The sequence below is a fragment of the Nothoprocta perdicaria genome, unplaced genomic scaffold (assembly GCF_003342845.1).
Source record: "Nothoprocta perdicaria isolate Ctin4 unplaced genomic scaffold, notPer1 scaffold_41, whole genome shotgun sequence".
NCBI lineage: Eukaryota > Metazoa > Chordata > Aves > Tinamiformes > Tinamidae > Nothoprocta > Nothoprocta perdicaria.
In genome coordinates, this window is record NW_020455655.1 from 3,539,246 (window position 1) to 3,606,869 (window position 67,624).

Consider the following 67,624-nt stretch of genomic DNA (forward strand, 5'->3'; position numbering starts at 1 on the left):
AGGTATCTCTTTCAGCTTTGGAGACCTCTTGAAGTGAATGTGTGTGTTAAAAAGAGAAGGGCTCCRTACAGTTAAACAGGGAATCCGTAACAATTCTATTATCCCTGTTTTGATTTCTTTCCAAATAGCAGCGCAGCCCTTGGGAGAACTCCAGAATTAGGTCAGAGCCCTGGAAGGACATCAATACGGAGCTGAAGGGTTAGCAGAACTGCTTCCCTAATGAACATTTAATGACTTTGTAAAGGACTCGGAGAGCTATCTCACTTGTTAAAGATATTCCTGCTTAACAGGAACAAAGCAAATGTGGAAAATACGCTTGGAGCCTCAGCTCAGAGCTTAGCGGGGACCTCTGCTCCTGCTGCATAAGGTCAAATATTCAGTGAGCTGCTTGGCTGCTCCACGGTCCCTGGGAAAAGGAAGATTTAGAGGAGTAGGTGAGTCATGCGCTGATAAGTGAGTTCCCGCTGCATCCTGAGCAGATGCGTGGGAAGCTACTCTGAGCAGAGATGAAAAATCAATATTAGGTTTTTGCATAAGTGACCCTGAGTGAAGCTGAACTTATCAATGATTCACAAAAGATCTTTTTTTTTTTTTTTTTCTTTTTCTTCTTTAAAAGCCTGGGTAGGAAAATGCATTAACACAGCACCTCGCTGCACCCCTCATGTTTTAGCTGCCTTTGGCTATGGAAAGCAGTGCAGCTAGCAGCAGCCCGAGGACCATGTCTCCGGAGGGAGGGGATGGAAAACCCTGCAGAGGCCTGGACAGGGACAAGCAGCTGGCACTGGGATCGAGTCCGGGTGCCTGTGCAAAGAGGTGTCCGAGCAAGGGGACCGGGCACCGCTCCTATACGCGAGGCTGCCGGTGACGTGGGGACCCTTCCGAGGGGATACGGGAATGTTCCTATCGCACCACGTTTCTTCCCGGGAGCTGCTGCGAGYAGCCGGGGGCCGGGGCGGCGTGGGAGGCGACGGGAGCGTGCGGGGCGGCGCGTGGGAAGAGGCTGCGGAGGCTCCCGCGAGCAGCGGCCCACGTCTCGCTCCGTGCCTGCCCGCAGCACGGCACCGTCGGCAGCCCCGGCTGCGGYGCGAGCGGCAGCCACTGATTCACCAGCAGGACCCACACGGGCGCAGCGCACCGGGCTGAAGCCTGGCAATTTTACCTGCTAGTTAATAGCACTAATTGATGCCTAATTCAAAGGCCGGCTCCTAGGGAGCCCGCAGGTGACCAGCAGGGAAGCCGGGTGGCAGCAAGGGCTCCTGATGTGCCCGGGTGCTGCTGCCATCCCCCTGTAGCCGCGTGTAGACAGCAACGAGGCTCCAGAGCGCTAGGAACACAGCACAGCTGCCCAGCAGAGCCCCGCCACAGGCAGCAGCACAGGGAATGGGGCAGGAATCCTCCCCCTTGCAGCCCTTCTCTTCCCAGCACTGCTTTAAAAAGGCTCTTTTGAATGAAAAAATCAATGAAAAGGGAAAAAAATTGCTGAGCGTTCCCGCAGCTCAGAAAACCAGGCTGTGAACCCAACCCCGGGGCCACTTTCACCCAGGCCTCCCATTTCCTCTCTGGGCTTTGCTTCTCTTTTTTCTCTTGCTTTTTTTCTTCTTTTTTTTTGTGCTGGCGCAGTCCCCGCTCCCCGAGGAGGTGACAGCCCAGGGGGGTCAGCCCTCGAGTTTCGACCACAGCAGGAAAGCAGGAAACCCCAGCTGCAGGTTTCCTGCTCCTGCCGCCCTCCCCCAGGAAAACCCGGCCCTGACAYGGGCACGTCATGGTTTGTCGGTCTGTAGGTGCCTTGGAGCCTGAATCATGACCTCCACCAGCAAGCACTGCTCAAAAACAGACTAAAAAGAAGATTCTGGTGCTGACAATTTAGAGCATCGCGACACCTTTCACCAGGGCAAACCCTTCTAGGGCAGCACAGCACCAAAAATTGCATTTGGCACTTTAAATATCACTGTAAACCAGCCCCTAGGAGCTCAATAATGCACTTAGGAAACTTGCTAATGTCAGAGTGAGCTCTGTATTAATGAACACTAATACTAATGGGAGCAGTTGATAAAGAGCGAATGCAGAGGGACCCAACTGGGCATACTGGAGGAGCTGAGCATCGTTCTCCCTCACCACTGTCCTGAGCAAGATGGGAAACGCAAACGGGAGCCCCTTCCTTTTCCCTTCCCTTCCCTTCCAGTCCAGCAACACAAACAAGAGCAAAGACTCAGTGCAGAGAAGGACCCGAGCGCAGGGCCCCGAACACAGCGGGGCTCCTCGCATCGCCCTTGTCCTGAAGCCGGCCCAGCAGCGAGGCCGCCCAGTACCCCCGTGTCCCCCTCATCCCTGCCTGGCTGCCCTCATGCTGAATTCAGAGCTTGCTTTTTCTCTTGGCATTGCACTTTTCTTCAGACTTTCCTGGTTGGGAAACATCACACAGGAGAGCAATTGTTTGCAAAGCTTACGGCTTTTTCTCTCCTTATTTCTGACTCATCCTATACAACAAACTGAGAGATACCCACCAGTGTTAAGCCCCTGCCCTTGGCCTAATCAGAGCAATATCCTTATCAGTTAACACCGACCCGCAGGACTCGCTCCCAGGGCTGTGAGCAGGCCGGGCATGAGGGCTGCGCACCCGGCAGGAGCAGGGGCCTGTCCGCACACTAAGCCCCTGTTCCCGATCAGATTTAGACCATTTTCTGCTCTCTCGTGCCCACGGTCTGCACTGGGGCAGAAACAACCAAGAGTGTTTCTTTCAAACTGCAAAATCTGGCCACAGAAATAGAAAGTCCAGGGAGGAAGAGGGAACAAAAAGCTCCTCAGTGCGGTACAGGTGCAGGGAGCAAAGGGGCAGAGCAGGGGGAGCCAGGTCTCGTCCTCACCTCTGACTACTGACCAGAAGGTGATAGATGCCAGTGGCAGCGCACACTGCCGAATGGCCAAACACGCAGGGAGGACATTTCTCGGTGTCTCCCAAAGAAACAGGCAGGGATTTTTGTGCCTGGTCATTACCAGGCAGGGCAGACACAACCCACAGTGTCCAAGSTCTGAAGCTGCCAGCTCCCCACCTGGGCCATGTGGGGCCAGGGTGTTGCGGGGAGCAGCATCGGRCTGGCCGCTCTCCCTCACCCTCAGCAATAAACACACCAGAGGGGTGAGCCCTTCTACACCTAGTAGCTGGAAGCGGCTCTACAAGAGGGAGGAAACCATCCCCACAAACCCTCCTTCTGCCTCCAGCACGTGCTGCCTGCTAGAGCTGCACCTGCTTGAGCTTCAGCCTCACTGCTCTGCTGCAGGAGCATGGCTGTGCTCTGGGAAACCAATGTCAGGAGTGGCTGCAGTTCTTTTAACTCCCTCCATTCACCAACACAGGCCCACCTATGCGGCATCAGGAAAGAGGAAACACRTGGGATAAATAAGCGGTGTGTTGCACCAGCTCCAGAAGTGGGAACAAGCAGCAAGTGGAGACCCCGGGAGAAGTACTCACCCGCACGCAGTAGGTCGTGGCCACCTCAGCAATGCTTTCAGTGCTCTGCACGAGGCTCCTGTCCTGGCTGCCCGTGGGAGCAGCCTCCTCAGAGCCCCACGCAGCGCCGGCGGCCTTGGTGCCAAGGAGCAGCTTGTCAGGCTCAGGCTGTGGGTAGGATGCAGAGAGGCAGCTGATCTCAGGTGAGGTCGGGCTGCTTGGGATGGTGACGCACTCCGTGAGTTTAATTCTTGGCACCTCTTTCGTTCCCAAGCAGAAGCTTTTCAACCCCGGCAGGCTGGACGGGTTGGCGAGTTTAATGTTAGCCATGCGGGGAATCAAAGCGCACAAGGTGGTGCAGGTGTCCTGGCTCCCCAGGGAGACATCTTCAGTCAGTAAGTTAGGCGTTGAGGAATGGGAAGAAGAGGAAGAGCCTTTGATATTTAAAGATGTATTTTGTGTACCTTCTTCTAGTGATGTTATTGAATCGTTCCTGAATCGGCTGTATTTAGCCCTGTGCAGCATTCCTGGATGTCTGAAAAACCCTACATACAGTACGTGTCCACTGAGGTTCTGCGGGTTGCGTTCTCTCATAGCCTTGGCAGTCCTGTAACTGGATACTCTTGCATAAATTGGCTCTTGTGGAGAAATTATATAGAAATTAAGCAATTCAAACAATTTTAAAGAGAGAAACCTATCAGATATTTTTTGCTGACTACCTCCGGAGTGTCTTATTTTCCTCAATGCACGAGGCTTAAAACTGCATGGAAAGCTGGTATTTTGTGAGCAGCAATAAAAGAAGCATATAGGAAAGTGCAGCGATGCTCCAGCAGTTCAATCTGAAGAGCTGCTATCCAAACCTAGGCTTATTTCTGCCTCAAGCATGTGAGCCACTAAATCACTGCTTGCTCTGAAGACCTGCTGGTGGAGCCTGCATCATTAACGGGGTGGTCCTGGCTGCAGCAAGAGCTCAGCGGCTTCCAAACAAAGCACAGCAAAACAGCTTGAATCTCAGACCCGTTCTCAGACTACCAAGAAGCCAGCAAGGCACCCAGCACTCCCAGCGTGAGCCGCCCCGAGGGAGGAAAGCTCCCCTATGCCGCCATCCGCACGGCCTCCATTCATGGAATAAATAATAATAATCAAGAAAAATACTGATCTGAACAGAGCCAGCAGTTTCCAGCGCTCGCCTCGCTAGTTCTTGCCGGGAAGTCCTTCCGCAGCATCCTGCGGCCCCGCCGGGCGCCGCGCTCTGTCCCGGCGCTCCGCGGCTGCGGCGGCCCCTGCGCGGCTGCTCCRCGCCCGGCCCCGCCGCCCGTTTTATGAATGAAGTTTTTGTGAATGACGGCGGCGCGTGCGGGCGGGCAGCGCCGTGAATGGCGCTGCGCGGCCCCGCGCCCCCGGGGGCGCCTCGCAGCCAATCGCGGCCCGCCGCTGACTCACGCGCCATAAATACGCTAAAGGAGCGGCCCGCGAAAAGCGGCGGCTGCCCCAGCCCCGCCGCCCCTGGGGGCTCGGGCAGCTGCGCGACCCCCCCCAGCAAGAGCCCCCCGAGCCGCCCCGCTGGGAGCCGGGCGGATGTGACTCCAGCGGTGCCGGGATGTTAGCGGCACGCAGCGCATCCCGGGGGAAGGTGCGATCCATCTTTCCTGACGGCCGAGTTCCTGCGCATTGACCGCCCGCTCGATAGCGGAGCCAGCGCCGCTTCCTGGCGCTGCCAGGGCTGCTGGAAAGGCAGGATGGGAGCTGAGCACGCAGGAAGCTGAGTAGGCAGCGGCCCCAAATAGCAGGACAGGGAGCACAGCCCTAGCTCCCAGTGGCACCCCGCCCCCCGGCAGCTCCCACCCCAGGAGAGAGCACCTTGCAGCTCTCGCTGCCCCTGCCCACGGGGCCGGCTCCCGCTGGATTCAGCTGCCACCTGAAAACAACCTGCCCACCGTTCATTACAGGCGTGGTGACAAAGCCCAAGCTGCTGCCCCCTCCACCTCCCGCTCCATGCAGTGAGCATCTTCTGATTGAAGGAATGACAATTTCCTTCCAGTTCTCTGCCTGCTTGTGCTGAAGCTCGTGGCAAATGATAAATTGTCTCTGAACAGAAAGAAAGGRAAAAAAAATCCCCTCTGCAGCACTGCATAGAAGCCAAGGTGGGCGCTCGGGGGGAGGAGTTGTGTCCGTGGCTGAGTCACCTCCGTGCAACCCAGCTTGGACACCTTGGACAAAGCCATGGAAATCACCACACAGCAGCCCCGGCTTCACAGCAAAAGCTAAAATCCTTACACCTGCCTTTCCCCTCTCATTGAGCTTTCCATGGTGCATTCTCCTTCATGGTGCTTACACTGAGACCGGGCCAGCTCCTGGCTCCCAGGCAGTGCCGAGAGGCAGGACAGGACAAGAAGCAGCCCCGGAGGTCCCAGCCAAGGGAACCAAGGGCAAGTCCAGACTGGACACAGTGTCTTGCACTTTTCCTCTTGTTTAAAAGCTCTTACTCTAAAAATTACCCTAAAAGACATTATGATCAAATTGGAGGAAAAAAAAAAAAAAAAAGAAAGGCAGTCCTGGTTGTACTCAGGAGCTATTGCTCAGTGAGGCAGTGGCTTCTTTTCCGTGAGCTGCTTTTGGTGCATGGGACGTCTCACACTGCCCACAAAACCAGCCTCAAAGGGAAAACCAGCACAAGTCAAGAGCAATGACTAATTTCTCATGAAGTTTTAATGACAGCTTCAAGCACCAAAGGACAGAAAATGCGCAGGAGTGATTAGCAGCTCTGTTGATTGCACATAAAGCACAGAAATTCTCTTAACACGAATGTTTTTCCCTTTTAGCTCTTAAACTTTGATGCTGGGCTAGAACACGAGCTCCACACAGCCGGAAGGGAAGGCCAAACCAGGGCCTGGGCTCACTGAGGGCCTCCCTGAGCCGAGGGTGGGACCCAGAGGCRTCTCCCTTTCCCTTCCTTTCCCTCACAAGTGGTTGTGGATGCAGGGACGGGGAAAGGAGGAGCGATGGGAAGAGGCAGCTGGGGCAGAATGCAGACAGTGAGAATCTGGGCTCCCATCTCGGAGAATCCCCTCCAATCTGCCCCTGGCCCCACAGAAAGACACACGCTTGCCAAAGATTCCGCTGCCTGTGGTGGGAAGAGCGACAGTGTGAGAGCTGYGGCCACCACTCAACGGCCTTGTCTGAGGCGGCCTTGGCCATGGGGACAGGGTGGGAGAGGAGGAGACAACCTGGAGCCTGGGGCAGCTGAGGAGCCCTGCGGCCGCTGCTGGCTAACAAGCCCTGGGAGAGCAGCAGGAACAAAGGTCCTGGAGCACCGGGCGCCTCAGGGACTGCCGCACAGGCTGGGTTTGGCACCCGGGCTTGCTGTTCACCAGCACCAGTCCCACTGGGAGCCTCAGCGCCCGCCCGGCCTCGCCGGCTGCCGCCACCGGCCGGGGACGAGCAGCGCTTCCCGCGCGCGGTGCCCTCGAACCGCAGCCAGAGCCACCTCCGGTGCCGTCTTCTCAGGCAGAGGCCACCCCATCCTAAGCCCCTTGTGTATTTCTTGGGGTGGAAGAGGGATTCACAGGAGTCCAACCCCCCACATTTCAAATGACAACTAATTGTTGCTCTGTCCCTCTGCAAGAGCCAGGCAGCCTTAGTATGTACGAATGAGGCCTTGCAAAGCACAGGATGCACTAACCTTTGCTGTAAATACAAACAGAAAAGCTGCCCCTGGGCTTGGGGTGACGGCAGCCTCCCCCTGTTCACCAAGGAAAGACAGACACAGAGCTCGGTACCGAGAGGATGGGAAATGCGAGTTACCCCGTGCCCATGTGTCTTTACGTAAGAGCAAGTCTGCTATGGGTGGTACGTGATTACTGAATTCCCCTTTCCTCATTAAAGTACTGTCCTCGGAAAATAACACTGTGATGGCGAGCTGAGCATTTTAGATAGTGTCCAGATGGACACCCACACATATCCGCCTCTCAAAAGGGAAAACAGCCAAGCGCCCAAGGAAAACCATCATGTAACAGTTAGGAGGAGGCCAGGGCTCCGCAGCTGTTGCCAAAATGCACGTTCCGACCTCAGTTCCCAGCATTTCATAGTGTTTGCTGACTTGTAAAAAGGGGGTTAACACACAAAGTGATACTCACGCACGTAACCAGTCTTCTGCTTTGTTATCTCTTGACCAATGCTGTAAAAAACAATATGAACAAAAAATAATGAATACAAACAAAAAATAATAAATATGAACAAAAATTCTGAAGGCACAGAGTATGTGTCTTCMTACTCTGGGATACTGAAAATCCTGTGCTGGGCTGTGCGGATTCCCCGAGCCTTGGCAAACTCCCAGGCTGGCCCGACTAAACCCGCACCCGAGAGCTCGCCCGGCTCCGGCGGCGAGGACAGGGCTGCGGGCTCCASAACTGCCCTTCTGCTCGTGGACTTCTTGCTGTGGGGCACAGCGACACGGAACATTAACACCGAGAGCATCGCTTGAAAACTTCTCGATAAACACAGGGGAATTTCTCAAGGGAGAAAGTGCTTTGGAACTAAAACCCGCTTATTTTACTGTGGTTTAACGAAGAAAGGGGAGGAAGAGAGGTCCCATTGTAAGGCTTTAGGGTAATTAATCTCCTTGTCACTGTCCCGGTGCAGTCACAAGATGCCACCTACTTTTTTGTACTTTCCAAAATCCACTTCAGGTCAAGAAGCTGCAAGCAAAGCCCACAGAGGAGGAGTAACTTTGACAGAAAGCGATAGCACTTGCAAAGCAGGGTTTGGACCAGAAATACTTTCAACAGAAGACAACTGCAACAGCAGAATTGAAACATGAAGTTCAGGCACATAAATAGAAAATTCAAAATTACAGGATGGAGCTGTATCCTTTGCGAATTGCTGCAAATACTCTGGCACGTAGGAGTTGCAAAACAAGTTAATGACACTGTTACTAGAGATGCAGAAGAGTGAGCGGCTCCGTGAGTCACCGGCGAGCCCAGCGACGACACGTTGAGAACTTCACGTTACTCCACAACGTGCAGCAGAGAGGGGATGTCAACCTAAGGCCCCTTGCTGGGGCAGTACGGAAGAAATCCTGTTTTCCAGAGGTGTCTGTGCTGGGGAAGCAGCTGCTCTTGCACCCCTAGGGTGAAATATTATTTTTAAGAGAGCCCTTCTGACCCCTTCTGTTAGCAGGCGCTCGGAGGAAGGGTAGTTTGTGTCTCTCAGCATTTTCAGGTCACGCTATGGCAGCACCCGTGGACCCCTAAGGCAGGGAGCCTGTTCCAGCCGGTTCCCCATCCCAATGGGAGCGGAGAGGCCCCACTCGCTGCTGGGGCTGGGGACCACCCGGGCCCCTGGGGCCTGAGGCCGAGTAGGGCAGAGCTGGCCACAATGTCCCCCAATGTCCCCCCCCCCACCTTCCTGCAGTCACCAGCAGCACCCGGGCAGCACCCAAGGGCCCCAACTCCAGATAAAGCAGCCACCGAACAAAGACACCGCTCTGCGGACACCATAAATTTCTACAATCATTTATTAGTTATGGAAGAATCCCCACTAGTATTTACATAGTGCAAAAAAGCTGTTATTACTCCAAAAAGTACGGGAGACAGAACAATTATCCTTCATACAGCAAAAAAAGGAAATGGAACAAAACCCTTCATATCGTAATTCATAATGACTTTTCTACTGCTTCAACCGAAGTATTACTACAATTTAAGACATTAAAGATTAAACAGCTTTATTAGAATCTATTTAAAAGTAAAATAGATGAACTATTTATGAACATTTAGAAAGTGGGCTGTGCCAACTGGGTTTCTACTTTCAGCGTTGGGGAGCAGAAGGTGGAGTTTGGGGTTATGTGTTCTTAAGATTCTAAATAAATGCATCTTAATGCAGCCAGGTGGGTCGGAGCCCCGCGTGCTTCGGCCCGAGGGCTCGCGGCGTCTGGCTTTTGGTTTTGTAGACAAGTCTTCAGGACCAATTTTTAAACGGGTACCACTGAAATCAACTGAAAAGTTTCATGAGTTGGCACAACTTCACAGAAAATACTTAATGACAGTTTCAGCAAACAGCAGCTTTTCAAACGATAATACTTTTTACATACGTATTTAAGTAACGCTAYTAAAATTTAAGCTTGTGTTAAAGAACTGGACTGAATCACATCGTGTAAGCTCTCACCCGCCCAAATGAGCATAAGACACCTCTTATCAGAAGAGAACAAGTGCATTATTGAACATTTTCTATAATTAATTTTTTAAAACACAGGTCAATGCTATCTGTCACTGTTTAGCTCCAATCTTAAGTACTTGCACACAGTTTAAGCAGATAAATAGGTCCACTGACTCACACCAGTGGAACTAGTGCTCACAAGYGTGTGTTGCAGGACCAGGTCCTCCAGCCTTAATTTTCACTTAGTCCAGTTATGGACAGAAGCTCTTCAGGATTTCTTCCCTTCTACATATTTTCACCCACGTTTTATTATCATTTTTACAGAGATAAAGTATTACATAAATAGGTTGTATACACAGCCACCTCTATCAGCTTTAAAAGATCCCTACCCCTACCACAGATACATTATTTTTGATTTTACCAGACGAGTTAAGTGGTGAAATCAGCTCTAGAAAGAATGCCTTAAGAAACGTAGATTTGTTTTCTGAATACTCATTTCCACAACAAAAATATCTATACACCTATAACTACAGAAACAGCTTTTCCTGGGGACAGCAACAACCTGTATAATAAACTGCACACTTTTATACTGAAATAGAAATTCAGCTACTTTTAAAAAAAACATGGTATTGTAAAACACACTTTCTTTTTTAAATTCTGGTGCTAACAGAATCCAAATTACCACAGTGAGATACTCTCCTCAAGTGCTTCAAGTTGCAAGGAACTTCCCTAATTTTAGATGCAAATGGATCAAGCCCAAAGGAATTGCAATTTCATTCACACAATTATTGCTCATTCCCAGCTTATCAAAAAGGAAGCACTAAAAATAGTTTCCTTTAGTCATTTTCAGTTTGCCCCTCTAAGGGTGATCTGTCACATTTTAAAAAGAGACCAGTTCCTTATTTGCTGGCAAATTGAGAGATATTAGAAGTGCTGCGTCGCTTTTAAGAACTCTATTAAATCTGTAGCAAAACTGCAGTTAAGTAGTGGGCTGAATATTACAAGAGTTTTTCCATTTTGATATAAACATCCAAAAATCTTAAAACGACAGTCCGAGTTCAGAAAAGGCATATAAAAAGATGCGCCTTTGATGCTAATACTTCAAGATCAAAAGTTATTTGAATCACTGGCACTGAAAAAGCAAAAGGCAAACTACAAATACCTTGGTTTTTAATTTTTTTTTTTTCCCCTCTCTTAATGTTGCGGTACCGTTTTGCCCTCATTGTAGTCACTAGTCTCAGCTGCTGCCCAGACACGTGCTTACACATCCAGGGGCAAGTTTTGCCTTTCAGCAGTTCAAACACCTATCATTTCCTAAAGCAAAGAGACTTGCAAAACACACAGACAGTAGAAATCTGCCACACACAGAGTAAAAGGGTTAACATTCAGGAGGCATCATTCCTTAGTCTTTGTTCTCCTCCAGAAAATGCCTGTTTCTAATATCTAGGAAGATTACATTAAGGATCTAAGGAACTAAGAACGTGACAGAACAGCCAGTTGTCCTAGCAGCTCTCTCTACTGCTTATCTACATGGCACTTGCTATGCCTACGCCTACCCAAAGCATTATTTACAAAATACACAGTTTCTGTTATTCTCGTTAGCATCCAAAGAAGCAGGAGTAGATGATTTCTAAACCCAGAGTCTTATTTTCCCAGTGCAACTTAAAATGCCAGCATTGCAAAGACTAGAAGTGCTGGTCCCATGTTATTAAGTCGTGAGCTAAATATGCAACTATAAACTCCTTGTGTTATTCAAACTACCCAGATTTTGATGTGTTTTTTTAATGCAAGTGATCAAGAAAAAAAAAAAGAAAAAGAAGTGGAATTGGAACAAACCTACATTTGCCATAAAAATGTTGTTAATCATGCAAGTTATTCTTTGGCTACTCTTGCAGTGAAACCTCTTGCTGCTGGCTGTTTCGGAACATCCCTTGCCAGTGGAAGATGGAAAGCAGACTCCTTGCATGCAAGGTTTAGGCATATACTCCATCTTCAATCTGGAATAAATTCATCACCAGTTAATGGATTTCACTTCGATACTCAGAACAAGATACAGAAAAAAGCTCTCTAGTAACATGTATTTTTCAAGGAAGGGGTGTTTTGTCTCTGTTACCTCTGAACCAGTGAAACACCTCCGGATACTACATGGCACTTCCCCCTTTCCTGGAATAACTACTTCCTTTTCTGCTCTAAGAGGTCAACCCTCAAGGCTGCTACGACTGTGAGAACAGACAGAAGAAGCCACGTTATCAGTAAGAGCTGTTAAGACCCATCCTGAACTCAATAGGAGGGTGGCYAACATCAAAGCATGCAGATGAACATATCAATACACTGAGCATCCATCTCATCCATACTTGCTCTTAAAAGGACTATTCTTGCTTTTAGCAACAATATTTGTAGATAACATTATGCATAACAGCATTCCTGAGGTAAGTGACAGGAGAAAGAGGAAGTCATCAGTTCATTAATACCCTGAACGGGGATTATGGTTAATGATTCACTTCGTGTGGTTTGGCAGACGGTGACTGTGGAGAGCATGGGGAATTTTTGTTTTCTTTCCATTTTCTTTTTAATGCAGTATTTCCATTTTATAAATAATGCATTAATCATTTACCCCCCTGGCTTAAAGTTCTGGAATCAAAGTTGTTACAGCTTACTGCAACCATCTCAGCTGTCAGCAGCTTCTCAATGGATGCATATACCAAGACCAACCAGAAAGCTGCATTTATCTCAGCATGAGAATCATGCAAAGATTTCCCTTCTATTTACTTTTCATTATGACTGCAGACAGGGCTTTGTAGGTTCTCTTTAGAAAGTTTTACTTTTACTTCTAGCTATAACTAGAAAATGATGGCCACATACAAYGACATAACTGGCCTAATAGCATGTAAAACGTTGCTCATTTGTCAGTCTTAAAATGCAGATAATCTTTTGAAAATGAGCTAAACAGTCACATCTTAAAAAGAATTTTGCTTAAAACTGGTCAGTTTGAATGTGTTTCCTCCTACAAAAGATCAAATGAATACCCACTGACAGATCATCACACAGTTTCTATTCTGGGAAATAGATACCAATTAAAAGCTACGCTAGTTCTTGAATTAAACAAGGAACAAAGAGAGCTACAAAAATATTGGTGTGAATTAAATACACATATTAAATGTTTAACAGTGCAAAATGTTGAGATGAAGCATACGAAATAATGGCTGCAACCTTTACAACAGTTAGTTTCTAAAAAGTTCCTGAGTTTATGCTTTTTTTTTTTTTATGGCATATAGATAGAATCTGTGTGCTCTTTATTCAAAGAGCTGCAGATGGTGGGTTTATGTTGCGTGTTACTTGCGAGCTTATCGGTTGTCCATTCCTCACCATCAGTGACTGGATCGGCGTGCTCAGAAGTCTCTACTTCTTCCTCTTCACTTTGTTCTGCGTTGTCTTCTTCGGCACCACTAAGGGTCTTCCCTAGCTGAAGGGTTTCCATAGTTCTCTGGGTCTCCGAAACCCAAGATTCAATTCTGCTATTAAGCTGAACCTCTACGGAAATAGGTTCATGGGCATAATCCTCATCATCTTCCTCATCCTCATCATCCTCCTCTTCCAGCATTCCTGGTACGAGAGTACTGGTAGTACTGGTCATGGAAGAATTCAACAGATCTCGGCAGCTGCCATCCAATGACCCTGTCTCCGTACTCTGCTGTGAGGCCCATTCCAGATTGTCATCTGGTTTCACCTCTTCTTTKTCACCTGATGTGACTTTTCCATGATTTGTTGCCGAGGTAGCCCCAGTTGTAGCCAGAGCTGGCTGTTTAGTAAGAGTGGCTTTTTCAATTTGACCATTACCAGCTTTTTCTGCAACTGTAGTCTTGCAGGAAGATTCTCTCTCATTTTCAGATGTTTCTAACCCATCAGATGTTTCCACCATATTTCTCCAGTTGGTTTCTATGAGTTCCAAAAGAAGTTTGAACAAGAAACAGATTAATCCTTTCTATATAAAAAAATATTTCTCTTGAACATCCCCAAACTTCAATAGCACCCTAAAATGCACRCTGTAAGACTGGAAACTTGTGTACTATGGAGGCACTGAACGCAACAGTGAGTGTATTTAGAAGTAAGACCAAATGCTTTTACATTCARCCATCAAGTGAAAATGGAAAATTGTCAAAATTCGAGTTGCCCCTCTAAAGATTTGTAGAAAAATGCTTGAAAAGTGAAGCTAGCTTAGCACCATAAAAGAATCAACTAAAAYCAAGAACAGTTTAATAAAAATTAAAGAGAGATTAAAAATGAAAGCGAATCTTTGATCTGCAATGAGGTCTTCTTCCTCTATCACCTAGGTTTAAATGAGCCAAGACACCAATCTGTCCAATGCGCACCCTATAATAATCCTTCATAATCATTCTCTGCCATGTCATACCTCAAGATTTGCACTAAAGCCACGTCAGTAATTTAACTCCAAAGAGGTTCCCATCTCTGCATGTCACTCATTCTTCCTCTATCATCTAACTGGTTCTGTGCTTGGTACAGTCTTATTTCCATACCCTTCAACACCAGCTCACTCAAACTAGAAAACTCATCTCTCCTGATAAGTCTCCCATCACTGGCTTTCAGGGAGATTCTGACCAAAACTAGGGTAAATGTAGGATTTCTGAGCTTTAGAGACTAATGAATGTTTCCCCATTTAGCTTAGGGAAAAAAAAAATACTACCAGAAAACTAACCAACCTCATATTACCCTGAAAGTTTTATTTCCTTTACCTTAGAATAGTTAAAAGTTATTTTAGCTATGCTTTAAAATAAGCAGCCCATGGCAAATTCCAACTTCTGGTTACAAAAGTTATAAAACACTTACCATATTCTTTCTCATTCACTTCAGATATGGGTTCTGAAATAACACTACAGAATGAGATGGCACTCGCTGCAGAGGGATTACGAGAATGYCCCATATGATGAGGTGCCTTCTTGACATTCTTCAGGGCTTCTTCTGCCTGTTCCTGTTCCATTGCTGCAACCATATCTCGGTAGGCTTTTCTGGCTTCCTCAGTCAGGGATACCAGCTTATTGAATAGGTCCTAGAGCATTAACATGTTTAAACATTTAGTAGTTCCTACACATYATTTTCCGCTTTACACTACTTCTTTTAACCAAAGCTAGAGCACATATGCAGTCTTGAGCTTATCAGCTCCAAATACCTTTCCTTTGACCAAAAAGTAGTTCTGCTCTATTTCGTAGAACTGCTCTTCCACATTTACACACCTCTGAGATGTGCTTACTTTAAAATRTGAATACACCTTGCAACTATAATCCTTCCCTAGAATTTCAGATGGCCTTTTCAGTTTACTCACAAGCTAGATAAAAAGCTGTGATGAGAGCTTTTCATTGCATCAGTCCCTCAGTCTTGTAAATAAGCAAGCAATTTCAGAGAAAGAGAAAAAAACCATTTACACACACCATTAGGTCCTAGTATAGATCAAGTCAAGGTCAGTATAAACTGCATGCTCATTTCATGTGCTGTCCATAATCTCAGTTCTTAATTATGAGAAACATAATGATTTACTCTTGCCATTTATGCAAATTACTCACCTCAGCACCAGAGTAGTTGAAGATTCCCACTACGCTGACAGGAACCAGTTTGTTCACGCAGCGTCCAAGAGCTTTACGTCCAAGAGCAAAGACAAAAGGAATCTCCTGCTCCCGGGCCATGGCTATTACATTATACAGAGCCTCATCCAATCCACCTGAGAGAAAGCAATATTAAACAAACTACYAGTCAGTTAAAGTCATGGTATGATAGGATACAATTCTGTGCTGCAATTTTAACTGTACTTATCGGCTCAAACTTTAGTACACAGTCATCAACTGTTTTCATTCAACACTTGCTTAAAATAAACCAGCACTGATGTATGTGGGAAGATAATAAGACCAGGCAGATATAAAATTTGTGTACTGCAGTGTAGCCAAATATACAACCCTGTGCATATAGATGAAGGTGCCTCTGCTCAGTGACATTTTATCCATGACTTTTTTTTCTATTCAGTGATATTCAGTGTATTTCCTATTAATACTCTACACATTGTAAAAAGTTTGTCACAGCAGTTTTGTGGGAGAACTTTCATCTCAAGAAGCCTCTATTTGCATTTCTGGTATTGACAAGTGTGTTGGTTAGCTTACACATGCAAGAAGGAATGAATCCTTCTGGAAGACACTCGGCTCACGATTTCGGATGCATCAAGTGCTGAATGGATTAAATTAAAAATCTGATGGATGCATCTCTTTGTGAAGCTATTCACCCCTCAAACTAGTTTCTTCCAGAATGGAGCAGAATAAAGTATGTATGCAGCAGCAATCACAAAAATGATTTTGAAAGCATAACTGAAAAATGCTGCTGACTTTGCTAATCAGTGGCATAAGTAAAGCCATGAATACAGTTCAGTTAAATGCATCACTRTTTTTAATCATTTATACCTTTTGACTGGATTTTTTCACAGTTGGGAGATATGATCACACACTTGATCTTGTTCAACTTCATATGCTTAGTAACCTCACGCAAGCCCATAACAAGTCTTCTCCTTGCTTTAGCTCTCATGGGATCCTTTTGGTAAATCCGTTCCTGGAAGCTGACAAGCTCTTGCAGTAACAGAGTCACACACTCATCTATTTCTTTACTTAGAACTTGGTTACAGTATCTGTCAATTCAAGAAACATCAAAATGACATGTACAACACATGCTCAATACTCTCAATAGTCAAAAGGTTCACTGAACTTTTTTGTCAAATAAGAAATAATTTGTTGTTTGAAACTGCTATCCAAAGCTATRAAAAGGGATCAAAAAATCCACTATCAGACTATATACTAATCAGATTATATACTTTGGGCTGAGAAAAAAAATTCTAAGAGTATTTAGCATTCCCAAAGCTCTACCTACCAYAAAAATTAAGGTAAAAAGAATAAACAACTCTCCAAAAATTTCATGAGGTGTCACAAACWACTATAAAAATGTGCTGTCATTAAAACCCAAACAAAAAGAACACACACAAAAAAASCCCACCTTTATCAAGGGTGAAAATTGGAGTTTTCACCTTTCATAACTTTTTTTTCCTATCCACAGTGCCATGTAGCCTTCCTTAGAAATACTTCTCGCTAGCTTATTCGTTGCAGAAACCAAGGAAAACATGAAGTGTATATACACATAAGTATACATGTATATACACATGCACCCATCTTTGGCAGGCAAAAAGAAAAACCTCATCATACCTGTATAGGTGAAAGGGGAAGTTTATGCTACCCTTAGCTTCTAAGTCTACTAAACCTATCCACATTTGAATGAGGGTGCCAAGCACAAACTTCAAATGTACATGAATAAGGCAAGACTCTTACTCTCTGAATCTCTTGCTGTGAATTTTGGTTATTGCAGAAGATGCCATTGGGCTCCCTATTCCTGAACTGGCAGGAGAGCCTTGGGACACTGGAGTCATGCAGTATGGAGAATTCTGACTTGCTGGCGAAAGTGAAGTGTCACTAGGCATGCTTAGCCCAGTTTCTGAAAGACAAATTTGAAACAAAATGCAAAGGCACTTTTACATAAAAGACAGATATCACATTTCTCTCCCACACTCCTTCCAAATTACATTCTGAAAACATGAAACAATATTCTTCCCTGAAGGGGTAGTTTAGAGGCGGAAAAAAAAGCTAAACACGCACATATCAGATACTCAGTGTGGGCTGTGTAAATAATTGATGCTTGGCTATTCATAAAATKAAACCCAAAGCTATGTCTGGAGAGAAGACAACAGAAAGGAACACACGGCCAAATGTTTCAACTTATTCCAATAGCTTTTTTTGTATTTCTATAGTCTAATTAATTTATCCCTGGGAAACTTGAGATTTTCACACTTCTGYTCAGTCAGCTGAAGTCGGGCAGAATTTTTAACATTGTTCAGATGAAAAGTTTTGAAGTGCTAAATCTGGAGTTTTGGTCTGACCAAAAATTTCCACCTTGGAGATTTTCTGCTGCTCCAAGCTGTCACCACAAACTGAGATTCTGGACACTCAAGATTACTGACAGGAGCACTCAGTAATGTGCAAAGTCTTAAAGATTTTAATTTCTGTGTCTAGAGAACTTGCAATTTGATCATAAAAAAAGTTCTCATCAAGTATTTCATAATGTTGCAAAAAGCTGCCATACAAGCTAACACCAGTAAGAAGTGATGCATGCTATAAAAAGACAACACCTTAAGATGCTGATTACTGCAATGCGAAGTTTAATTCTGACAGACAAATATGGAGGAAAGAGTGAAAAGAGTGGAGACAGACCTTCTTGAGAGGTCAGTTCCTGTGACTGATCAGCGGTCAAGTTAATATGAACCTCTTTCTGTTCGTCAGATCCCAAAAGGCTGTGATCTGCTGACAAACGGCCTTTCTTTTCTTCTCTCTCTTTCAAAATAATCTAGGGACAGAAATAGCAACTGTCAGCACCTGCAAAATGTATACATATACAACCCAACAGCGAAAGGTGTCCCATTGCATTGAACAACAAAAAAAACCTCACGAGAGGGACCTGGGAGTCTTGGTTGACRCCAAGTTAAYCATGAGGCAGCAATGTGCCAGTTGGGGCCACTGGGATCCTGGCTGCATCAGGAGGATATTGCCAGCAGGTCAAGGGAGGGGMTCCTGCCCCTTTSAGCTCTGGTAAGGCTGCACCTGGGATAYTGGGTGCAGTTCTGGGCTCCCCAAGACAAGAGGGACATGGAGCTTCTGTTGGGGAGGGGATGAGGGTTGCAGAGAACAACAAAGATGATTAAGGTCTGGGACATCTATCTTATGAGGAACGACTAAGCAAGCTGGGTCTGTTTAGCCTAGAGAAGACTGAGATCTGATCAGTATATATAGGTACCTGAGGGAAGAATGTAGGGAGAAGGGGGCTGAACTCTTCTCAGTGGTGGCCAGTGACAGGACAAGGGGTAATGGGTACAAGTTGAAAGACAGGCAGCTCCACCTGCACACAAGAAAGCTTCTTTCCTGTGAGGGTGACAGAGTCCTGGGACAGGCTGCCCAGGGAGGCTGTGAAGTCTCCTGCTCTGGAGGTCTTCCAAACCTGCCTGGATGCCGCCCTGTGCCACATGCTCTGGGTGTCCCTGCTGGAGCAGGGGGGTTGGACTAGATGATCTCTAGAGGTCCCTTCCAACCTTGAATATTCTGTGATTCTGTAACGCTCACACTAAGAAGTTCTTGCAGCTGCTACTGGGGAAAGTAGGCACAATCCTGAATGTGCTAGGAAGGGTTCCAATATGGATCGAGACACACCATGGCTGGTATATTTACCTTTTTAAGTGCTGTAGGGCGTTTCAGTTTTGCAATTTCTCTTTCTTTTCCTCTTTTCACTTTTGGAGCAGTTGAATCCAAAGGATTAAGGCAACCCATAGCTGGCTGTCCCTTTGTTAAGGACTTTCTATTGGCAGATTCTTTGGTATGAAAGGGAGCAGCACTGCCGACTAAATACAAGAGAAGTATTAGTCTCACTAAAAGTGCTATCAGCTTTATTTCAGCACTGTTCATAATTTCCACTGATGGATGGATTCTCAAAGTACATTCTCCTTGCCTGGAGAAGGAAAAACAACAAACAAACACCACACCCACCCACAGCACAGTTCATAATGACAGGAAAATGACATCATCAGATATTGTTGCTTGCAGATGGATTAAGCTTTCTTCAATTTTGCCTTGTGTTTTAGGAATGTATGGATTCCAGGAAAGTAATTACTTGATAAAAATCCAAAAAATGGTTCTCTCTTAAATAACTATTAGTTACATTATTAGTAAGATTGTAGTAATATGATACATCSTAAATATTTATTTAGTTGTCAAAGAGTATTATTAGCTGACAGGACAACTGGGGAGAGAGGATAGCATGCAGTTAAGGAGGCTTTCTGAAAGAAACAATAAAACAGCCTTAAATGAAAATGCCAACTGTTCTTTGCTGAGTTTTATTTGATGTAATCTTGCCAACTTGAATTAGTATTTGAACACAACTGAAACTCAGAGCAGGTAAATGAAAAAAACATACACCAGGGAAAATGGAGACTGTGCGTGCTAGTGAACAACTCCAGGCTATGTGCAACTGTGCAAGAATGAAATCTGAGGGTTAAAATAGATAACTATGAAAACAAATTCTGTATTTAGCAGCAAATATAAAAATGGATAGTGAACATGATTGGAGTTATTTGGTGTTTTAACGGAATTTTGTCTTCAATTTGGTAAGACTATTCACCACTGTACTCTGAAGCTGAGGAGTAAGATAGTACAGATGAATTTTGTTTAAATACATGCATTAAAAAAATCCTTCTCAAGTTATGTTTTATACCTCCAAAAAAAACTTCACATATAGAAYGAGTTTAGAATAATCATTTCACACTTACACTGTTATAAAATGCATGTAGTGAGTCAGATTAGAAATACCTGTGTATGAAAGAGGCCTGGTGTTGGTGATCTGACGGGCTTTCATTGCTTGTTGCTGCTTTTCAAGAGCTGCTAGCATGTCCCCCAAATCCAATTGTACAGGAGTCTTGCTCTTCTTTCCAGCTGCTTTTGATAAAGCCTCCTGCAACAGGGATGCCACATGCTGATARACATCACCAAAACAGTCTTTCCAAAAGGATTCTTGGTATTATAGAGTAAAAAGGACTAAGAGTTTGTATGTATTTTTATGTCTATATACACACAAATAAACAAAAAGAGCTTTTAGCTACTGGCAGGGTAGGGGAGTAAGAAGCCACAGACCTGGAGTTTTTTCTGTTCCATGCTTATCTCTGAATATTCTTGAGCTGTTGCAAGTGCTGCTGCCAAGGCCTTTTTCTTTTGACTTTTTGCACGCTTTGGTACAGAGGTTGTAATGGGAATTGGCGTTTGGACTATATTGATTGGAGAATTTTCCGGTAGATCATCCAACTAGGATTTTAAACACAGTGCATAAAAACTCGATTGAAGGCCTCTCAAATAAATAAATAAATATACACACACACACTTCTCTCCTAGGAAGAGTGTCACTGTAGATCAAATAGACAGTTACTTTGGTCAGTAGTGTGAAATCAAGTAAGGCAATAAAACTAGAAGTTATTTATGCATATTTCCTCTTTGTACAGGAAAGCATTATTATAYTTACCCCCAATTATTTCTTCAGAATGTTTCCCAGTTTAATTACTGAATATAGGTGTTCCTCCAAAGATTTTATGCAAGACTTGATTTTCTTGGAGAACACCCAAATAGATGAAATAGTCTGGATGATCTGTTTAAAGGTTTTGCTGTAGGATCGTACCAGTATTAAAAGAATATCTTTGCAGGATCCATTTGTACAATCTTGAAATGATTCTCTTTCAGGACAAGCTACATAATCAGTAGTTATTTTGATAAAACAAACTATAGCGACTTAATTGTGGATTTAACAGGGCAAGTCCTCCGAGTCAGAAGGAAAAAAAGTGTGTGCCACAGGACATAGTTATATATCAGCATAAGTTAAATAAATAATTGAAATCATATCATGTTATTTTAAGTGGCATTGGAAGTCTAGACTCATATTGCAATACCTTTAAAAATCAGAATTAATACATGAAAAAATACAGTAGAGAGTCATAAAAGCTGGCTACTAGCATCACAGCAATCTCTGAACTACTGCCCTCTGTAAGTGCTTTGCAAACCAGAGGAATTACTTACTACTTTGGGTGAAATCTTTTGCTGGATGTTAGTACTTTTGCTGCTCCCATTGTCACTGTTTAGCTCTGGAAATTCATCTTCATCCTAAACAAGAAACAAATTAAAAGTGATAAATGTGGAACTGAAAATGACTTGAAAAGCATCAATTGMAAAGGCTGAAACTAGAAGTGAACGAACTGAATCCCTAAAGTTCCAGCTTAAGGCGGAAGGGCTTAAAAGTGACACAAATAGGACATGAYGACCAAATAACAACAGGACATTCCTATATCTAAATGACCTTTTCCAAAACAAAAAACAACAACAAAAAAAGCAATTTTAAACTGGCATTGCATTTTACCAAGTTAACTAGAATTAGATTAAAAAAAAAAAATCACCGAATACATTATTTTCTYGTTCTTGGGTTAGTAATACCTTACTCGGAGGTTGTTTACCTAATTTCTCAGGCACACAAAAGAAGTTTTAACATACTTTCCACAACACCCTCACACATACACACCAAAAGCATTATATACCAAGTAAAATTAGTGCACTACATGGCACACCTCAGAGGCAGAAGCTTTAGAACTTCACTTTGTTGACACTATCTTTTTCTATACGTTGAAACTAGCAGTGCTCACTTATCTCACTATAATGCAAAAGCAGTTTACACAACACTACCTCAAAATACAAAGGTTCAGGACTCTGCTCTGTTCTACTTGACTGACTCATAGTTAGAGGTTTTTCTTGTCGTTTCTGCACATTCTGCCTTCTTTCTGAAGACGTGCTGTGGCCTCTGCATCTGAAACCGGACTAAAAATAAGGTAGGTGATCAATATTTTGCAGTTTTCAAAAAGTGTATTTGTGCACATGCATGCAAAGCGCTCATGTTCGCTAATTAGCAACACGAGAGGCAGAGTTTTGTAGTTAGATTTAGTAAACTATTCTAGGGTTTTGCCCKAAGGGAGAGAAAAGGGCGGGGGGGAAAAAGAATCCAAAAATGCTATAAATACCAGAGCAAAAATCCCTATGCTGCTGATYTAGTGTCTTTTCTATAGAATTCTTCTTTCTATTTGTATCCATTTGCTCATTAGTTAAAAGACAGAAGAGGTGACTCCACAGCATGGTGATGTAGGTGCGCAAACAAACCTATATCCCAGCTAAGCAATCTAGCTAAAGCACAAGAAGCAGGAAGTTTTGCACAAAGTATTTGCGTTTCATAAGAAATGGAACCAAAATGCCAAAGCAGATTTTGTATGYCTGTAACACACTTAGGTTTTTGCCAAGCCTTAATTTCTGTTTATCAGTTGTAYAGCTGAAAGCTTCAATTATGTTCTTAATCCAGATTAAAAACATTATTACCAGATTATAAACACCACTCATGTTTAAATAGATCTTTGAAAAAAAAAAACAACTCTGACAATTGTGCTGCTTACAAAACCAGGACGATATTACTAGTGGTGTATCTCACATGACTTTATTAGTGGATATTTTGAACTTTTTTTTTTCCTCAAAAGCTTCAACGAAATTACATTTTAGCAATTAAATGCTGGACTGTTTTACTGCTATTTCTCTGCTATACTGATCTTCTCAGATACTTTTCAGCAGTATTTCCAAGTAGAAAAGAACATGGCAGCTTTCAGCACTAGCCACTACTTTCAAATTGGTTTAGGTTTTTTTTTTGACACTCCAAACCCTTCTACTACTCTGCTTTTAGATCCTGCTAAGGAAAGGAATCCTTGAGTTCTTGGGACCAGAGAAGAAAGGCATCTCATGCTTCAGAAAGCCATGCAGTACACACGCACAAGCAAAACAGCTTTGCTAAAATTGACAATTATCTTAATTGTCTGATGTTACAAAAGCACTGCCATAGTGAAACACTTCACTTTTACCTCAGTCAAATACTGCAGACCATCAAAGCTACAGTGTGATCTGCCCCATGCACCACATGGGCACTGTGGGGCCAAACTGCCACATCACTAGGACCTAGAGAGAAACCTTTTCTTTTCTCCTCCTCCTCACCACTACAGAAAGGTTTTGTGGAGACTTTTGTAGAGACTTAGGAAACTGGAAAGACAGCTGCCAAAAACAGATTTTCTTGAGTAGTCTCAATAGCCGCGACACAGCATGGGGATAGTCACGATGAGGGAAGGGCACACGAGCAACAGAAGAGGAAAATGCATTTTTGCAAGCGCTTTGTGAAAGCATAAGCCACCAAAGCAGAACCTAAAATACTGACACAGAATGGTAATCAACTGACATCATATCCAGATAGGCAGGACAAGTGTCTGTTGTACACTGCCATGGCCTTCATTAAAGGCCATGGCTACTGTGCAAATACTGCCACAGATTTGATGCTTTAACCATTGAAGAAGCAAAATTCAAAAGCTTTTTCTTCCAGCAATTAAATGAGATCTTAATTCTTTGCATACAGTATCTCCATTCACCTCCAAATACCTAGGTTACTGAAAGTCCTCAAATATGGTCCTTTTGGACAAACATGAAGCAAAGCACAGCAGCTGCTGCTGACAGTGAGGGGAAAAAAAAAAAAAAGAAAAAACCCCACCACTGAGAGGCCATTTGAAACCAAAGGACTTTCTCCCACTAGATTTTTTCCTGTGTGCAATTATTGTGTTTTATAACAATAAACCTCATGATGGTATAAATATTCCTCTGTTTATGAAGTACAGGGTTGGTGGAAAGCCAGATGTAAAAGGGAACAGCCAAAAATGAAGCCTACCTTGAATGTGAAATTTACTCGTATTGGTGTATTTCATAAGAAAGCTTGCTAAGGATTGGGTGCAAGTTTGATTTCAAAGGAAAATTGTCAGTTTCTAGAACTATTCTGCCTTGAGGTACAGTGAATTTGGCTAGTGAAACCTCATTTAAAATACTTGTGCCAGCTTTGTTTTTAAAAATCCAAAATAACTGCCAGATTTAAAGTCTAAGGAGCCTACTGGATAGAACCAGCCTATTGGTTCCTTTTATTTTCCCAACGCCATAAACCACAAAGAGTGATTTACGAAAGCAACTGATTTGGCTACAGAATGTTAAAGACAACCTCCGACCCTCGCCCAGCCAAATCCAGAACGCTCCGTTGTCAGATGCAAGGGACAGGAGACTACGGAAGGAGAAGATTCAAGACAAATCTAATGCAGCTTACATAAACTGAACAGAGGAAGCATCTCAGGGCACAGACGTGCCTATGAAAGAAATTCTCATTTCAAGCTCTACTGTTTGTATCTCTAATGACTAAACATGCGCAGAAAAGGAATCTTAGTAAAATACAGCCATTTTAACTTGCTCCTCCTTCCCAAATGAAGTGAAGGCCAGGAAGGCCAGTTTCTCCTCTCCTTCCACATCCTGATATTGTAAAGAAGTTTCTACACTTTTTATTCACTATTCTCATTGCTTATTCTCTGTATGTTTTGAATCCATTCAAACTCGCTATTTTCATACAGCACAAGAAATCAAATGCTTAGAGACATTAAACATACCTGTGAACTACTTCTTTGCTCAGCTTGTCTTCCCCCTCTAGAAAACGTCTGCGTTTTTTCTATCCAAGGTTTCTTTTGAGTTGCCTGGGAATTGACATTAGTCCAACCTGCACCAGCTGAAAGGGAGAGAAGTGACCTCTATGAAAAATGAGTTAGTATGACAGAATGTATCATAATGAACACACAAGCCTTGAAAGCCAGGAATACGTTTTAATAGAAAATTCTCTGGAAAGGCTAAGTGTCATCTACAGAAGTCCACTTCCATAGCTACTTATTTCCAGCAGAATTGCCTTTGTGGAAAGCGAGATTACAGACATACAAACTGCCAAAACTGATCACCAGAGGCGATCAGATAGATGAAACTTTAGGTTGACATCCTCACCAACTTTCAATCCAATCATAAAGAGCCACTAGCATTTTCCACTACTACAAGACTGCTTATTCATGTTAGAATACTTCTCTAGAGATACTAGATACTCTGCAGAGATACTAACACTTTTCTAGAGAAGTATTCAATTGCTTTTCAAGCAGAAAAATAAGAGTTCTAACTCTGAGCTGTAGAGTGTAATTACTCCTCAAATATGAACATAACGAGTCCAACAGGGTAAGAAAGTATCACAATAATAAAAGAACTAGTACAGAAATACAACTTTGAATGCTTCCATTAGGAGTTTTCTGCCTTTTTCAGCTTTTAAGGGGGAAAAAAAGCTGTAAACAAATCAGATTAGTAGTCACTCTTTTTCCACCTATTTAGCAAGGAACTACAAGAAGCGGTGCAAAGAGGAATAACAAAAAACACAAAACAAAAAAAAATGAAAAGGTCTGCTGCTAACTAAAAACACAYTTACCTGTATTCATTGCTGGTTCTACAACCTGAAAAGGAAAAACAAATATTTTAATAGTTGTTATTATGGAGCAGGACACAACCACAGCTAAATTATCCACTTAAGGCTACGCACATTCATTGCACAAGAATCTGGATTTCTTGAAGTCATTGCTGCTGCCTGGTTATTGCCATGCTTTGGACTGCAGTAACCACTGTCGCTGTCTATGTCTGCTTCACTTGCGCCTTGTTCACTGGAGGATTCTGCAGCAGGGTGAGAAGCTCTTCTGCGTCTGCCTTTTGATTTCCAGAGCACTGCAGAGGCACTCTCAGATAGAGACTTATTAGCTATATCTGAAGGAAAGTCTGCAGGACAGAATTAAAATGCAATTACTTGATAAAAGTAATTGATAAATGTTTTTAAAAAGAAAGATAAACAATGAAATAGCTATATGCCTAAAAAAATGAGATAAAAAAGCCCAAGTCCTCCTATACGACAGCAATTTTCCTTAAGTAAAATGATTTTGAATAACAGTACTTAATTGAAAAGAAGGTCTCTTTTTTCAACTATTAATAGTAAACTGCAACAAGATAAAGTTTGTTTCTGACAGTGGCTGAGTCAGAAAGAGTTACACCTGATGCCCCTTCAGGAGAACCATATTGCTGCAAAATTATAGCCTGACATATTAAGCAAGGTCTATGCAAGCACCAGTACTTTCTTCATGATCTTCTGATCAGCAAAGACCCACCTTAGCAGCTGTCTGTTAAACAGGTCTACCTTGTTCCAGGAAACATGGTGACAGAGAGACGTGGTTCTAGCACGCAGTATACACAGAAAATACGARAGAAGTTACCTGTTTGCTGTGATGCATCAACCAACAAAACAATCTTTGATCTGTTCTCAGGACCCGATGAACTCGTCTCCTTTTGGGTTGCTACATTTTTCACTGGAGGCCGTTTATTTTTTATGTGCGTCTGTAACTGTTGTTGCTGTTTTAAAAGATTAGCCATATATACACACATAAGACATACAATTTGACTCYAGAGTTGTAATCAAACTCAATAATTACTAGAAATGCTAACACTRTGTACAGAAGTGGTCTATTTGAAGACAAGTAATACATAAGTATTATGACAATCCTGTACCTCCCCTTTTTTTTGAAACCTTTTCCCCCTTTTTCTCCRTGAAGTGTATTATGATACCTCTATATCATAATGAAAGATAAAATAAAGTGAAAAGGTGAAGTRCAGATGTCTTTTGTTCTTTTGTTCTCAGAAACTAATTCTAAACTCAAGCCTAACTACAGGAAAGCTACTGGAAGGCAGGAACGTTTCCCTTATTGCACCAATAAAATTTTAGAAGCTCACCAACCATGTTAAACACTAAACATAGGTACTGGATAAGTATTCAAAGAATACTATCCCAATTAACATATTTACTGCCTAATTTTCCACCCATTGATACTACTACTGCCATACATATTCTTGCTCAAATGAGATACATGCTTCCCAAGTGACAAAATGCTCTATGTGGTTCTATTTATTCTATCAAAGGGCAATCAGTAGCACACTTACTTTTTGAACGACTGGTCCCCTGTTACCGCTCCGGCTTCGCTGACTTGACAGTGGAAACACCTGGCCCGGCGGATTAGGGCGCTCAGTGCATTCTGTAGTGACTGCACTTACAGCACTTGCTGCTTGAAAAGGTGCAGAATAGGGTGTAGGGAAAGGATGATAGAAACCCATGACCTGAGCACATGGTGCTGGCATCAGCTGGTAATAGGTATATTCCGTAGAAACAGGTGGTTGCGCAGATATTATGGGATAAGCAAGGTATGGTCCTGCAGGATTCGGGTTGGGCTGCTGCCATCTGATGTCATTATTATATAATGGAAACTGTCTGAAAAAGTCAAGAGGAAAAAAAGGCTGCTTAGAAAGTTTTCCTCTCAAAGAACTCGGACTCCCATTATGACCTGCTCTCATTAAAATATACAAATATAAAAATAATGTGTTGAAATATATATAATGTGTATTTATCTCACAGACTCTTAGCTTTTAATAGTAAAACTAAGTTGTTGCAACTTCTTACAATAGACAATTAAATGGCGTTAAAACATAAAAACTTAAACTACATTAAGTGATAAGGAAAGTTTTGCTCAAGCTTAGTACCTGTGCAAATTTATAATTTAAATTTCTAACATTTAACCTTTTTTATATAAACACACCCATCCGCTTTAGACCTGCTTATTTCATTGTTTCAGCAAGTCAGAAAGCATATATAGCCTACAGACTTGCACTGTATAAGCTGATAGTCAGCRACTTTCACCAGCTAACTCAACTCAAGGGCCAAACACTCGAGTAGAGGGCAATTTAGTGACTTGCTCTGAATTTACTCACAATTTCCAGGAAAATCCAGGCATTAAGAAGCACATAGAAATACAGGAACCTGGAAACTTACTACTGAAACCAGGTGCAGTGACATCTTTCCAGATTTTCATTGGTGATAAAACATACTACAAAGAACACCCTGGAAACTGAACTCAATTCTCTTTCTTTAAAGCTCAAGAGTCCAAGAAACTCCATACAGAAAACGTGAAGGCCCAAATATTAGGCCTGAAAGATRCATGATAACTTTGAAGATTCACAGCATGCAGCTCCTAAAGAATTATTTTTCTTTTCATCTGCTCCAGTGAAGCAGCATTATGAAGTGCTGTTCTATGCAAACATTAAGTTTATCAGTATTAACTAATGAATGCAAGAGATAGATACAAGGTGATGACCATGAAGGCTGAGCATTCAGACAAAAACAGATCTGAGCTAGCACAGAGCTTCTAAACTCAGTGCAATATGACTAACAATGCAAAGAAAACTAGTTAGATAGATCTAGACTGTCCACCACAAGGGTGTCAGATGCGTAATGTTTCACTATGGCAGAGCAAAGTAGGACACCCGGGGCCTTGTTTCATCTCAGATTGAAACACAGGTCTCTGGATTGGCCTAGAAGGTGCAAGAACACAAAAGTGACCTGGTGAGGATCTGTAGCAAAAGCAAAAAAAAAAAAAAAAAAGGAACACGGAATATCAGTAGGACAAAGTAAAGAAAACGACGAAGATCGGAGTCAGAGGAGGAAATACAAGACGGAATGGGACACAAACTTCATTCTCACCTGTGAAAGGTGAGAAAATGAAACACAGTAACGAAAATGAATATATAGCTGTCTTTTGTACTTATCTGAAGTCTGACTAAAGTTCAACCCACTTAAAGAAATTAACTGTGATAAAGACAAAAACCACATCTTACCTATTGGATTGGTTTTCCTGTACAAATGGATAGCAAGTGATCAGGTAACTGGGAATAGGAGTTGGTTCCACACCATTAATTCCTCCACTGTCGTTGGGAAGCGCCATTGGGATCATTAGTGTTTCTGGACCCTTCTTCTGAGGAATAAATGGTTCTACTTCGGCTGACAGCTTGACATTCTTATGAAAAAGAGAGGAAAAAATGTTTCATTAAATACAGACTCATAAAGGTATATGGCAGTTAGCACAGGGAGCAGGCAGAAGAAAGGTAAGACCGCAGGATTTCTTTAGCAAACTGAAAGGTGGGGGAAGAGCTTGCGAGTGCTTCTCCACCCTTCCAAATTTCCTTCCAAATCCTTCCAGAGGCTGCAATACAGATGACCAACATTTGTATAACCCTTTGCTTTTTGCATAGCACTTTGCAAATGTAGTTTATTACAAAGACTGAAGTTCAGATCTTGCAGAGCAGATCTGAGCGGGGAAAGCAATGAGATTAGCACCGTAGGTGGAGCACAGTTGTGTAGGCTTTCGTAACTGAAACCAACGTATGGAAGATGTAGTAATGCCTGCTCTACACTACAGAATTCACCATGTTCCTAGACAATTATAAAAGATTTCAGCCACCATAGGGTTTACTGCTAAAATAGCTGGTGCATCACAAGAAAAAACTCACACACACTCCATCTGCACATTTTAACATCTTTTCAAGTGTTAAGAATATGATTAAATTCCAACATGAAGGAATTAAAATGACTTAGAAATTAGTTTTAAATAGTGCTTTCAGAAAAATGATTTTCTTCCTCATATTCATTTAGAAAGGTAACCACAACAATTGCCAGCCCTTTTAATCACACTTCTAGTCTTGTACAGACTAGGTGGATCTTACATGTAAACAATCAAAAAATTGCTCCATCCTGTCCTAGTTGCAGAGAAAACTGCAAATCCAAAACACTCTTGTATTTTATATTTCCTTTCAAGTTACATTTAGCTGAAAAGCATCTTTTTGTGCAGACTATGACTTCATCATACTCATCTCACATTCGTCTCCTCATAAAGCAGGCAAGAGCTTTAAATTCCATCTGTCCAAGAAGCAATTCCAAAAGGCACTGCCTAATTTAGGCAAGGACGCACTCTGTTTTACAGACAAGAAAACAYGAAGGTTGGGCCTGCAGAGGACAGTCTTATCTGCTGTGACCTGTGGGACACCCACGTGAGCAGAAGCAGTTAAACAAGCAGCGCTCAGGAGCGCAGGGACAGGTGGCCACGTCCACCACGTGGTGGTCACCCCATGGTCCTTGMGCTGCGTCAAGCCCACAACCCACCTTGAGACATTGCACTTTAGGTGAAGTGAAATGACTGAACCCGAATCTGTAGCTTTATTCAAAAATCAACTTTTATTTATTTATTTTTGGAAATATAAGATTTAAAATTTAGTGAGCAAAAGGTAGAATGAAGCAAGAATGAGGCAAGGCTAAAACCACAAATTACACTGCAATTCAGGTGAAAATGAGCTGGTATCTTGCCATCACACAACATTTTTGAAAGGAGAGAGAAAAGACATAATTGAGAMTGGAAAAAACTCCCTAAGCTTCACAGAATCAATAACTCGCTACTGGAAAGAGGAGTAGCTRCCAGTAAAGGATGCAATATACTTTTATAACAGAAAAATTCTCTCTATATATAAATGTAACATTTTATTGCAACATTATACTTTCTCCGTTGCAAAAATTTTAGGTGGCAAATTCTTTAAATTTTATGCCACACGATAGCCACAACTCTAATTACAGAGATGGTCATTCTATAAAAGCAGCTTTGATGACAAAGAATTGCAATCAAACTTTTCCTACCAAAACCAAAGTTTTAATTTTACCCTTCCACTATCAAATTTAATGATTTATAACTCCCTCATGAGATTAAAAACAAGATTAGCTCAAATTTCACCATTAGTTATCCCCTGCAAACAACAACTCACTGTTTCAAAAGCTAKCAGATAATTTTCTATTTAAATATCATTCAATTATTCAAATCCTGTCCATCTTGCTCAAATAAACTTTATAAAGACAGGAGGAAGCTTCCCAGGTGAGACTTTCATTGGGTAACAGAGCACTGTCTGCAAGTATTAACTTGAGATGAGGGTTTACGTCCATAAAAACTCTGATGAAGGGACATTCTGCAAACTACTGTAACCCAAGCCCAAAGCTTGTGTACAACTGAATTACYTAATGCCCCATAAGGGCACAGAATTGGGAGCAGGGGCTCTGCATATTRCAGAGATATTTCTTGAGAAATTGCTCTACCCTCAGACTTGCTGAACTGAAGGGAAAGCAGAAATGTCCCTTCCACCAGAATTACTCTGTTTTGATAAGCTTAATTAATAAGAACATCAATCATATAAATAAAATTGTAACACAAGAGATGAAGCTTTATCAGCAAACAAAAGGGAAAAATAAATCATCTGTAAAAGGAGGCTGAAAGCAGAATTGGAACAACGGGAACAAAAGCAACATAAAGTATTTGTCATCTAGTGACAGAACAGGCTATCTCTGCACACCTCCTTCCCCCTCCCAAAAAAAAGTGGTTAGCAATGACTGTTCTAAAGGAAAAAACAACAGACAACAACAAACAGCAAAGCATATGTCAGACTTTACCAAGGTATAAGCAGCAACATGGAGGTATCACTACACGCTGTGCAACAAGATCTGCCTGCATGACAGCAAAACAATCACCTCTGTACCAATTAAATGCAATTTAAATTAAATTTCTTGATCATTACAGACTAGGCAAAAACTCCTTTTGGGGTAACTCGTTCCAGTTCCTGAAGTGGCAGTCAGAGGAAAAGCTGGGGTGCAGCTGCAGCAGTAACACAGAACACAAACCGAATCCCTGCCCCAATGCAGGAACTCTTTCACCTCAAGCATATCATTTAGCTGCCTCATGACTCATTTACCCATTTGCAAAATTTCTGGGCATTCTCTTCCATGAACAGCACCATGGTAATAAAAACTTAAAAACAAATAAACARAATGGTTAAGGGTTTAAGTACAACGTTCATGTAATAAGTGACAGGAATGGTGACATTCAGATCTCTCTGAAAGAGAATTTTTTTCCCCTCCCCTCCATAATACTCCTAGGTGTTCAGTCAAAATTATCTGTGCCAGAATAGATTCAGTTGTAGCCTGGCCTATGAAACTGTGGAGCACAAACACTGCAGCCACACAGCGCAGTCAAATAAAAACACCGTATTTTAAGTGCTGAAAACTTCCAGACATTAATTCTTATTTTGCAGCCTAGTATTTCCCAGTAACACAAAAACTGCTCGGGTRCCAGCTAAGAGAACTCTCAAAACATTTTATTTACCATTCATGTTGGACAAGACCTCCTGTTTTAAAGCACTTCCCAGTCTTGCTGCTCCTTCTTTCACCATATTATTCTTGGAGATAAGATGCAAAAACATGAARGTCATTTCTTAAGAGCAAGTCACTTGGAGAATTCACATTAGAATTATTTTTTGYGATTTTGTTATATGTATCACCATGCATTATTAGGGAAAAGAGTTAATAATAATTTATAATAGAGCTAATAACAGAGTCTTTCAGAGGGAGTAATTTTAAGAGACATAACTGATCAAATCAGGCCGCTATAAATTCTTTGCTTTTTTTCTCCACTTCAAGTGAAAATAATCTTTCTCTCTTAAGGTATCAGTAATATGGATTATGGATTTTGTGTGTTACGATTACAAAAYATTTGAAGATTCTGGCAGCAGCATTTTCAAGACCATGTTTTATCCAATTTGCCTTTATAAATTTAAAAATGGCAACTTATGTAAAGCACTTGGGTATAAAGTATACAATTTCTTTAATTTTTCCTGTATATACAAGATAGTACTTTTTTTCCCCTTATATGAAGAAAAAAAGGTTGACAAAGTTGACAAATTTAGAATAATTCAAATGCTGCTTTGCTATTCAAGACATCTTTAATGATTTCTTTCCTGTTGATCTGTCTGTTATATTGGTAATGATCAACTCTTCCTATGACAAAGCAATTGGCTGATCTCTAATAGGTTGTACAGAACATGGTGATTAAATATTTAGGTTAGCTAGAGTGGTATGATAAAGATACAGCATATCCTACAGCCATGAACATATGGGGTATATTGAGTAGGTACTTTTTGCCTAGTAAATTTCGCAAATATCTAAGGGGACAGAGCTATTTTAGAAATGGTTTTATCCACATACCATAAGCAGTTTTCTCTGCCGACAATTTGACACGGTCCCTCACAGCACCCTCTTGGACCAGCTCAGGAGTCATGCGTTAGTTGAGTGCACAGTGAGGTGGATTGAGAACTGGGTGCACGGCAGAGCCCAGAGGGTGGTCATCAGTGGCACTGAGTCCAGGTGGAGGCCTGTAGTCAGCAGTACGCCCAGRGACCTGTCTTTGGTCCAGTCTTGTTCAATTTAGATCATTTCATCAATGATCTGGATGAAGGGATGGCAATGGCATRCCCCCTTGGCCGGTTTGGTAAAGTATAACTGGTTAAAATATTTGATATCAAGCTGGGAGGAGTAGCTAATATCCCAGAGGGCTGCACTGCTATCCAGAGSGACATGGACAGACTGGACAACTGGGTGGTGAGAAACCTCATGAAGTAGAGCAAGGCCAAGCACAAGGTCCTGCACCTGGGGAGGAATAACCCCAGACACCAGTACAGGYTGGCGACTGACCTTCTGGAGAGCAGCTCTGCAGAGAGGGACCCGCATRTCTTGGTGCACGACCAGCTGACACGAGGCTGCAGTGCCCTCGTGGCCAAGGCCAGTGGGATCCCAGGGTGCATTAAGACCAGCACCAGAGGGGTTTTTGTTTGGTTGCTTTTTTCTTCTTAATACATCCAAGCTACTTGCTATTTTAAACAAACTACTACTATTGTTTAAAAACTACTATTGTTTAAATTTAGATTTCTTTTCCTGTGGGCACTATGCATATAGTGCCCACAGGCACTACCAGAAAAATAAATGAAAATTTTAAGAAAAAAAAAATCAAACATCAAGAAACATCTCAAAGCCATCTGACTAGCACAAAATTAATCCTCAACATAACTGACRTTGCTCATTTTCACTTTGGAGTAGAAAGCAAAAAGACAGCCTAAGTGTATAGAACAAACAACAACACACACAAAACACTGCTTCAGGTTTTTTAAAGGGATTGGTAAATTACTACAAAACTTCCTTTTTACATGGATTTCAACTTTGGGAGACGAGACTACGGTTTATTAAACCCGAAGAAAAGAAAGGAAAAAAAAATGTATTTAGTCAGGTCAGACTGCTGAACAACCCAAAACATAAACAGAATTAACTCTGCAAATAGATCATACCCAGGTTTCAATGCATTTCACAGATGGGTAGTGGTTTCATTTGAAAAATGAAGGAAACAAAAGCAGGGCTAAGTAATTTGCCTAAAGTTATCTCAGTGGAATTTTGGGGGTTGTGGATTTCTTGGTTAAAAAAAAACACTGAGAATAGAAAAACAAAATTTAATAAAAAGGCATTTTAGCCATCCTGGCTTCTCACAGCAGCCCAGAACTAAAGGTGGTGCTAATTTCTCAGCTGCAATTCTGTGAAGCCTTCCAGTTTAAGAAGCTGACTCCTAAGCCTCCATGGTTAGACACAAAAATATGTCAAAAAAAGTTTTGTTTTTAATACCATATTGGCATACTTTAGACTCAGCGGAAACACAATCAAAACAGATGAAATAAGAGCCCTGTTTTTAAACAGCTTTTTTGTTTGTTTCAGAAATGATAAAAACACAAGTCAGAGATAAATGCAAATATGTCCTAAAACAATTCCTCAAAGACTTTATGCAATGAAAACAAAGTGCCGATGAACAGAACACAACAAGCATTGATCATGCCACTGGTTTATAATTCCATACAAAGAGAGAATTAGGGAAGAAAGATCAATGCCAAAATGCTAAAGAATTTTGGAGAAAAACCTCCTACACCTCTCCACAACAGAGCAGTTGTGGCACTAATCCATTCTCTCACTGCTCTGACAGTACCATTGCTTATTCCATCCTGAATCCACTAAAAATATCTTTTGCCATTGACACCAATACATCCAAAGCCAGACCCTAAGACATTAACAAAAATTTAATTTGCTTTTTTTTGATCACCACTATAAGGCAAACTTCGCTACTATCATAAGACAAAACCTAATTTCATTTTGAATTTTAAGTTGCTCATGTTTATTTAACCTCTCACATCACAAAGCTAAGCAAATTTTATTAAAATTGGCCCTTGATAACCAATCTCCATTATGAATATAGATTTCTCAGTTATAAATACAAATTTAAGAGATGCTGAAGCATTGCATTTTCAATCAGTTACTTATTAATGAAAGCATACTCCTTTAAAAGACACCAGGATTTACACATAGCTCTCTTYTGTTGACAACCCTAGTTTTAATTTGCAAAATGCTCTACAGTAGCTCATTACATATTTCAGTCCAACAATTGCAACTCTTTCAAGACAGCATATACATACTGAAGGGAGCCTTTGTTTTCTGCATAAAAGCTGCTGTGGTCATCAACAGCTGCAAAGACAGAAGATGACACAAGCAGGAACAGACTGGTAAACTTTGTCCTATAGTTATGGTATTGCATATTTAATCTTAGAAAACTTTTTGTTCATTGTAGCTTAATGCCATTCAGCATTTTCCATTAAATGGGATCTCTGGCAGCTTTGCTGTTAGGAGAGAACACTTGGATATCTATGTTACCATTTACAGTGTGAGAAAATAGACACAGATGCTGCATTTCAGAAGGCTATAATAAAATCAGCTGTTCTACCACCTCAAAGTCTGGAATCAAGAACTCCCATCACAAATATAACAAAAACATAGCTCTGATATATTGTTTTGATTTTTTTAAAAAGGCATTTTTTTTCCAAATTTATGATTTCAACATTAAAGAGACATTTGAGCAATAAGACAGATCACATTTCAGCTATTTTAAGATAAACTTTGCAAATATGGAAATAGAAGTGACTAATTATAGTAACATTTAAGTGGCAGATACTTCAGGAATGGTAAATATGCAGTCCAACTGGAAACACCAGCAGCAGGCCATTTGATGCAGCACACAATATAATCCTACTCTACTGAAGTTAAACATAGTAATTTCAATGTAACTCTTAAAAGAAATAACCTATGAAGCAAGTCCCAGCCACTTCTCTAAACTCTCATACATAAACCTTCCCTTCATAGAAGTATTGTGCTCTGAATATAGCAAAACTAAGTATATATTTAAAGATTTTTTCTACGTACACAGAAAACAAGCAAGCAGCCAAATCTGACCCAAGTTGTTTCTTTTGCAAGTCAAAACTATAATATTCTAGGAAAGGTAAAAAAAAAAAAATAAATAAAGATTGACAATTACAAGTGTTAACTGAAAGCCTAAAAGCTACCAAACATGATCCTTCTCTTCACCTTGTTTAGTTTACAGCACATACGTATACATAAACAAACTTCCAAATTCACACTAGTAGTATTTTATAATGGTGCTTTCAAGTCTATGTACTAAAGCTATCAGCACGAGCCATGCACATAAGTGGGCTTGGTGACCTCCACAAACCAGCTAGGGACAGATAAATAGATGACCAGAAAACTTAAGACATTCGTATATCATATCAATGATAATTAAATGCAGTAGAAAATACATTCTCTATTTAGATAATAGAAGTCTCTCACAAAACTCCAATGACTCTATATTGTAAAAATTCAAGAGAAAATAATATGCAAGAAACAGAACTGAGATCTTAACTGACCTTTTTAGCTTCTTTTGCAGTTAAAAGGTTTTGCCTCGAGTACGAAACACTGAAGAAACTTGCATAGGGTCAAGTATGCAAGACAATGTCATCAAGACCTACTTAGATAGCAAGCATCTTATGTCTGCTGTTGAGTAGCAAAGGCAGGCAGAACAAACAGCATTAGTATTCCCATCTTTGAGCAATATAATACCAGATATAGGTCATTGATCAAACCACCGATTTTGCAACTTCAGCTAATGGAACCAGATGGCTCAATCTTAGGGATAAACAAACACAAGGCTTAGAGAACTGAGTCGCCGTACCTTCCAGAGGGGAAGTTGTTCCTCTTCAGTTCTCTACCACAACCAGCTTCAAYGGAAGGCAGGGGGAAGCCAGATGTCATATAATGAGTTTCATCTTCTCAGGAAAAATAACTAACAGTCAGCTACCCCTGACACCCAGATACTTTTTAATGTAAACAGTCCTGACATAYAGGGGTAACCTTCTGTGCCCGTTACAGAAATCACAATGGAGGCTATCATACAGTAATGAGTTCAGAACAACTGTAACCCATTTTCCTCTACATCAGCTGCCAGGAGATCACTACGCATATTAAGGAAAGTCATACCAGAATTTAGTGAACAGAAGCCTGAAAGGCAACCTACAAGTGACATCTTTTTGTCATTTAGGTGTCCAAAGGAGTTCTTCGCGCATAACATCTCACACAGATTTACTGAGACAACAACAGAAAACTCTGTTCAAATCCRTATCTATCAAAAGCATTCACAATCTCCCCTTGAAATACTCCGCTTTTACACAGCACAATATTCCTCCTCATTCATATTCTAATTTCACAGTAATTATTCCTATCAAAGGGGACAGTTACCAGACTGTGCGGCTGAGTGAGTAATCTGGGGAAAAGGGGAGAAGATAAGTAGTGTTCTCACATGTATTGCACGACATCTGATAAATTAATATTAAAGTGTGCAGACATGTGCAGAAAGGAGCCTGGATCAAAAGAAGAAAAAAATAAAAAAGATAGCAGCTAGAACTGATGCAATCGTGCCAAACATTTGCACTGATAAAGGAGACTGCCTTCAATTCTAATTGCACAAAAAGTCCAAACCCAATATGTTTGGGGTTCATCTAATCAAGATGCTCCTGTACAAYGAGAAGACAAAAGCAACAAGAGAGTTGAATCGCATTAGGAACTTATCAGCTATTAATTATTTGTCTAGAAGCCTTCCTTGCATACCAGGAACCAAGAGGACTAGGTATGCTGCAAACAGCCTAAACAAGATGGTTCCTGCTTCACAGAGCCTAACTGCACCCCTGAGTCAAACTACTACAATTAGTTAAGATAATCAYGCCAGCAGCCTCGAGATTTTACACTGTGAATAACAAAAGGCTCCTGGGCTCTTGCAGGAGCCATTTCCAACAAGTGAAAAGGCGGCGCTCCCACAGGGGCATGTTTGTAAACCCCTGGCCAGGAGGAGCTCGGGCAACAAAGAATATAAATATTTCACAAGCCTGGCTCTTTCACAGCACTGGCTACACGGGGATCAAAGGAAAACAAGGAATTAAAACAAAACACACAGACTAATTAACTAATGTAAATTTTACAGTGCAAGAACAGTTTCTCTACATGAAGGTGCATGAGAAGTCGGGCAGAAAGGGGAGAAAAAGTCAGTAAGAATAAAATATGTATTTAAAACCCTTATTCACCAAACTACGAAGTCTAGCAGGTATACATGTTAATATGGCGCAGTGTTTACCAACTTCCTTAAAACAGAGGCACGAAGCAGGGAGGAGGGTGCTCGCGGGAGCCCTTCGCTCCCGGCGTGTTTTGCTACAGACGCCCGTGTCTCCCCACGCAGCGACCCGGGCCCCGCCAGCCCCGCCACACGGGGCGGTTCCGGGCACAAACGCTGGGCTCGGGCCCGCGGGCGGGCGGCGCGCGGGCCCCTGCGCGGTTCCCTGCGGGCCCGCAGGCCGCCGCGCGCGGGCAGGTGGCCGCGGGGCCACCACCTCCAGCGGCCCCTCCGGGCAGCGATCTCSTTGCGCAACGGCCCCCTAAGAGCTCCCTAAGTCTCCGCTTAAGCTTCTTACAGCCCYAAGGGTCTCGGGCAAGGCCAGGCGRTTAGGGCGGCCCGCGGGCCCCGCCGCCTCCTCCCGCCCCGGACCCCGGGGGGGCTCCGGGCCTCTGGAGCGGGGCCGGAGCCGCCGCCCGGCGCGGGGCCTCGGGGGCCGAGCCCTGCACCCCCGCGCCCTCCTCCTCCGCCGCCTCCCGCGGCTGACAGCGGCGGCGCCCGCCCGSCCCTCACCTTGTCCGCTTTGTCCATGGCTCCGGCGGCGCGGGGCGGCGGCGCTAATAAGGGCGGCGGAGGCTGCGGGCCGCCTCCCCCTCCATGGCGCCGCGCTCGCGCTCCCGCACACGCCCAGCGCCGCGCTGGCCCCGCGCGCAGCCTCCGCCGGCACCGAGCGCGGCTGCGCCACGGCGGGCGGGGCCGCGACGCATCAGCTGCGACGGAGGCCGCGGAGGGACGGGAAGGGCAGCGGCACGCGCGGGGCGGGGGGCGTGGGTCACACACGGGGCTGGCCCCAAAATGGGGGGCAGCGGGGGGCCCCCCCTGTCACCTGCACGGGGCCGCGGGCGAGGAGGGCTGCCCGCGCGGCAGGTGCGCGGAAAGCCCTCGCTTAGTTAAACTGGAGCTTGGGGCGAAAAGCCCCCGTTTAGTTAAACTGGAGCTTGGGGTGAAAAGCCCCCCTTTAGTTAAAGGCCACAATCAATAAATGTTGCACTCAGTTCTCAAGTTCGGCCCCGGGCATGGGGGATCCTGGCTGTGGCAGAGGGGAGGCTCCATGTCCCCTGCAAGATCCTCGTCTGTTACCATGGGGAGAAGAGCGACCATCAGTGGTGCCACCAGGCCCTGTGTGTCACCGTGTGTCACCACGCGGCGACACTTCTGCACCTGTGTCCCCCGTGTCATCACCTGTCGGCAGCCCTGCTGCTCATGTTTGTATGGGCACCGCTAGGCCCCGTCAAGGAAATGAGTGAATMGTAATAGAATAAACACTTCTGTGAAAGAGAAACCTAAAAGCACACCCTGGGACAGGATCTTGAGTAGCTCTGAGTGAAATATATTAATAAAAGAACCAGGTTTCTGCTGTTCCTCTGAGGCATAAGTGGCATAGTTTAAGGCAACAGTAAGCAAAGCCTGTACCTTATTTGACATAAAGCTAAACTACCAAAAATGTCTTTACAAAGACATAAATCTATTTCCTAGATTTAACCTTTATTTTATAATTCTTTAATCTTTCCAGAATTATGTTCATTATGCTATTGAACAATTTATTCGACTGTATAAACATTTTATATCTCAATTTAATCCACATAATGCCTGTATCTGTGCGTTCTTAGAGGAGCTCTTCATCATATATATAACATAAGGTATTTTGAAGATGCCTATTACATTACACAGTAAGATCTCATTTTGCAGACATGATCTGAATGCAGAAGTTGATTGGACTGTCACTGCCTTCCGTGCCTTTTCACACCAGCAGGAAAATCAGCAGGATCGCAGAAGTAGTTTAACTTTTGCTTGGAAGTCTGCAGTATCACTTAGATGGCTTCAGTTTTCTCAGGGTTGCAGCCAGGGAAACCACAGGCCTTGCTGATCATATGGGAAAGTGAAAAAYGTGAAACTGCAATGCCAATGAAATGTAACTACAGGATTTCTGTGGACTTCATTGAGGCCGGTGTTTTAGCACAGATTAAGAGAACAGAAGGGCCCTGGTTGACATAGAAACTGCCTCTTAAGTGGAGGAGCCGCCGAACTTTGCACCCTTCAGACCTGCTTCCCTGTCCCTGCACCTTCCTTGATAAGACTAGTAGAAATTTCATTTTGGCGASTGGTCACGCTATCCAGGCTTTCAATAAAATATATGATGTTAGCAGAGTAATGATCTTCAGCAGAACTAACGCAGTGTTCCTAACTTCAGGAAGCCATTTTAAGGTTATTGTAATAGAGAGTTTAATTGAGGTTATGATGTTACACTCCCAGGGGCTTTCATACAATGACATTTGTTCTTTCAACATAAGAAGTCATGAAAGTAAAACCAGGGAGTATGCTGGTTATATTAAAAACTTTCAGTTGATGCAATTAAACCGAATTTCATCATCCAATGATGAACTTAGGAGATGTAAATCTATAGATAAATAATTATGAAACATTTAAATAAGCCACCTGACCTAGATCGCCACGAATCAATGCATCTCTACTAAGTGAAAGGTATTTTAATCTCGAGAGCTTAATGTTTTACTTATTTGTGCTTAATTGGGCCAACTTACTTAAAATCTAGTCACTTTTCATCCCYTAAGTAATGTGGGAGAACTTGCTTGACTGGACTGAAAACACAGTGAAAATAAAACAAAACACTGAAACAACAGGCACAATTGTCTTCTTGTACTGGCAGGCCAGAATTTCAGTGTGGAATGCCGCCTAATTTGTCCRAATTGGTGCTGACCATGGAATATATACTACGACATTTTCTTAAGATAGTTGCTGTATTTCTTTGTAAATAATGACTCATTATGGCAAGGCTGTTCACTATAAAATCCTTCTTTTGTTTCCAAGATACATACCAACATAAAGGTCACACTTGAAAGGGCTGTTATGCATACTTAAACAACAATAACAAGAAGTTCTAAGATCTAAATTGGGCAGTGATTAAATAGACACCACATCTACATAAATCTTTACAATATACATTACACAGAAAGCAATGCTGAGTGACCTGAGTGGCCACACAGGTGAAGAGAACTCAAATCTCCCATAAAATTTAACTCTGTATTATCGTCAAAAAGGAAAACACGGCAAAGGACTCAAAACCAGTTATGTCAGATCCTTTCTCTCGCCATAGCTGSTACAACTATGCCACGATATCTAGTTACATCATCATCTTTTTTATTGAGTGTTGTGTAAGTGAACTCAACAGTGTTACCAACCTTAAGGAACCATATCTTAAAAGAAAAGGAAAAAAAAAAACACAAAAAGCCCAGTCATTCAGTCATTCAATAATGAACACACTMGTACGTTCAGTAGCCACTTTTTAATTTTTAGTCTTAAGTGTCCCATTCTAATATCTGGCAGTTTGTGAATAATAAAAGCTACTTCCTTTTTTTTTTTTTCTTAATTGCCACATGAGGAGAAATAACTGACATAGTTTGGAAGCACAAGTGGTGCTTGAAGCTACTGGAAGCTGATTGCAATTTTGCTAAAAAGTTGTTCATTTTATTGCTACATGAAATAGTAGTGGAAACATCCTTCCTGAAGACCACGGAGAACACTGGCCCCATGAAGAAGGGAATCTGGGTCAGCAAAATTAAAAACTGGAGTCTAAACTATCTCAGCAGCATGGAAAGGCACTTTGTAATGACTTTGAATTCAAAATTAATGACAGAATTCTAGGTAAATCTGCAGCTTGTATAGGGCTGCTCATACTCCCTCCTAATGCAGACTGTATTTATATCCAGTGAGTTAAAAGCTCTACAGAACACCTAAGGATGAGTGTGCCTAACTCAAATGAAGGCAGCTCCTCATACTGAAAGTTGAGCACATGTGTAAACTTAGTTGTCCTGACATATAAATATGAAAGAAGGGTTGCTCAATAACACCCCCTCTGCTCTGGCAGTATAAGCAGGCTCAGACTGAGCCCCACAGCAGCACTGGCAGGTTAGGGGCGTGCTGCAGCAAGAAAGGCAGCAGGAATTAAATGTGTCATTTACTGCAAGATGACACAGCTTTACTAGACCAGGACTAAAATTCTCAGTGTAATTACTGTGTTAGGAGAGACAAGTAAAGAAAGCAAAGCGTGTCTTGTCAAAGAAACTTCTGTGTCTGACGCAGGGTGATACAACATGTATCACCCTGTGCAGGCAGCTAGGGGCAAACACAACAGGGAGCTTCATGCAGTTTAAGTGGGAAGGTGGCAGGCACTAGGTGTGACTGGTCCACAAATCTGAGAATCACGATTCTGATGGCAGCTTGTGATTACCGCTAAGCAGCYGTCACAGTGAGCACCGCTCTCCCACTGCCAGCAGCTGCAAAGTGGCTTTAGAGACAGCCAGGACAGATCCTGCCCGTAATTTTGCAATCTCGCCAGGATGGGATTAGCCTTTACTCTTGCTATAAATCTTGAAGTTATTAAGACATGAAGGTTTCATGCTAAATATGCAATTTGCCATGCAGATGCATTTTGCAATCCACCTTTCCACTCATTTAGCATTTAAGAAGGTGATAATCCTATCTGTCAACATGTTAATGCTTAACTGCTAATATTTACGTGTAATGTGGTATTTTGTCTAGTTCTCCAATTTAGGCAATGTCCAGGTTTCCTGCCCTTTTTGGGGGGGCACTGGGAAACTCATTTGGAGAATGAATTTCTCCAAACTGTATTTGCTAATTAAAAAAATCTAACATGCACACACCCATCCTTTTGGACTTCATTTGCATGAATGAGGTTTGTGTTCAGTTTTAATCCACAAACTGCCAGTAACTCAAATGAACGATGTGTGTGCACATGTGTATATATTTATATGGACGCACAGACACAAAGGATTATAGTGGCCATTAAAATACTCCTTTGCAAACAGGTAACATTACTAATACCAGCTGATATTCCAGTTTGTCGTGTACCTAGAGCAGGAAAAAAAAATGTGGATAAAAACACTCAAGAGTTGGAAAACTGTCTATGAAAATTATTGACACTTCCAGAAACTGAAAAATGGGAACTGAAGAATCCAGTGAGGTTGCTTAGAAAAGTCACTTTCTTCAACTGCTTATCGAGTTTTCCTGACAAGGCAGAAAGGACAAAATACCACTTCAGAGACAGATGGACCCCGCAGTAAGAGGGCTATGGCAGCTAATGACAGCATTGCAGCACATGCGCTACTGGGTTTACCAAGCTGGGGGACAAAACAGCTCCTCCATATTTCCTCAGAGACACCTCTCATCTTCCAGGTTAAGAACTATGAGAACACCAGAAAGCAGGAGAATCCCTTAGGGAATTACACACATCTCCATTATGTGCCTAGAGCTCAGACGCTAAGGCACTATATGCATGAGCAGGAAACAAACTATGCCGAAGATGCACAATAACTTGTTGGAGGTACTCATGCATTTTCTGTGTTGAAATACACACTAATCTCACTGCTTTTCAAACTAATAGTACTTCACTGGTTGGAGTAGTCTTACTACAATTAATCTTTTGTGACTAAAAGCTAGGAAAAGGGGACTAACTAGTTAGGACAAGATTCACTTATTTATTCCGATTTGTTTCTTGAAAATCCAAATGTCTCTCCCCAAGAACATACCTGGGATGGGATAGGCTATCTCAGTTAAGACAAGCAAAGTCAGAAAGACTTGTTTTTTATTCAAGACAAAGTTTCTGCTCAGTTCTTTTTCTCCTCCTTTAGAGGAGATGAGTTGTTCCTTCCCACAGCAAGGGTGGCAGGAAATGGCAGAGAAGAGAAACATGCTGAAACCAGCTGTCACAGCCTCCTGTCTCGTGGGAAGGAGAATCTTGCAAGAGACATTATCCAAATGGGTGCCTCTGGATCTGCTGAAAAGAAGCCCAAGGCTTTCAGAGGAGGCTGCTAGGCATCTATACAACTTACGCTGCAGTATTATACATGAATTTGATTTTGCTAAGTCCAGTTTCACATCAACAGATTTTAGTGGAATTTTCAAGGTAAAAAACCATGTCATACATTGTAAAGAAATGTAATAAGAACAATGTGTTTTATTGTTATCTACAGATGTTTTTGAAGGAAAAAAAAGTAAAAAGACCTTTGCATGTGCTCAAAAACTAATTTCAACTTATATTAATATTTTACTCTTATTTTAGGTGACGAGATAAATTAAAAACACCTGCTGGTGTTTTTACACTTTACTGCATCAGTAAAGTAAAAATGCTCACAGAGATTCAGCATCAGGTTATTTACGCAACACATGAACTTAATCCTTAATTGATACAAGAAAAACAATTTCACTTACGTTTTGACAACTACAGAGCAAAATTTTCTGCAACACGTAACTTTCAAATGAAAGTCAATGCCATCCCACTTAAATGTATGCTGTTAACTATTTAAATTCTGTCCTAGAACGAACATTTGGTTTACCATTCTATTTTATACATAGGTGAGAGACACGTGTGCTACAGGAGGCTTCTTTATGTTTACTTTTTCTTTTTTTGTGGCATTAATTGCGCTACACACCTATTTTTATTTCTACTGCAACAACTGTGCATGGCACAGCCTTTTGCACTATTTACATCATACCATTACCTTTAAATTGGAGTACTTATGGAAGAAGTGACCACGCAAAATTTCTTTTACTTCTCTGAGAACCACAAGAGAATTTCTCTGTCAGAGAAATTGTCCAAACAAGCTGCCACAGGAAATACAGTTGCTGTGGCCAAAATCACACAGCTCCACTTTAAATGATGATCCCAAAATCTTGGGACACCAAAGGTAGTGTCTACTATGCAACTTGAGCAGTGGCTCTGAAGGAACTCAAACACAGTCAAAGGTTTGGGAGGGAATGGACTGCACCGTTCCTGACGTCACTGCACTTAGTCCCCACTCCACATACATAGTGCAGAAATTCTGTTGCTTTCAAAACCTGTTTCTATTCATACACAATTCAAGAGTCCAAAAAAAGACCACAATCTGGCCTAATCAGTCAAAGAAAGACAACAATTAGGGTCCATATTTCTACTCCCAAAGTATTTCCTGACAACCCTGTRTTCTTAAATTACTGAAGTCAAACCCAAGAATATTTGCCTGATAAGTTCCACCTACGAATATCAACCAGATGGAACTGGTATGAGCTTGGTTTCTTGCACGATCAAATCAGTTAGCAGGATGGCTAGGTGCAATGTTTTAATCTAAGTATTTGTGGTTACCACTTTAAGAAAATGAAAAGCATACCAAGGTTTAGATTTAAAATCTCCCTAAGTGAGGATGACATAGTACATATTTTCTTAAAATACTGAAAGTAAAAATMAAGTATAATGAAAGCACATCAAGAAACAAACTGTACAATTTCTGAACTGCACTGTTTATTTTGCTGCTTGAAACCTAAAGTGACAGTATGCCACTATAATTATGGGGTTTCTTCTAAACCTTTACTACACTGCAGGTACAGAAATATACGGACACATTTTTGGAGAAYTGACATTTTGCAAAATGCAGCAAACATTTCAATTTATACATGAGAAAAGGAAGTGTTCAAAAGGGTATGCATTTCAAGTTATTGCAGGTTATTTCTGTGAGAGAATTTCTGCAGGTAAAACATGTTTAAATTTAACCAACAGTAACGTGTCAGTGTATTTAAAATCATGACAAAAATCTTCTCTCTGGTCATTACTTGCCCTTGAACAAATTATTATGATGTTGTATGTTTAGGGCAAGATGTCAATACAGCATAAATCCCGTGGCATTTTGGTTTTCTTCTGGAGATTAAAGCTGTTTTTTCTTGGGATAAATGCAGCAGCAAAACACAAACCAGCTGATCAAAAAAGCACTTCTGCCATAACTCCAATAATTTCAGGGCACACCAACCGACAGTAGTTTTGCCATTCCCAGTTCTTTTAAGGTTTACATCACTGCACTGTTGCCTTAAGTACGTTTTGTAAAAGCTTGTTTTCGGTTAGGCCAGCTTGCTGACTACAGCCTGGTTGAGAGAATTTAGTTGGTTGGTCCATTTATCTAATGCAGTATACCGTGCACCGCCTCTCTTCTGATGATCCAGTTCAAGGAGCTGGTTGACTTGATCAATTCGGCCATGTATAGTGCTAGAAATAATTAAATAAATAAATGAATAAAAATCGCTAAGGCAAATGGAAATAGAGGCTAATGATAAATCAGAGATAAAACAACAGGTCTTCTTATAAATTTGTAACACTGATGCAGAATACACTTCAGAATTTAAGTTTTAAAATACATCATCCATTCTTACTACATACTGTCACATGTAGTACTGCCTATTTAACTGGAAATCAAATTAACTAATTTAGTGGACTATGCATATATATGTATTATATATAATACTCTACAGCTGCATATCTACAACCCACACATAAAATCTGGAGCAATTTAATGTTAATAGTTCTTTTCAGACAAGGAATCATCTATATCTATATCTATATCTATATCTATATCTATATCTATATCTATATCTATATCTATATCTATATCTATATCTATATCTATATCTATATATCTATATATCTATATATCTATATCTATAAACCTTCATATATTACATATATAAAATACACTACATAAATGTATCACATAAAATTAAGGTAATACCTTATTTGCTCACAGCTTTCAAATATACTAGGCTGCCTCTAAGCTAAGCAAACCCAAAGAACAAATTCAGGACCATTATTTCTTTGTTTTAGAATCAAATGGATTTTTGATCATACATATTTGTTGTTTCTTGTATAGTTTGGCTGCTTTAAACCAATTAATTACTAGAACTAAGAAAGTACATACTTATCCAATATGCACTGCACAAGCAAGCTTTCCACATCAGCTACATCTATGTTTAACTCCTAAAAGAAAAAAAAWATATTATTTTTGCAACATTAAAGCCTTCCCATCTTTATTTTTAATGTAGAGTTCGGTTTGATTACTGTTTCTACAATAATCAGAAAGAAAAAGGCCCCTATTCAAAACCATTTAGAGCTAAATGGAACATCTGTCTTAAGTTCTGCAAATGTTAAGGCCATTCCTTCCTCCGCTCCCCCCMAAAATGCACAAAGCTTTATTACATGCAAGTTTTAACACTACAAGCATAAAAGCTCTAATACTTCATAATATATTTTAAAATGCCACCCATTGTTGCAAGAAAAATCAGAGACAATAAAAAGACTTACAGGAGATGAAAACAATCTTATTGTCGTTTTTTTTTTTCCTTTTGATTTTGTTCTCTTCTGGTTAGAGAATGAAATCTGTGGTTTTGTCTTATAATCTATTTGTTCTACCACTACAGATCCATAATTCTTACAAGACAGATATTTGAGGATATTTTTTAAACAAGAGGGATTCAAATTTGTAATTTTAGGTCCATAAAATCTGTGTACAGTTAGGAATTACGCAGGTTTTCTTCATTTCTCTTCAAGAAAGCACTTCTCTGCACCCAGTGGAATACATTAATTGAGTAGTTTAGAGGTGTATCATTAAAAAAAGCATTGAAATGATACTTGACATTTTGCACTGCAAAGCCATCAGCACTACATTACTGTTTGATTATATTTTAGGGGTCCTATTTCAGGAAGTGCTTTATTTAAGAGCTGTTTATTCACAATTAATCATTTACGTAAGCAAATGCAAGGCTCCACTGGCAATACCTTAGAAATAAAGGGAATATGTATTCTTGTGTAAGGCTTAATTAATTTTATAAGCACTTGTGTTCTGATGTTTCGCAAAAGCTCTGCAAGAGAAGAAAAAAATAAATATTGTAAAAAATAACATTACTTAAAGTTACAAGCCAGTTCCATCTTTGTATCTTTCTATATTCTAACTACCATGATATTGTAAGGTAGTCACGTAATTGATGGCAGTAAGGTTTGCTTTAAACAGAAGGGGAAGAGGTATTTCTAAGAGGTATTTCTGAAACTTCAGCCTGCACAGATTTAACTTCAAGTGATACATTCATGGTTTAACTTAAGGTCAGGGACCAATGGAATAATTATGATGGGGAACTATGAGTTCTTGGACAGAGTGTGCATGAAGTGGCTGGTTTTGCTTAAGACGGTGCAGCTGTTTTGGTAACTTTCATATTATTAAAGTAGTATAAAAGTTAATGCATAAATTAGCATTGCAAAGAAACTCAACGAGCTAGATCCATTTTTACTTAACTGGTTACACAAGGAATGTTCATATAAAGAAAACTAATACTGAAGACTGGATTATGTATCTCAATAAAAGTAACTGCATTAAAACAACTTAGCAAGATATGTAAACATTAAAGCCATGAACACACATTTCATCTCACTAGGCAGTGAAAAAGCTGAGAATATCTCTTTTTTTCCCCCAGATCCTACTGCCAGACCAATGTCATATAATAGGTAAAATTCAAAGTCTCTAGAGTCTTAGGTTCATCTGTCCTCTTGCTTTTTGCTGTCATTCTTTCCGTAAGCATCCATCTCTTTAATTTTGCTGTCTTCCCTACCAGACCTTGAAGTTCACCAGTAGTTAACATGTAACAGTAACAGAGGGGCTATATTTAGTTTCCACTTCTCATCTTCTCTTTCACAAACATGAAGCCTAAGAAAACCATGCTAAGAAAACTGCTTTCATGCAGTCATCCAGCTAACTGAAGCAGCAATATCTASTAAGTCCTACTCTTCAGATGTCAGTAGTCCTTTGAAAAACTAGACACTGTCTGCAAGTCAAGGGACTTTTAAACTCACAAATAAATGATAAGCTGCAAAAGAGACTTGATTTTTGTCTGTTCATGTAATTGATGAACATGTGCTATTGTGTTCCCCTGTTCTACAATGTATAGGTACTATAAATCGATCGTTGCTTTCAACATATACAACTGTTTATCTTATTAAATGTTTTATTGCTACACATTTATTAATGTGCCCTCAATGCACTGTCCACATTTTTGATCTGAAGCAGAAAGTTCATCTTACAAAATAGTGAATATTTTACTGTTGAAATTGGCAAGAACAACCTTTGCAATTAATGAAGGCTTCCTTTAATTCAAACTTTCACCAATGCGAAAAAAAAAAAAAAACAGGAAAAAAAAAGCCACCCAATGTAGAGCATGACATTACAAGAAGTATCTTAGAACACTCATTCTTGCAAGAACTTTCTTCCTGACTCCTGCAATTCACAGCAGTCACTCTGTCTCCTAGGATGGATGTTTCCCCTGACTAACTTCCAAGGAAGAACTTAGTAGAAGAACTGTCTGTAACTAATAATTATAAAGAATATTCAGCACAGAGAAAATAAGTCTTAAAAAATACAGCATAACATGCAGAGAAAGGATTATAATGGCCTGTGAAAATACCTTCAATATGTTCCCTTATGAAGGGATCATCCATGATGTTGCTGTGATTTGTTTTCAGAATCTTCTCAAATTCAGTGATGTCATTATTCTGATAGGCACTTCAGAAAATACAAGATTGCATTATTATTTTAAAAAACAAAATAGTCTCATCATAAAACTTTGTTCTCTATAATCTTCAGAAGGAAAAATTGTTTTCAATGAGATGCCACAGATAAGATCTTTCTCCCATTTCCTATTTTGTGAGCGAGTTCAGTTAGTTCTTTTGCAAATGTGCATTGGTTTCAAACCATTTCAGTTTAATCAGCTCTTACTAAAAAAAAAACCCTAAAAACAGACATTCTTGGACAGTATCATTACTGAAATTTTGGCACAGAGATATACTTCATATAACAAACAGGGAAAGGGGGTTCAGAGGCTTTTTGTCAGTACTGCTTTTAGAAAGCTGAATTCTAAGAAAAAGTAGACTTTTGGGACTAACTGAAAAAAAATTGGGCATAATATTGTTTTATAAATTTATAGYTCATTTTTAGCATCTATAATATTATTTAAGTATTTAACATTGTTACCTAAACGATAGTTACAGAAACAGATGGTTCTCTAAGTGATGGATTTGGGCACCACAAAATCATTCTAACATATGAATGATAAGAGCTGCTGAAACAAAACAATTTTCTTAAACATAATGGTCTCATAAATCAAATCTCKCATCTGATAGGGATAGTCAGTCACAACAGAAATTATACACTAACCAATGAAGCTTACACAGAAATTTAATTATATTAAGCTATGTGCCAATGATCTGTAACCTGATAAAGGTACTGCTCAATACCTGCCTTAAATTTCTGTTTGATATTAACCTTGATTATTTTAAAAAACATGTATTTCTCCTATATAAGTCTCTGTACATTTTCAAATTATTTTTAAACTGGTCAAGAAAGACAGCCTTTAAAAGTGGCAAGAAAAAGAAAACTAATTAAATTTGGAATGTTGATTAATGGAGTTTATAAATGGACTTACAGCAGTGGAGAGAACTATATCATGAGKAATCAATAAATTTACTTCATAATTAAATGGAAATTCAAATAAGTGTATTTTGCTGTTTATTCTAGAAATCTTTCCTTACAACACGCAAACATTTCAATGTGCCCAATGTAGAGCACTGGAAGAACGAAAAACAAAACGGTAATCCTTCCAATTAATTTATCTTCTGCAACTTTCTTATCTATACTGTTTTAACTGCATTATTAATTTTAAAGAAGCCATTATATTCAAATGTCAAGATAAAAGATATCAATTAGGAGCATGAATAAAATCAGATTGGGAAAGGCCATCTGGATCCTTCTGCCTCAAATTCACATGAAGCTATGAAAGTTAAGTAGAAGAGAAATGTCTAAAATGGAATTATTGGAAATAGCCTGTTAATAAACTGCCAAATCTTGTATTCATGATGGTATCAATAATGGACAAGCATCCTCAGTTTCAGAAATTATTTGAATGCATACAATGCTGCAGTATCATACTAAATTCAAAGCAAGATTTGTTCTGACATGACTTGAACTGTGCATTTCAAAATGTAAGCATATATTACCTCTTCTTTCCTTATAATGAAAAGATGGGAAGTTTCTTAAGCATTATTCAGGCAGGATTATTGTGGACAGAAAAGGTTAGCTTTGTAAGACTGCCTTATTTCACTTGGTCTGACAATCTAAATATCTCAAAAGCTCTGGCTTCATATTTGCCCATAAGAAGTAAGGAAGCATTCTTYTGATCTCCATATATTTGAAGGATAAGGGAGATTGCCTGAAAATTCCATTTCATATTCCTGTTAGGAATCTCCTTTAGAAATCACAAAATATTGGCTTTGGTATGAGATGTCAATTATCTCAGTGCTTCATATATAATCAGGCAAACATTACAGTCTAAAGAACTTCATTTTAAGGAAAAATATAATATTCTTCCAATTGCAGAAGAAATTCTCCATAGCAGAAGRTAAACAGTATTTCTTCCTCTGCTCCCTACCTGGTAGATTGTGAGGCATGTCAAAGTAAATAAAGTAATTTCTTAAGAAAAACAGTCTAACAGTGTTTACTTAATATTTAAAGCAAACATATTTKTTAGTTGTGCACAAAAATCCACCTCTCAGAAATATCCAATTCCTGGTTTGTACACCACATTTTTCAATTTTCTCTGAAAAACTTAAAATCTTACCTTACTAAATTCGTCATTGCTAGAATCTCTGGATCATTTTTGTATGGTTTAGCCTACACAGAACAGAAAGTAGACATTCAGATARTAAAATATTTTCTCCTTTATCTTTTTTGATAACTTGCCTATAAATCTCAAAATAAAAAAATCATATTTACAGAAAACAAGTACCTCCTGAGAGTCAAAAGGATTTATTCCAGACTTCATCAGCATGTTTGCTAAGACCAAGTATTTTAAGCAAGTCGTTCTTCTRGGGCTCCCTGATTCATCATAATTCTTGAACGCTTCAAAAAAATCAGTATGTGCCTTTTCAAACTCTCCTTCTCTTAAGTGCATTTTGCCTCCGCATTCTGAAAAGAAAACACAGGATGAAACAAAAAAGGAACATTGTGTGCTTGCCACTGACTAGAATAATTGTACTCAGAAGTTCCTTGCTATTTCTAAATAGATTGCTGAAATATTTTCAGGAGTCCTTTCATTCTCTAAAAATACTAGAAAAAGCACTAGGGCCAGCATATAAAGCTTTGCCATTTCAATAAACCCCTTCCAAAGAAGACAAAAGAAAACTCAGCCCACACTACAAATCTAAAAGAACACCAATCTTTGCAGCCAATAGTTATTTTAACTGTATGTTAAAATACATAAWATTCAAATGGAATTTACCTCAATAAACATCAAAGACAATAAACTTCCTATATTTATGAAATCTTCTTTATGTATTTTGAGTAAAACTACACAGAAAATAACAGATAAACAGTATTTCTCAGTTTATTTTTGAAGTGTTCAGGGGAGCCCAACTTCCGTGCAAGTGCCTACACTAAGAGAAGGAAGAAGATATACAGAAGGAAGAAGGAAGAAGATATACAATATTCTGGAGAAAGTTCTTTTTTTTTTTTTTTTTCCCCCCCAAGAGGTGCAGCATGTTTCCACTATAACTCACCTTTACTAAAATAAATACTATTTTCAACACATCCTAACACTGATGAATTTTAGTAAGGTGAAGCATCAAGCTCAAATTCACAGAAGTAGGCTACAGAAACACAGTCCCTTCCACCAGCAGCCCTGCCAAGCCTGTGCATTTATCCTTTGTTGCCTGCCGTAGTGGTAGGAAACTCTCATCTCCTGCTGCTTCTCCCCTGTGCCACCTTCAGCCAACTGTCCCACTGTGCATCTGCACAAGGGACCAGAACAGCAGTCCTGATGTCCAACAGGGTGAACACTAAATGACAAACCATAGTGACAGCATTTGTAGTTCCCTTTCACATGGGGTTTGTCTGACGCTGAACTTACAGGATCCTCTGCAATATTTTTATAGTTGAAACTGAAAAAAACTCCAAGATTTTCAGGAAACTAACATATGCAACACAAGTTAAATGAGAAGTTCAAAACTAACTTGCCTCTGATAACTCCCATGATCAGTGGATGAGGAATGGCTGACTTGATGTGTAATGACTGTTCATATAGTGCTTTAAGTTTTTTGTTATTCTTCTGTGCTGTATACATTTGAATTTCTAAAGCATAGATTTCCAACAGTTGGGTACCTTTTTTTAGATCATCTTCTCCATCATCAGTCTAGAATAGATTAAGCAATTAATACTGTGAAATTTTAAGAGAACAGTTATTTCATCTTTACATACCGATTATGAACTCTGAGAAACTTGCTGTCAGAAATAAAGATATTCCTAAAATACTGAYATAGCTATAAACAGAAAAGTCAAGGGACTTACCACAGACCAGATTCTGAAGCTAACTATTAACACATCATCAATTTTGTCGAACTAAAATTTTTCCCTATAAAAATTTCCAGAACTTTGCCCTTTATACTTTTCCACTCTCCTTTACGTAAAAGCCTCTTTCAGTATACAAATGTAATGACTGAATATCAGTATAAATTGATAATACATACAACTCTCTTACTCCCTGTAACAAAGTCATTTCCCAGATATTTTAAGTCACTTTCAATGTCAGATAAGGAGAAGTGTACATAAAAAAGCAGAGTAGGCTGCATAGTTTCATTTCCCCCACTCTCCTTCCAAGTGGGCACAARTAATAACTATATTCAGCTTTGACTCAAGCTCACTAGAATCTTCACTGATTTTTAAAATACATGTCTATACTTACAAATGATTCACATGTTCTTTTCATTCCTATGCTTGGCTAAAAAGAAAGTTATCCAGTCTATGATCATTTTTAGTTCATGTTATCAAAGAGATAATTTAAAGTAAGCACAGGGTTTCTTCTGTGTTTAAACTCAACAATGTGTCTCAAAACTCAACAACAGATGTGAAAAAATCACCGTTCTTTGCTAAGCCACACCAATTTAGAAAATAAGGTTACCTGACATGACTGATGCAACTGGCGCAAAATCTTTTGCAACTTTCCATATTCTTCTCTTTCTAAATATAATTTGCCAAGCTGTAAAAGAAAAAAAAAAWAAAAAAAAAAGGAAAAAGAAAGAATAAAAAAGAGTATTAAGGTGTAAGTATTATACCTTACTAGTATAAGTATTAAGGTCTAGTTGGAGGTGTCGCAAACAAAAGCAAAAAATAATAAGTTATATATTTTACCTTTGTGTTTGTCTTAAACCACAATCTATCATTCTTAGCATCTTTCAGAGCTTCAAGTGTTGTTTCATAGAATTCCTGAAGCAAATCCATCTGACATAAAAAATCAGAATTCTATAATTGTAAACAGCAAATTTGTACCTGTTAATAAAGTCAATCTGAACAAACTAAAAGTGCATGTTTGAACTTCAAAACAAGAAAGATAGAGAAATCTGCATGTTACTGAACATCTGTTTTCTTTTGAATTGTAAAAAGAGCTTCTAAAATAACAAAACACTGTAAGCTTGTTCTTCTTTTATGAAATAGGTATTATCATTAGAAAGCATGCTGGTGACAAATGAAAGCCWCCTGCCCATCATCTACAAGCAAGTAGGAAAACCCTTATGTTGTGTAACACATGGCAAATACTAATATACATCACTACTGCTAATTAAGAGAAACAAAAGAGCAAAGAACTTACATATCAAAAAGCATAAGATTTACCAAAAAAGCAGTCAAATGAAAAGATATCTTTCTATAATGCTAACACTGTATGAAACAAGGCCAAAATCTTGAGTGCATGAAACCATTTCCTTCAATAAAAAAATGAAAATACAACATTTGAAGTCAAAGTCAAAGCACTGAGTATTTCCCTGAACAAAAGTTCTATAGAGAATGTGCTAGTACTGTTTATGGCCACTGCTCTTTTTGGCAGCAGGGATAACATCTGCAGCTACATGTCAGCTTAAAATTTCCAAGTTGTCCTTCCAGGTCCTGGCTCCARCTGCCTTTAGACTCAACTCTGCCAAAGTTGGCAAAGTTCAAGTCAGTCCTGAAGACTTGAAAGTAAAGTGCCATTCATCTATTAAACCTTCCCTGGTTGTATGTGGTAGGTCAGGAATTGCAGCAGTAATGACACAAGAGTCATTGCTAAAGACCAATGACCCTCCACGTGTTGGTGCTATCTCCAGGTGGTCAGTTAAGGAAACATCCAAMTATCTGTAAAGCTTCAATGACAGCAAAAAAAGAAAAAAAGATGAGCTGTGGATCTATGAACAGCTACTTAGCTTGCACAGTCAATTCAAAGACATGATATCTACCATCAACATGTCGTTGCAGATTTTTTTTCAAGTAATTACTTAATTACAAATTACATTTGAGATCCCATATGCTGTGTGTAGCTATCATGCTAAAATATTTTACAGGATGGACATTCTAGATGAATATTGTCAAACAATATTCAGTCTGATTTAATAATAAAAATGTTATAAATTTATAAAAAATCATTATGCAGTTGATAGAATTCATAAAATGTGTGAAATATATTTTAATATGTGACAACAAAATAATACTGCACATGTTCTCTAATAAAGTCAAAAAAAMCAGACAGCTATACACAGAAGTCACAGTTAAAAATGTGAAGAGGAAAATCATCAAAATGAAAGAACTGATGATCTAACCTGCTTAGAAGTAGAGATATAATCAAGAATAGAATTGATGGATTTTTCAGAATAATTCCTTGTAACTGCACTCCGTATGTAGGTCAATAGCTGCTTATATCTGTTCATCATTTCAGGAAAGTTAGTCTATAAAGAAAAAAAAATCACTATGAACTTTTGCTTTAATAATTAAAAAAATCAAACTATATTTTGCAAATACACAAATATAAACAGTTTGTAACACAAGCTGAAATCTGACAACTGACAGCATAACAAAAAATACTGAGTTTATAAAAGAAGTTCTAAAAAGAAAAAATCTATTTCCAAAATTTGATATAATCCATTCAATAAAAAAGTATCTTTAAGAACAGTTCTTAAATCCAAAGCTTTCTAGAAACAGTTTTTCTCTTTCTCTAGAAAAGTCATTTTTTGATTAATGTTGGTAGTTTATTTACAAACTTTGATTTCACACATACAACCTAGCAACAGTTAGGGCATGATACCTCAACAAGGACGGACTCTCAGCCTTTTAGAGAAACTCAACTGACTACAGCCGCTGGCTGTTTACGTTTTGCCTTTCATCTGCAACCACAACATAATTTCCTTGCCATATCTGCAGTAGCCACAAAATGTTGCAAAGAAAATGTGTCCTGGCAGATTTTGCTGCCATAGTCAAATAATAAGAGCTATAGGTTATATCTGTATTTCAGCCATTTACTCGTAAGTGATAGCTGTAACTTACCAATTTAAAGTTTATCTTAATCATCTGCTTCAGAGCTTTGAACCCCCATTCACCTTTTTCACCTTCAAGTTCTAAAACCTGAAACAAAAGAATTTTTAAAAGCATTGGAAATGATTTTTCCATTTGCAAATAAATTTGTATCCCTTTTTAAAACACACACATGCTGTACATGCCTTTTTCCCTGCTTTCTTCTTTACAGAAATATTCTATTCTGCACTGTTCTCCAATTTTACTCTTCCAGAGTATGGCTGAAAAAGTCAGGGGTGTGCATCTTATTAGCTTTCATATCTATCTTGATGGAGGGAGTGTGATTATAGATTGATAAAGATATCTGTAGATTCTTTTATTATCTCATATCAAACACTAAACTCTAAAGCCAATCCACAAACACAAATGCACAAAAAGTTGTAATAAATAAAAAGACCTAAACTATTTTCAAAGTTACACTTCTGTATTTCTTGTCATATCAAAAAGAATTCCAGGTTACAATCTTTAAAGTAACATACATAATGTGTTGTAAACAAAAATGTTAAGAAGTTTTAAAGTCATATATATGTATACTTAAACCAAAAGATGCAAAAATCTACTTTTTCCTTAASAAGTAGCAGCTAACATATTGCTTTCTGGTGGCAGTCTGCAAACATAAAATAAGTTTCAGAATCAGATTGTGAACCAAATATAATCCATTATGTAAGACACTGGGAAAAAAGCCATTTGATTTTAAAAATGGAATAGATTAGATTTCTATAGCTGATGCAGGAAAAGATTCTTAGAACTCTTTAATTAACTTAGTAAGTTTTGAAGATCAAAAARAAGTTTTGCTATAAAATAGGACCACTCTAGCTTTCTGTTTATGCTCCATAAGTGCAGTCCTGAAAAGACAAGTCAGTCAGGAATTTAAGTAGCCCAATGTTACACTTAGCATGTTATTTTACTAAGTTAAACTATAAACATTAATCTTAAAATTCTAGAAAATAACCGAAAAGGCAAGCAAATATGTTTAATGTGGATTTTATACAATTTCAGCACAAGAGAATCAATTAAAAAAAAAAAAAGAATATAAAGATTGAAAACCTTTTGAAAACTGCTTAGTGCTGCCTTAGGATCATCTTCTTTCAAAGCTTTGGAATTGTAGTATTGATTTTCCAGATCCACATTTGGTTCAGAATTACTGTCTTCAGAATATTCCTAGATTTTAAGAGAAAAAAAAAGAACAATTATCAGAGAAGAAAACAAAGGGTCAGAACACCTCTTTCACTGAAATGGAGAAAATATAGTAAGCCATATTCCTCAAGCTGAGGCAAAGGACAGATATATTAACAGAAAATGCTGAGTTTCAAAGCATGTAACATAYAGGCCTCATAAAATGATTTTATCACTCTCTGACATTATCAGGGCAATCTCACTGGTTACCAACACTTTGAACAGATTTCTGGCTAGACTACTAAATGCTGTATTTTATGCTCTCATGGCTGGATGGACTTCGCTTTTATGGTAACTGCAGATTGTATTATTAACATTCAGCCAATTTTGGTGTTTAATGACAGAGGCCTAACACCATATGTCATTTCTGCACAAGGAGCAAACAACCTGACCACTAATCTTCCATTAAGGCATTACACTGTGGAACCAATACTCTCCACAAAAAAAGATCTCAACTGAGTTTTCATACAACCAATGATTCAGCAATGGARGGTATAAAAAGTTTCCATGAATCTCTAATCTTCCTTTTTACATCATGAAGACTCATAGTTGTCTATGGAAATAATAATAATAAAAAAGAATAATGATGACAGCCCCAGCTGCTTCTTTGCTGAGAAGAAGGAAATGAGTGGGAGAATGTTAAAGTTACTACCAAGGGGAGGAGGGTAGAGTGAGGGCACAAAATAATTTAATCAAATAATTATCCATCATGTACAGCAGCACCAAACAATTTGCAGAATTTTCTTCTACCAATTATTATAATCTTTTTTTTTTTTTTTTTTAAAGGACCCTGGGGCTTCTTCTGATAAAAATAAACTAGACATTTGATCTTCTTTTGCTGTAGGACAATGTTGCCATGCCTGAATTACAAAACACTAAACTCAAAAACTCAAATAATAAATGGATTTATTTGAAGTTTACAAGAATCATAGAAGTATTTCACATTTCTGCATTTTTAAGCCAACTTCTCTCAACAATATGCCTAACTATTAGGAGAACTGTTTAACAGATTTTGTATAAATCTCATAGTGTCATGGGAGTAATTTTCCCTTATAAAGAAAAAAAAGAACAAAACACGGTTGGGTGGCCTACTTTAAGATGACACTTCCTCTTTTACTTTACTTCCTCCTCTGCACTATAAATATTTATTCTTTTGTTCATTTGTATATTGCTAACATTAATGGAATCCTTCAAAACCAAGGGAAAAAAAAGAAAAAAAAAAAGATAAGGCAGAAGTTTTTAAAATTAGCTCTCTTCTCTCTATAGTGCAGGTAGATTTTTCAAAAAGTCTAACTTCTCTTAAGTTTTGAATAGGAAAATTAATTATAGCAACTTATAACCGGCTTCAAAAACCCTTGAGAGATTTATCTTTCACYATGGAGGCCTTGCTGCCAGCACATAGCACCTGTTTCAGTTTCTCACGCGTAGATGAATCGCCAAAGTACACGTTTATTTATATACTTACTTAAAGTATACTATTTACTAAGAAATCAATGGACTTAAAAGCCTCCTGGATTGCACAAATCTATTTTCCCAAGGAACTACACAACCTAACACTGAAAGCTTCAAAAACAGGAAGCAAATAATGTATCACATTCATTCACTGGTAAGACTTGCACCTTGGTTAGCCTGTGTTAATAAATTCTTTACCCCATTGACGCATCAGAGATAAAGCAACTACAACACAGATAAGATGCCAAGTGCTGCAGCATGCTGGGCATCGCATGAAGATATGCACTTAAATTTATCTTCTTAAGCTTAAATAGCCCAGGGCGGAAGACACCTGTACTCAGCTGATGCTTTGTTTCTACTAGACCTGAACAATGGGGGAATATTTTTGGCTTAAGTATCTATTTGTAAAAGATAAAAGGATGGCAAACTAAATTAAATCCTTTTCAGGAACAATGTGCTCTATTAGCCTAAAACAAAAAACTTTTTATCTCAGCTCTGGCAATYATTATGGATGTGGACATGCCCGGGATGTCTTTATTCAGCTCATTTTTTCCCCCTGGATGCTACTTAAATACCCCATAAAGCTATTTTCATAATAATATTCACATATAACAGAATAAATGTAAAGTCTAGAGAGTAATTTTTCCTAACAGAATTTCTTTCAAATGCAGCAAAGAAGTGTTTTATGTCACTATGGCTGTTTTACCTTCATTTGATGCTTACTTGGCTCACTTCAATTTTATGATGTTACTGACTGAAAGCTCTCCAGGAGACGGGCCTTCCCTATTTCAGGAATTCTGCTTTTCTTCATGGCACACAGACCTAGACCTAGACAAAGACCTAATGGAAATGCCCGAGTTGAATCCCTTTCAATTGAAGGGAGAGAATTCATGTTTAAATTCAGGTTTAAAGCAATGCTTGCTCCAAAATAATGGTTTACTCCCTTCTGAAATAGGTTATTAGCAGGATACATGCATTTGTGAAGACTGCCCTACACAGAATATAGTGTAGGAGTTAAGGTACATGTCCAGGCAGGTGAAGTTTTATGCATTTAGGAGTGGGGTTTACTTTCACAGATAGCAAGCTGCTGAGCAAATCACCACTGCAACGTCAGTTTAGGGAACCTGCACTGCTATTCAGATGCACCATAAATTTGCCATAGTATTTTTAAAATATCTGTGGGGAAAAAAAAAATAAAGAAGGAAAGGAAAAAAAAAAAGATTGAGGAGATTTTTCTTCATCCAAAAATATTTAATTGAATGAAAAACCACCGTTATTTAGCTTTAACTTAACTAGATGGACAACAACAGGAATAAACCTTTTTGCACCCCTCCAGAGAGCTCAGGTGTAACATGTCTTACACATCTCAGCACTACACATCAAGTAAATTTGGAAAGATCAGGCCTGTTCATAAAGCATAAGGCCACTTTATGTCTTGTAGTTAATACAAGATGAAGCAATAAAATATCTTTATTGCAGTCAAATCCAACATCAAGTGAGATTAATAAGATCTATTATCAGACTTGAAAATACGATTTGCAGACCGACCAGAACCTCACACTGTTATATGCTTTCCAAATAGAGTCTCTGCCTCAAGGCATTTACAATTCAGGTATCACAACAGATTGTTTTAAAAACAATAGGTAAGTATACAAACTGCTTTAAAGGGGTTACTCTAAAAGATGTATTTAGATATAATGTACCTAAAGAAAAGTTTAAAATCAGGAACTAAGTACACCGAAGTGAAATTGAAAACAATCCGAAGTAACAGCTCAGTCGTTTAGATGCTTCATCTCAATTTAAGTATCAATGTTAATTTTATAAAGTGCTGATCAGTTCAGAAAGAGGAGTGCTCTGTCTCTTTTTTTGAAGCACGTGATGAACATAAAGAGCATAACAATATTTTGCTTTTGCCAAAAGCAAAAGGAAAGAAGGAGGAATGGAAGAGTATGAAGCTGTCTCCTCAAATTTCAAGTTAAGGAGAGGGGAAAGAAAAAAACTTCCACAATTCAACAGCTTTTATGAAGAAAATTTGTTTCATAAAACAATGCACTGGCAAAATAAAAATGAATAAAAATTCTGTGTTAAGAACATCGAGTTTTAAAAAAGCATTACCAGATAACTCCAAATATCTTCACTACATCATTTGAACCTAATATTTTGCTTAGGGGAAAAAAAACCCACCTAAACTCATAATTAAAACTTCAAGATATAAAATGTACCTTTGTGCTATATTTTAGCATGAGCTGATATGAAAAGTTACAGACCTAAGTTTCTAATTTTTTTAAGTATTCTTTTTGATGAAGATTCTGGTGATTTTGCTTAAATGCTTATTAACACTATCAGTCGAAATTAAAAGTGAGTGTAAGTCTGACTACAGAGAACTAATCTCTGGGGGAAAAAAAAAGGTTGCAAAAAATTATTTAAGTATTGCTCCACTGAAATCCAAATTCTGGATTTACACAGTTACAAAGTTAGTTCTATCACATCACTTTCTGGGGCAATAAAAATACTCTACTAGCTCAATAGCTCAATTCAGATGGAAATAAAACATCTGATGTAGCTCACTGACTGGGATGTAATTCTTTCAAACAATTTTAATAAAAGCTAAAGTACCACTCATTGAATGCAATTTACTGATCTTTATTAAATTACATACTGACTTTTCACAAAATTCACTTTGTGTAGTAAACAGCTTTAAAACATTAAGCCTCAGCTTCTACAGTGAGYACATACAGAAGATAATTCATCTCCATCAGCTTTATTCATGAAATTTAGGGCATGGATCCATTCATAATTTCTTCAGCAGCACTGACAGTGCRAGAGCACGAGCCCTCCTGAACCCTCTTTCTTTGCTGCTTCTGGTGCTGGCAGCCCCTTCTCAACCTAAACTGCAGTGTTTATGCATCAGTCCTGGTGATGACTGATGCTGAGGTAGTTGAGACAACAGGCCGAMAGTCACGCTGACACATCCCATAGGCTGGCGAGGTACAGCAGCAGAGCAGGTAAGCCGGGGGACACGAAAACCTGCTATGGTATCAGGAAACTGTAACAGGAGCCTTTGTCAATGTGGTCTTGTGAGATTACTTAAGAGCGTGGCACTATACGAACTTGGGTGCTGTAACACTATCAGTGACATTCAACTGTACATTTGTGGCATTCTACCAGAAAAGTGACACAGTAAACTGACAAACACAGAAAACCACAGAAATCAATATTTTGTAAAAGCTACAGTTCACTAGGTCCTAATTCTCATGTCTCCCCTCTTCTCTAAGGCTTTTCTGTAGTCTCTTCAATAAATACATAGTAACAACCTAAACGACTGGTTTCTGGTATAACAATACAGAAAAACACATAAAAATGGTTTGGCTATTTTAGTTCTGGGCTAAAAAAAAAAAAAGGTAAGAGTAACTATATAGAACACAACCTTCAGGTCCAGAATGTTTATTCCACTTGACTTGTTTCTGTGTTCAGCTGTTCCCGAGAATAAATCCGGCAAAACTTGGTTTTACTCAGCTCATTACTGTGCTTCAAACCAAGGCATTCAGGTCTCTAGGATTTTGAGCAAGGATCTTGTATTTTGCAATAGCAACAGTGACATGGGCTATTTGCACAGAAAAATGCTCACATAAGGTCAAGCGAACCTCGCCTCACCCCTGAATATAGCTGCTTAATAAATAAGTCTACTATTTTGCCAGATAATTTTATAATGAGCATGCACTGCTTCCACGTAGATCATATATGTTGACACCAAGAGTGACCAACCAATTGCCATCCTAGAACTAACTACAACTTTCTTTGCTTCTGTTCTTCTTAGACCACTTGGCCCTAGGACAAAAAGCACTGAAAAGTTTCTGTGCGATTCTGCCACATGAATATAAAGAAAGCAAATGGACTAGAATGTAAAAAAAAAAAAAAAAAAAAAAAAAAAAAATAAAAAAAAAAAAAAAAAAAAAAAAAAAAAAGAAGAGAGATAGTCTGAGAGGGTGAAAATCAAGAGTGATTTGTTAAGAAGCCTGCAATTGCTCAACCATGCATTCAACCAGGAATCCTTGTTTTCTTCTCCCTGTTCCAGGTCTCTGCAGTTCTTCACTAACTGCGAGGCACCTCCTCCTAGTGCCTGCTGGCTCTCACAGGGGCTTGTAACAGTCACTTACTGACACTGGGAATAAGCAGCCTGTGAAGTAGCTTCAGGAGTTTAGATCTGCCAGTGATTTGCAACCRGGTCAGTACATTTCCATGGAAAGACAGTGCTGTTTGTTTTGCTTTATTTCTATGCAGAAGCTGAAAGATGTACAGAAATGAGACAGGTGACTGGAGAAAGAAAAAAATTGGTATTATGACATATTTCCTTCTTTTCTAAGAAATCAGATTAGGATAACTGGCATCCAATTTACTCCTGTTTAACACTCAACTGCAGACCAAGTCTAAGCAAGTTCTGTTCTGAATAAAGGGCTAAACATTTTTTTTTGGGGGGGGAGGGGGGGGGAGGGGAGGGAATTGAACTTACACCATGTATCAACTATCGGATGCAAAGAATTTATAGACTAACTACAAGTCATTCTCATTGCCTCAATACTTCTTTTCGAGATATTATGATAATGCACAAAATAAGCCCAAAAATATACTATTTCTGTGTTTACAGGTGAGTGAAGAGAATTCACAAGATTTTAGGACAGACACTGGACCTAGATAAGATATTCAACAGGATTTAATTCAGAAAACAATCTACATCATGTCTTCTGCAAAGCATATTTTTGTTCAATTAAAGAAAAATCTTAGAGCAATGCAGTTAAACATAACAAAGAAACATAAGAGCCGATCTGCTTTATTTTATATTTCCCAAATTCTGAATACTCATTTCCTCACCACTCTCATGCAAGCTATATATAGATAGGGGTTTTTTTGTTGTTGTTTAAATGATGCCAATACTGAAATATACTGAAATACTGAAATTCCTGAAAGGAGAAACCCTAAGTGTTTTGAAAGCACTTTCTCCATTTAAATAAGATCTTTGATCCTGACAGACTTGTAGCCATCTCCCTGGGGTAAGAACAGCTGGTTGTTTATTGGATCCGTACACAAGTCTTCTACTAAAGTGACTGAAATAATGCACCTATGTAATATCCATATTTGTTGCAGAACAGTCAAATCTCTCAGCAAACAGATTCTGGCTATCCTTCCTCCAGGTGAGTTTTAAAATTGAACTTCAGAGTATAAAAAGATATCTCCCTTTGAACACCGCAGACAATTTTTATACGTTTAAAACAAAGCTAAAAACAAGAAAATATAAACAGCTGTCATCGTGCCTGGAAGAAGCACCTCCCAGAGAAAGGCTGCATTTAGTCTCAAAGTCAATTCTAAACATAGCTCTCTGCCAAAGACTGCAAGGAAAGATGGTATTTACGGTGGTCCTTTCCTCTTTCTCCTTCTCTATCCTCAAGCTGAAACTAGTAAGAAAACTGYACTGGAATCATACGACACATCCAACAACTCCAATATAGAAATTAAAACTGTTTTTCATAAAGGCTAGTTAACATTATTCTGTTTAYTGAAGCATAAAGAGGAATAAATCAGGTTATAATCAAAGCTGTCACTGTACATTATTCTAAACTTCCGAGTCTATCCACCCCAYTAAATATAAATGAAATTCATTGCTGATATTAGGATCTCCAGCAGACAGAGCTTACTTCTGTATGAGCAACCGAGGCCTTTCAAATGCAAATCACTTGCCTCCTAATTCAATGAAAAACTAGGCAAAAACAGTAAAATATGACCTGAAAAAGYGTAATCACCACTTGTTTGCCACAAAAACTGTAATAACCACTCTGATTATTAAAAAGGACGATGAAGCTGAGAAGGGAGTTCAGACTTTCAGCTCACCTGTCATTTCAAGAGTGAAACTTTTGCATACAGGTAGAGATATASCTGACTAGTTGGCTCGACATAATGTGCAAATCCACATTTAAAGAGGAGTAGACACAGCCCCTTCTGATAAAATGTAATGAAATTAAAATTCTCAATATGAAAATATCTCAATCAAGGCTCACTATTCTAAATTCCGCCATCCTTTCCCTGACTATTTCTGCAATTTCTATCTCCTACTCCTTCCAAAATACTCATTCACCAAGACTGAAGTGTGCTCATTTGTTTCTAGCTCTTTACTTGTCTGAGTATTTTGCCCTGAACTCAGTCTTTTGCTTCAAACCTTTGAATGGAGCCTTTAAACTGAACCTGAATAACATGAATCCTCTCAGAGTCTCCTCTTAATTTAGTTAGATTTACATCAACATAAAAAAAAAAAAAAAAAAAAAAATCAGGCCTTAATTTAGGAGAAGGTTTAGCTATTTTCCAAAACAGTTTTGCTGAGCACTGTGATCACAGACCTACGCATATTAAAAACAATATTTACGCATGGTCCGTCAGTTCAAAAATGCAAAAACTAGTTTAGCTGGAATATCCTTAAATTCTAATTCTTTCTACCATCTGGTATAAATCCAAATTAGATCTACATGTCTGGTTTATTTAAAGATATCATTTAAGCATTCTTTGATGTTTTGCACTAGAATTACATACTGAAACAGAAAATTAACAGGTTCCTAATTATTATGAGCAGTATTTTTATATTTTGGAAAGGTTTGAGATAGTGCTAAGTTCCATCAGAAGTAACTACTGTTAGCAGCTGAAATTTGCCATCAACAATAAGTTTCAGGATGGTTTTTACTGTGAAAAAKAAAGTACTTGACACAGAAAGAAGAAAAACATATGTTAATATTTGGTGAAAATGATGCAACTCTTTTAAGCTTGGAGCTGCACTGACTTATTTCAGTTTGTAGACAGAGAGATTTAAATACTGAAAAATATCATTCTGATGGTTTCTCTACAAAATTCTGATTCTCACCCTGTATACATTCTGCTGTGCTTTGTATTCATTTGATGGTATCACATGCAAAAATAAACCCAGTATCTTAAACTGGGATACAGATTTCAGCATTAATAAAAAAAAATGGAAACTTACATTAGAACAAATGGATAAACACTATTCTTACTAGTTTTAACGTATTTCATTCAGGAAATCTGTCATAAAACACTGTGAATTCATACACAGCAGTRAAGTGGAAGGCTAATGGCACTTGGAATACTGGCACACACTGCTCAGAGGGCTAGGGTGATCACATATATCAGACAAGCACTCCCATATCACTTTAAAAAGTCAAAAACTAAACCARGCCCTTTTACTCTGTAACCAATATATCCAGCCATACTGAGGAGTTCATAATAAAAAATGCACAGAAAGTATTTGAAGTTTGGCAAGACTTTTAAGTTAATTCTCCAGTAGTAATAATTATTAAATCATTCATTACCAAGCAAGTCTTCCAGAAAATGAAGCGTCTGGGGTTTATTTAGTGAAATTGCAGCAACAGRAAATATAGTTTTGGCTAAAATAAATAAGTAAAGAATATCGAGCCTCAATCAAATGAAGTTCTTCTAAAAAAACCTAAAAACCCTACACAAGACTGAGAAAAGCAACATAAAAAAACAAATAAAGATATTGAGTGATCATATAAGATAAGAGTAACAGAATTATATCCAGCTAGCATAGGAAGCATCCTTTGGTGCTTCCAAATGCAACAACTATTGAGTTTACTCCTTTTCTCCTATGGCATTTTATTCATTAGAAGCAACTTGCTTTTAATGATTTCATAAAGAGTTGCATTGCATCAAAACAGTCACATCACGGTCTAAATTTTTTCCTGGGTAAATTGCTAATTCCTCAGGTGCTAATTGCAAACAGCATTTTTTTTTTCTTCTGTCAGAGCTTGGAACTAAAGCTTCTAAGGAAATAACACGGATATATCACACATTATTTAAAAAAAAGAAAAAAGGTTATTAAAGGAGGGTACCCCAACCCCACCGAGGAGCCGAGGCGGCAGCAAAGCTAAGGACAAGGGCAGCCCTGGCGGGTGGCCCCAGGGCTCCTGTCTCCCCCCGGGTGAGCGCAGGGCTCGGCCGGCCCCTGCCCGACACCTCCTGCTCCGGGGGAAGCCGCCAGCTTCACCCGCGCCCCCCGACACCCCTGCGGAGCCCCCGGCCTCGCCGGGGCGGGAAGGGGGGCCCGGCCGGGGCCTGGCTCCCCGCCGGCGCTGCAGCCGGTGCGGAGCGGCGGCGAGGCCTGCACGCCCCGCGCCAACGGGAGCTCCGCCGCCCAGCGCAGTGCCCGGGGCCCGCCGCGGCGCCGGCCGCCCCGCTCCC

At 39.9% G+C, this 67,624-nt stretch overlaps 3 protein-coding genes across 5 annotated transcripts in view; all 3 read right to left on the reverse strand.

The window, feature by feature from the left end:
- Positions 1–4,365, reverse strand: part of SHC4 (SHC adaptor protein 4) — a 25,906-nt gene extending 21,541 nt beyond the window's left edge. The window contains exon 1 of the mRNA XM_026045801.1: positions 3,470–4,365. Within this exon, the coding sequence (XP_025901586.1) occupies positions 3,470–4,042 (573 nt within the window). The 5' untranslated portion in view covers positions 4,043–4,365. The remainder of the gene's footprint in view (positions 1–3,469) is intronic.
- A 4,645-nt stretch (positions 4,366–9,010) lies between these two features.
- SECISBP2L (SECIS binding protein 2 like) lies at positions 9,011–39,175 on the reverse strand. 2 transcript variants are annotated; one of them, XM_026045787.1, is made up of 18 exons: positions 39,018–39,175; positions 28,897–29,075; positions 27,172–27,496; positions 26,451–26,586; positions 25,733–25,962; positions 25,622–25,646; positions 24,774–24,889; positions 21,958–22,089; positions 21,301–21,384; positions 20,371–20,538; positions 20,050–20,191; positions 18,916–19,085; positions 17,908–18,040; positions 16,972–17,134; positions 16,060–16,280; positions 15,178–15,332; positions 14,447–14,666; positions 9,011–13,537 (listed from the first exon to the last, which is right to left on the reverse strand). In XM_026045787.1, exons 1-18 carry the CDS (start codon positions 39,033–39,035, stop codon positions 12,864–12,866), a joined length of 3,291 nt encoding a protein of 1,096 aa, XP_025901572.1. In that variant the 5' UTR covers positions 39,036–39,175; the 3' UTR covers positions 9,011–12,863. The 2 variants fall into 2 exon arrangements, with proteins under 2 accessions (XP_025901572.1, XP_025901573.1); XM_026045788.1 differs by lacking the exon at positions 21,958–22,089.
- Positions 39,176–44,618: 5,443 nt separating this feature from the next.
- COPS2 (COP9 signalosome subunit 2) lies at positions 44,619–57,916 on the reverse strand. 2 transcript variants are annotated; one of them, XM_026045702.1, is made up of 12 exons: positions 57,791–57,916; positions 56,717–56,794; positions 55,996–56,121; positions 54,560–54,649; positions 54,330–54,407; positions 53,390–53,564; positions 52,164–52,342; positions 51,996–52,048; positions 49,788–49,885; positions 48,115–48,197; positions 47,258–47,316; positions 44,619–46,551 (listed from the first exon to the last, which is right to left on the reverse strand). In XM_026045702.1, the coding sequence occupies exons 2-12, from the start codon at positions 56,738–56,740 to the stop codon at positions 46,407–46,409; spliced, it is 1,110 nt and encodes a 369-aa protein (XP_025901487.1). In that variant the 5' UTR covers positions 56,741–56,794; positions 57,791–57,916; the 3' UTR covers positions 44,619–46,406. The 2 variants fall into 2 exon arrangements, with proteins under 2 accessions (XP_025901487.1, XP_025901486.1); XM_026045701.1 differs by having other exon boundaries at positions 54,560–54,670.
- Between the last annotated feature and the right edge of the window lie 9,708 nt (positions 57,917–67,624).